Source organism: Armigeres subalbatus, chromosome 2, assembly GCF_024139115.2.
Source record: "Armigeres subalbatus isolate Guangzhou_Male chromosome 2, GZ_Asu_2, whole genome shotgun sequence".
Lineage (NCBI taxonomy): Eukaryota > Metazoa > Arthropoda > Insecta > Diptera > Culicidae > Armigeres > Armigeres subalbatus.
In genome coordinates this window covers 152,963,948-153,036,036 of record NC_085140.1, presented here as the reverse complement: position 1 = coordinate 153,036,036, position 72,089 = coordinate 152,963,948, and the positions used below count along the sequence as shown (strand labels likewise).

The 72,089-nt window shown below is 39.4% G+C and overlaps 2 long non-coding RNA genes across 2 annotated transcripts; both read left to right on the top strand.

The window, feature by feature from the left end:
* The first annotated feature begins 54,451 nt into the window (after positions 1-54,451).
* On the top strand, positions 54,452-55,022 carry LOC134215304 (uncharacterized). Its single transcript, XR_009980108.1, has 2 exons — positions 54,452-54,643; positions 54,717-55,022. It is a non-coding gene; the product is annotated as an uncharacterized LOC134215304 (long non-coding RNA).
* A 5,011-nt stretch (positions 55,023-60,033) lies between these two features.
* LOC134211037 (uncharacterized) lies at positions 60,034-71,235 on the top strand. The gene is made up of 3 exons (XR_009978914.1): positions 60,034-60,545; positions 70,340-70,514; positions 70,573-71,235. It is a non-coding gene; the product is annotated as an uncharacterized LOC134211037 (long non-coding RNA).
* The last annotated feature ends 854 nt before the right edge of the window (positions 71,236-72,089 follow it).

The following is a 72,089-nucleotide window of genomic DNA, read 5'->3' as shown; positions in this document are numbered from 1 at the left end:
CAGTTAATGGGGGTGCGTCCCATGCAACTCCTTCTGCTTCCACGATGCGATCATCTCATCGACAGTTTTGCTGTCGCAATTCAGCTGAGAGTCTTCCTGCGCCAGATGCAAGGCACTGAATCCGTGATCAGCTTCACATAGAGCGCGATAGATTTCGTGGCAGTTCCGGCTATCCGCGGAATTGTTTTTAAAAGAAATTTGGTTCCTTTATGCACATGAGCTTGGTGAATAAAAACGCAACATAATATATCTACTTGGCTTGAATTTTGAATTGATTCATTCGTTAAAATAAGAGTTGTAAGATATTCGAGATTTTTAAAAAGAACCTCAAAATAGAGAAACCAGATGGAGGAGCTATAACATGCCTATCGAAACTAGTTACGCCAATGACCCCGCCATAGATGTATGTTTTAAAACTGTAAGTGTCAACAGAATCGGATTAGAATTCAAATACTTAGTACTTATTGGATAACCGTGATTAGCTTTGAACGCCACTTGTTGATCGTAATGCTTTTGAACATGATCTGATTGATTCGTTAATTTATCTTACAGATTGGAAGATATCATCGTAAATACACGATTGTTACCGTTCGTGATTACACTTTAAATGTATTGGAATCTTGCATACAACCATGTTTCCCCTTTTGTGGAAACTTTTTATGGTTATTCCAAATTGACATTCATCAACATATTGCTCTTAACAATTTACACTTCTTAATTCAATAATTTTCAAGTTCTTAAGTAATTGAACTTTTGATGCTTTACATACTTTAATCATGCTTTCATGAATAACTAAACCAATATTTTTATCAGAACAAATAGCTAAGTTTGAGAATTTCTTATTTAAATTTTAATATTTGTAAGTCGCCTTAGCACATTTGTTTATTTGATCTCCGAAAACGACCTTCGCTGTTTAATCGTTTTAAGAATATCATCATCTTCAGATTGAAACCTATAGCGCTACATTTATAGTCTCGCCTGGCGACATATTTACAGGAACTTCTTTTTGCTTTGGCTAAATGATTTATCGTTTGACTTTCCGTATCAAAAATGTTTTAACAAAACCATTCTTTATAGTCTTGAACAAGCGATATGAATAAATTATTGTTCTGCTTGACAGTAAATTCTACTGCCGTTCTACGCATAACTGTCCCATGTACATAGGTCAGCTCAGCAAACATGGGAAAAATATTTCTATGACGGCAGTCTAAGACTATTGTGATTTAAATATTTGCTCAGAACCGCAGATTACCACTTGGTGCAAGAACGCTGCCTATTAGAACAATATCGTGCATGCGACAATGGGTGGAACCGGTTTCATGGATTTTACGGAAACGGCCATATCTCAGGTTTTTGTTGTCCGATCTGTGACATCAATATATCAATCAACTCAGGAAGAGCTCTAGTTTATGTGAAAAATATAAAAAGAGTCAACATTTCACCCAAGCAAAAATACAAGCGCTCAAAAAATAGCATTTTTGACATGCCTTCAAATAATCCGAATAATCTCCGGTGTCCAGCGGTCTGAACATGGATTTGAAAACTTGAATAATTTCCCTGTCGAACACTGTAAGAACCAAAGAAATTGGTTGATTTTTCACAGAGTTATGGTCATTTGAATTTCGATAAAATTTTGCCTGTTCCGATCATTCTGTCCAACCCCTGTACGTAAAACCTGAGACGAGACCTGCAAAGACGGCTTCTTTTTCCTTGTTTTGACACTTGTTCTTCATCACAGTTGACCATCGATTCTCAACTGTTTCCTTGAGTGTTTCACCTAAATCCCGGGTAGAATCTTCTGAGCACAATAAAAGTGTTTGTGATTTACGGATTTGTAAACTTATTTTTATAAAGATTTTCCTATCGGAAATAAAACACGTATTCATAACAGTTCAATATTAAGCTGTTCGGCTTTTCTATAGAATACTTTTCAAAGTAAAAAAGTACTCGTAAAACAAAATCATTCGGAATACTTTCTGAGGGATACCAATACTTTTACACAGAAAGGTGCTGGTTGCATCTGACAATTCGTGACAGCGCTTGCTGGTTGCAGATGAAGTTACATTTTTTCCTCTTTGCAAGTCCCGTCCCAGCGTAAAACTAAATATCTTCTTCTTCTTCTTATTGGCATTACATCCCCACACTGGGACAGAGCCGCCTCGCAGCTTAGTGTTCATTAAGCACTTACACAGATATTAACTGCGAGGTTTCTAAGCCAAGTTACCATTTTTGCATTTGTATATCATGAGGCTAACACGATGATATGTTTATGCCCAGGGAAGTCGAGACAATTTCTAATCCGTAAATTGCCTAGACCGACAACGGGAATCGAACCCAGCCACCCTCAGCATGGTCTTGCTTTGTAGCCGCGCGTCTTACTAAGGAGGGCTCCAAAACTAAATATAGTACACTGAACCAATAATTCCGCTCTATATAGAGGAGAAAGAACTGCCCCACCGACATAACTACCCAGCTTTAGCAGCAAATCCCACTGCGCGGAGAGAGTAGGGACCTGTCTGGCAGCTGGGACACCCCATTCATACACCCCAGTTAAACAATTGATAATACCCTAAAAGTAGGCAATTATCAAGAATTGGAACGGGGATGCATGTGCAGCAATGATGCATGAAAGAATTGAAATTTTCATTAGTTTAGCGTTGATACTCAAAAGTTTCAACAATACTGGCAAATTGGTGGAGAGTTTATGAATCGATTGATATATAAACCTTTAAAATCCATTAAAAGACAAAGGATCTATTAATGTTACAAATCTCACATGATTTCGTGACGATCCTCAATTTTGAAATTTTCATTTTCCACCCTGTATCCGAGTCTTCCCCTTAGACGTAGTTTACGTCAAAACAGAAATCAAGATCTATCTGGTAAAAGGGCGAATGTCGCAAGAGATAATTCTCTTCGTCTACTTCCCCTCTTTAAAATAAAAGTGACAAGTAGAGGATTTCTTTGCAGTTTATCACCTCAGAAGGCAAGTTCGCATTGTTTTTTTATCGTGCTGAGGTGATAAACCACAAAGAAATACGCTGCTTCTCACTTTTATTAAAAAGAGGGGAAGTCGATGAAGAGAATCCTCTCTTGCAACATTTGACCTTATTCCAGATAGAGCTTGAAATAAGAAATGATGAGTGAGAAGAGAGGCGTCTCCCTTCTTACTTCGCTCTTCCCACTTTTCACAGTAAGAAGTGAGAAACGATTAGTGAAAAATGATTAGTGAAAAATGAAAAGTAAGACGTCTCACTTTTCACTTCTCACTAGTCATTTCTCGCACCTCACTTCTCACTGTGAAAAGTGAGACGTCCACTACTCACTTCGTACATCTCACTTCTCATAGTGAGAAATGAGAAATACGGAATGAAAAGTGAGACGTCTCTCTTCTCACTTCACACTAATCATTTCTCACTTCTCACTGTAAAAAATGAGAAGTGCGAAGTGAGTAGTGAGACATCTTGCTTCTCACTTCGCACTACTCACTTTTCACAACGAGGTATGGTACTTTACCTCTTATGCGAGGCTAGTTGATGACAGAGTATGGTATCAATAACAGAATGAGGTTTTATTGAGTTAATTTCTTCTGCTCGGGTAGTGAGACGTCTTACTTCTTACTTCGCGCTACTCACTTTTCACAGTGGGAAGTGAGAAATGAGAAATGATGAGTGTAAAGTGAGAAATGAGGCGTCTAATGTCGAATCCGGCCCAAATAGTACTGGATAGAGGCCTGGATACGAGATACGCGGATAGAAAATGTGACCCTGTCAACACTGCAGTAAATTTTCTTTATTACAGAACAACACATAATAAAGGAGGAATTGTTAACCGACACACACAAAAAAATCGTTGGTAATATTGAAAAAACGTTGGTGAAATTAAGAAAAATAGTTAGTGATTTTCAGTAGAAAGTATAGGACTGTTAAATTTCCCAATGCAAAAAATGTCACCACGCCAGAACTTTGACAAAAGGAATACTTTCAAGATAACATTTTCCTCTTAAAACGAAAGGTGCTTTTTGCATTAGAATCAACTAGTGATACTTTCAAAACAACAAGTAATGCATATTCTTAATTTCACTAGCGCATTTTAAAATACGGTTTGCCAAAATAAAGTTCAAAATATTTAAAATTGATAATTTTGCTTCTATTTTATTATTTATTTATTATTTCTCTAGTAATTTGTTTCGGTTTTCACATGAGCATGAGCATGAGCATTATGACCACACAATTCGTAGTTGCTACTCCGTGATTGACTGAACTTGCAAAATTGTACAGAGAACACAATGAATGGGGCTTGTGATTAGCTACCCATTCTCAATGTACATGTTTCGGGAGCTCAAATATTTAAAGTCAATAACGGCGCCGGCCACGTCCTTACGGTCATATAGGAATGGAAGAATTTTTAGTCTTGCTCTCGTTGCTACTAGCGACCGAGTATACCTCTGCATCTCCACGATTGTCTTGGGATAGGATATCGTTTTAGTTACAAGGGATAATTTATCTGGATTCACTTCGGTAAGTGATGCGATCTATGGGATGGGAAATAACACTAATACGAGTTAAAAGTTAAAACATGCACGCCCGGTGGCATATGAAACCTGAGGAGATTCGCGTTTTGGACGCCAGCACGGAAGCGCAGCACTCTGTACTCATTTGCTCGATGGCTACAGCAAACTATTAAATAAGGCGCTTTTTTCGACAACGTGCGACCTGCGCATGAGCCACCGAACACACTATAGATATTTTATTTTATTCCTGATGACTAAAACACGCGCTATTCTTATAACCGTCCGCGCAATGCAGAACACAATTATTCGGCCGATCACGCGATCGTTCTGCTGTCCGAAACAAGAGAAACCTCGCACTCATAATTTGTTTCGGTTTTCACATTTGTTTAAATTCAATACTTTGTGTCGCATTTTGGGTGGCAGTCGACTCCATTTTGATGCAATTTATTGTTGTTCTGTTTTCCGGAATCTTGTCACAAAAGGCCTATGTGGAATATCCTGGAAACAAAATTTAATGTTACCATTAAGTTTAATTTGCATAGAAGAGAATCTGAAAATATTTACCTGTAGCTCCATTCAGTCCGTCGATGGTATTTTCGTAGCCTTGCGGAGGCACTTTTTTCCGTTTTAAATTCAACGGGAATTTTTAAGTTAGGACTTTGACAGCTCGATAAGATGCCATAATATTATAGCCAGTGTTGCTCAACCAGCAAATAAATGGCTCATTTAACAACTTTTTATCTCTTAGTCGGAAAATTTTCGCTTTCAAGGCCACAATATATCTAAGACAAAAAAAAACTTTCAAATAAAAAGTTTTGTTTTCGAAGTAAATGTTTCGCTACTCAAAATTACTAGAAATGAGCAACTTTCAAAACGACAGTGCAGTGTTCTCAAAAGCACAATTTATTTTCTCTGTTTATGTAAAATTTTCCACACCGCTATTTCATGTGATCACATTACGTAACAATGAAATTATTTACACAAAGCATTTTAATTTCATAATCTATTATTGATTCATCTTGCGTAAAAGCGTGCAAAATGTTATTTTCGCCTGTGCCGTTATATTGAATGCAGTCGTTTTCAGATGTTGAGCCAACCAATAGGCTGCTTTGTAAATGGATTTGAGAGCGTTCCACACTTACAAATTGCTTGCCAAATCGTTGGTTTTTTATAGTTTTTTTTAATAAACTGGCTTATCAGCATCATCGTTGATACTCAAATTTTGAGTGGTTTCACTTTTAATAAAAAGTGAGTAAAATTTCTGGGGGAAAAAAAAAGACGGCATTAACAAATTACTCACTATTGAGTAGAAAAAAAATGATCGGGTAGTTCATTTTGTGCCTTGTTCGGTCGACTTTATTCTTCTATGTTCTCAGATTTTCCCATATCTTGAACGGACCATTTTTAGAGGTAAAGCTTGTTTTTCCGATAGATCATATAGTTCATAGCGACCGTTTTTTCATGTCCTGAAATGAAAACTTCTCACCATTCTTCCGAATCGCATAACAAACTGCTACGAAGCTTCCTAGCAGAACACATGTTCCTCATAGGTTACTGTAACTTATATGAGACTGGATTCAGTCACAATTAAGTTGCTGCAACCATTTTTATCTGACTTGTGCTGCTCAGGCTTATCTGGGACGGGACAAGATCGCAACCCGGGGCAAGAAGAACACCCCCTAATTTTACTACTATTATGACTTTTTCTCCTTAAATAACCCCACACACTGTTAAACTATAATCCAATAAAAAACTTGACACTAAAAAATATGATAAAAATAAAATGAATCTGAAATACAGATAAATTAGCAAAAGTTGGTGAAAACTTGGATTTTCTTATAAGAAATCAGCATTATAAAATAATGTTTTTAAAAACAAAAACATTTTTTAATGAAAACATTGACCAAATATACATCTTATATGATGACATATGAAGAATGTTTTAGGGCAATTTAAAATATTCACAGTAAATTGTTTGGCCATGCTTAATTAGATTAGAATAATCCCATTTTTATTATGATTAATTGTGCACTGAATCTTTTAAGTAACGTACATTAAAAAATTTACTGAAATTTTAAACTGATTTTTACTATTCAATGTAGTTTTGATGGTACCAATGAAAAATTATAACTTATCGATCCCAAAAACAGTTTCATTGTTTTTATATGGCCAATGCACATTAAGGCTCAAGAAAAGTTGAGTGATGAAAAGAGCTTTTTGAATGATTTACCCCTGGCGGTGTGTTTCTCTCTCTTTCCGTCCTTCGAAAAAATATGATTGTGGTAGTGCGACACCGAGAAATACCACAAGTACTCATTCAAAACATACGGATTGTTATAGTGGTTTGATGATAATCTTTCTCTCCCCTTAAAAGCTATTATTTTTTTGTGAAAATTGATGCTCTACGGCATTTTAGTAAGAAAAAAAATTTCTTACCCCGTAAGGATGCTCATCTTGCCCCGTAGTATATAGAATGAACAAGTTAAAAACAAAGTTTTAGTTAAGTCACATTTATCGGAACTATCGTTCTTTTTTTAAATTCGCTTTCTAGTCTAGATGTTAGATAAGATGAAAAAAAGATATAGAAAAACATGCTTGCTGAGAAGGTATTAAGTATCAGTCTTAGGGTGCTCATCTTGCCCCGTCCTACCCTATGTTGGATTAGAAGCTGATACGTTGAAATAATAAGCAATATAAACGCTTTAGTCTACTGTAGTGAATTCTTACGGACGCGAGGACCAAAAAGAAGTTCATTTGGTATTAAACACCCACTAAAAGATTTAAATAAGTGAAATGGTAGTAGAATGGCCCTTTATTTAGGAAGTAAATGGACCTTTTGAAATATGCTCCTTATCGTGTGACCAGCTGGCGTCCTGCGAAACCCGAACTGGATTACGTCACTGGCTAGAAAATGAATACGCCCTTCATACATTTCCCATAGATTTTGGCTTAAAAAATAATAAAAACACTTCTTGTAAGGCTGCCTAAATTTGTATGAATTTGTAAAATGAAGTTGAAAAATGCAGCGTCTGGTCACATTATCCTTATCGATCCGATATTTACGTTGAATGACTTGATACTAAAAAGATGGAAATCGTGTTTAACCAGAATAATTCTAAATTAAAAATTCATAATTCTTAACTTATTATTTTTTGATTATATTTATTGAACGGCTACTCAGTCTTGCAATTATTACAACGAGTAAATAAAAAACTCGTTGTAATAATTGCAAGACTGAGTAGCCGTTCAAAAAATATAATTAAAACGTACAGTCGATCCATAATCAGTAAATTATTTTTTGGATCGCAGAATCAACGGTTGATACAAAGTTTGAACAACTTTTGAAACACAATACATATTATTGTTTATCTTTGTCCCATAAAATTTTATTTAAACAACATTTTATGTATGATATGACTCAAATTCATAACAAAAATGTTATCAATTTTCAATTGGTTTGGACAATAACAGCTAAGCTACTAAATTGCATTCCCTTCGGTATTGGTTTCTGACGTTCATTCAACCATTTCAACTTACATCGTACTCTTTTGTCGTTATTATTCAGTAAACTCAATTGAAATTTGAGCAAATTCGATGGGTTTGAAGTAGCTATTTTTTAGAAGTATTTTTTTTTGTCTCAATCTTATACAAAAATTATAATAAATCATCTGTCGGTTTCAGTGTTGGTAGAAACTTAAACTCTCAAATCTCACTTGCGACACAAATCAAGCGCAAGTCATATCCCATCAGACTCATAGCTCAGAGAATCGTTCATGATTCGACTCTCGATTTGCATCATTTCACAATATTCACATGAAATCTGTTTGTTGAACTCATTGAATTAGCTTTCTACGCTTAAAACAATCCACAAAATAAAACAATATGTAACCAAAAAAGTACGCCGCGATTGTTTTTAGCACCTTTTGGAGCGAAATCATTTTCGGCGATTGAGCGAAACGATGCGAATCTGGTCGAGAAACTTGATACTCTCCCTGCCGAACCGCAATGATGGGTACGACATTTTTTTAATAGTTTATGTTGGCATTCTGCTGCTTCTTCAGCTAACATGCCAAGAGGAGCCGGTGAATGGATTATTATGCTTCCAGCGTGAGCGAGTACTTTATGCACTGTTGCTGGAATTTTATACCAATCATACAATTTAATATATCGTCGATATGTTTCTTTACAATAGTCATCCATTTTTTAGGATTGATCGGATCTTGGCAATTGATTACTATTAAAATATTACGAAATCTAACAATAAGATCTTCGTCGATGTCCAAAACTTTGGAAAGTAATTCAGGATTTGAAAATGCTTTTCGACACACGTTTCCTTTTGTGCTGGTCCCTGCTCCACCTGCCCTGGGTTGATCAACTCGTACTCCGAATGCTTCGTACAGTTTTTCAGTAACGAGTTTTTTCCGATCAAGAAATTTGGCCTTTAAATCCATCGTTATCTTCCACTTTTCAATTTCCATCCTGTAGGAAATATGTAATGAACAGAGAATTATAAACAAGGTTATCGTGGAACCATTGAAAACTTTTTAGTCCAGTTGGGTAGATCAAGTTTCTATATGGAATGATAATTTTCGGTTTGTTTTTACCCATTTTCACAAAAATAATAATAAAGTGGGTAACATTTTTAAGACTAAATTTGACATTTAACAGTTCCACATTTGAAGCAGTATTTGATTTGTACGATTTTTTTTGTTTGTGCTCGATAATTGCAATTAACAAAAAAAAAATCCATTTTTTTAGACTTCGTGCCAAAATGACGCTCATCCGCAGCTATGCGCAGCTGGATTCTCGTTCCGCAGATAGTATAGACCCCAAACTAAACTGTGGTGGTGGTCTCTTGAGACTGCTCGGCCCTGCTTGTTAGATATAGTCCAACTTAACAAAAAACACATTTTTTTTCAATAATTACCCATTTTTGACTATTTTTTATCAACCTTGTAAGCTTAACAGCATACCCAGCTTAAAAGCTTAGAAAATTATCTTTCCAACGGTGTATTAATTTCCAAAATTGGACCGTTATTCGCTGAGAAATTTGCATTTGTTTAAGGTGCATTTTTTTTTACAATTTTCACAATTTTCCTAAGTTTGATGTCTGTGGCACAATGAGTTTTCATCACAGAGGGCTGAAATTTTGAAATTGTTTTTAGCACCTTTTGGAGCGAAACCGTTTTCGGCGATTGAGCGAAACGATGCGAATCTGGTCGAGAAACTTGATACTCTCCCTGCCGAATCGCAAGCGAGTTGGCTCGCGCATGACACATAGATGATTGAGATTCGAGTATGATTCTACCAACACTTTGTCGGTGTTCGAGGAACAATAAAAATAATAAAAATAAGAAACTGAAAAAGGCAAGAACTTTTTCGTACGATTTTTTTCGACAAATCCGGAGAAGTTAGAGACATGTTAAGTAGATTTGAGCCATACGGTACGTTTTTGAATATAAACAAGGATCTCATTTTTTTTTGGTCCCGCGCTAACACAAAATACATTTGGTCACATTAACTTTCTGAGACACCTTATATTGCTCTGTTTTTGTCTTCTGTTGTTTAAATATTTTTATGCTTTAGCTTTGCATTCTATTTAATAATAACAGGAACTTTTCAAATTAAGCTATGCCACCTAATCCATTTGAGATTCAGAATCAGATGAATCAAACCTGAGAAATCAAACCAATTGAGCCGAAGAAAAACTGTTCGACCATCATTGCGTTGCATAGACTCATCAAGTCCTACACACAAACTCGCAATTATTTGCTCAAAACATATATATTCATCCTCGGCCCCTCGTGTTGGCAGAGCATATTGACTTCATTTCCAGCAGAGAATCTTCCATGGCTGCAAATTTCTCGTTTCAGCCAAACCCAAACCCTCCCACTACTGGCCTCAGTGTTTTCCATTTTACCTGCCTGCATCTGTACAAACAAAAGTCCGGCTCCGTTTCTCGTCGCCCGTCCTCGCCATCTCCAGTCGTTTATCACCAATAGTCGGTCTAAATTTATTCCCCAAAGGTGTCCGCTCCTGCACTTGGGAGGAGAGCAGATAGGATCGTGGTGATGATGGAGCAAGGTTTTGCAATCGTACCGGTTGGTGCTGCCCAGTATCCTTTGGTCATTTGGCTGCCACCGACACGAGGTATTCCGTTAGATCCGGTTATGTTATTGTGGGAATAGTCGGTTAATTCTCAGAAGGTAGTTGACTAGTTGATAATATTTCAAATGGTGAATGATTAAAATTTGCATATATTTTTGGCGATAATTATTTACAGTTCATAAAAATGTCCCCTAGCTACATATGCACTGAATAGTTGGGGCCATAAATACTCAAAAATCCACCAAAGGGTCGAGTTTTGAACATTGAACATTCCTATAAGTCAGCCCTAACTCCGAAACATCCAGCCGTATCTTAATCTGCTATTAAATCTTGCCACATTCTAGATGCTGCTTCTGAGTTGCTTCACCCTCGGGGAACGAACCTCAATCATCAAGTCCAAGAAATGTGTATGCGATAACGAAGAAAAAGATAAGCACTGCTAGATTCATGCTTCCATAACTCACAACAAGTTGGAAAAGAGGGATCTAGTCCGACGATGATGGTTATTTAAAATTTAAAATATGCCAATTTTCATCTGTCTCCATTATTATGTAATTTAACCCTTTTCGCTTCTTTCGTCCTGTTGCTGGACTCTTGTTGCGGTCGACTGACTTCCGACTGAAATTCTGCGGTTTCGTGTTGAACTTGATGTCGGGTCAGTTGCCTGGGACTGGGATTTGTTTACGGGAATTAAAATGGGGACGACTGCTCAAGACCTCGGGAGGCATGTGTCGAGATAAAATGTGTTAATTTAAATGAAAGCAAATAACACTTCAACACTTGAGTGTGGTTGTCGTGGGCAGGGATGCTCTGGAGTGAAAAAGGTTCACCGTTCTGAACGTTTTTGTTCGTATCTAATGTCTGATTGAAATTCATTATCAAAACAACGTCCGAAAGATTGTTTTAGAATTTGAAATAAAAAAGGACTACATATAATATTAGGGTGGTTCAAAAAATCGGTTTTGCTCCACAGTGCTCATCTGATTTTTTACCATGTTCTGAGTGTCCTCTGAAAATTTGAGCTCATTTGGATTAAAACTGATTTAGCACAAGCCGTTTTAAGTTTGCATGCAAATTAGTATGGGGAAATTTATTTTTTCATTAAACTGTTAATGACGTTTCCCCATTAGGCGCAGGTTAAAAGAAAACCTACATAGCTAAAAGGGATACTCAACAGCTTTAACCCAACGAAAACCGTATGTTGATTAATCGTCCCAATAATTAGTAATCGATTTTAAGACAGGTTGCGAATCTTCAGTCATGATCGTTAAACTTCTTTGAGGGCATCACTGAAATATGCAGTGCAACATAGTAGCCTGAATTTGTGTGTGCTATCTTTCGCGCCACGAGTAGCAATGTTGCCTGTTGATGAGTTATGCAATTAGCGCCAGAAAACCACGGTATAGATTAAATTCGATTACTAATTAATGGAACGATTAATTGAGATGCGGTTTTCACTGAGTGAAAGCTGTTGAGTATTCCTTTTAGCTATGTAGGTTTTCTTTTAACAAGCGCTTGATGGGGAAGCGTCATTAACAGTATAATGAAAAAAATAATTTCTCCATACTAATTTGCATGCAAACTTGAAACGGCTTGTGCTAAATCAGTTTTAATCCAAATGAGCTCACATTTTCAGAGGACACTCAGAACATGGTAAAGAGTCAGATGAGCACTGTGGAGCAAAATCGATTTTTTGAACCACCCTAATAATATGTTGGTGGTTTGAAATGATGAATATTCAGTCGCCGCTGAACAGAATTTTGACAAACGCCGATTTTCGAGTCAGCACACAACTTTAAGGACAAAGACACACCACTCAATACGGATGCAGCTGAGAAATTCATTAAAATAATTCTTCTTAAAGAATTTCGAAACGTTTTCCTGAAACAATTTCCGAAATTATTCTTAAATGAATTTCAAAAAAGTTTTCCGCAAGAATTCCAAAAAACTAAGAATTCCTAAAATTCCTAAAATAAAAGAATTCCTAAAAGTTTTTCCGAAAGAATTTCTAAATGAATTTCCGAAAAAAAAATCGTAGGAGAGTTTGTAGAGGAATTCTTGGAGTAATTGAAGGAATTTCTGAATGAATTTACGAAGAAATTCAAAAAGATATTTTCTAAAACAAAATAAAAAAAAATGTTATTCCGAAAATAAATTGGAAGGAAATTCCAAAGGAGAATAATAAGATATAACGAAAGTCATTCGGACATTCCTTTACAAATTCTTTTAGAAATTTCTTCAGAAATTCTTTTGGAAAATCCTTCTGCAGTTGCTTCAGGAATACCTACGGAAGAAGTTTTGGGAATACCTTCGGAAATTCCTTCAGTCCTTCCGATGTTTCTTTAGAAATGCCTTTAGAAAAGTCTTTAGGAGTTTCTTCGGAAATTGGTTGAGGAATTTCTTCGGAATATATTTTAAGAAGTCTGCTAGTACTTTCTCAAGGAATCCAGGAATTCTCCAGGATTTTTTTCAAAAATTCTTATAGAAATTTCTTCGGCCATTCCTTCAGATTTGTTCAGATCCTTTGAGCACTCTTTCAGGAATCTCTTAGAAAATCCTTTAGTAATTCTTTTAGGAATCCTTAGGAAAATTCATGTTGTTATTCTTCGAGAATCCTGAATCATTTTCGTTAAAACTACTACCAAACTCCTTTAGGATTTTCTATTATACTCGTTAATAATTTTCCGGGAGAATTCTTTCACCAAAATTTCTGGAATAATTCTTGCAGGAATTTTGAAAGGAATATTACATTGTTTTACTAAAGGAATTTCTGGAGAATTTTATAAAGGCCTTTCGGGAGGTTCTACGGAATAATCCCTGGAGGAATATTTAAATGAACTTATGAGGGAATTTTGAAAAGTATTCCTGGAGGAGTTCCTGAAAGAATTTCTGGAGGATTTTCTGGAAAAATTTTGGATGAAATTCCTGCAGGAGTTTCCAAATGTAGTTTATGAATGTAGAATGAATTTTTGAATGAATTTCCAAAGAACAACCTGAATTGATTTCTGAAAATATTTTCTTAATCAATTTCTGAAAGAATTTCATAAAGAACATTAAAGGAATCCACGAAAGAATTTCCAATAGAATTAACTGCGGGTCGTGGGTTCGAGTTCCATCGAAGGGAAAGTAATTACCTCCAATACATTTTTCAAATCATTATCTTCCACATAATGTACATATTCACATATGAGTTTTCATAACATTGTAAATTAATGTCCAAGTCGGATGGTTTAATCCCCGGAATATAGGCAATTAACTTTGATTGAACAGAATACCTAGTGGATTTTTCTTATAAACTTCTGGTTTTCGACGGGAATTTATTCATAAATTACTTCAGAAACTCTCCCAAGAATTCCGTCAGGGACATCTGAAGGAATTCCTTCGGAAATTCCTGCGAAAATATGGACAGTAGTAAAACACCCTGTTTTGAATCTGAAATAAAGACTTCATGCCAAAAATTTAAACGGAAAAAACTCGGGATTGCAGTCGATCCATCATCATACTTTTTCGGAAATTCTCGAGAATTCCCTGGGAATTTCCTTAGGGAGTTGCTTCAGGAGTATTCATCCAGGTGATATTTCATGAATTTATCCAAAAGTTCGTTCGGAAAATCATCCAGATATTTTTTCGTAAAAAGATACCTCCAGGAACTAATTTGGGGGGTCCTCAGTAGCCTTGCGTGCAAAGGCGTAGGATTGCCAATCTGGAAATGGCGAGTTCGATTCTCGGTCCGGTCTAGGATGTTTTCGGGTTGGAAACTTTCTCGACACCCTGGGCATAGTGTATCTATTGTACTTGCCACACAAGATCCATGAGTATGTATCAGGCCATTTGGCTGAATGGTCATTAGGCCGAGTGGTCATTAGGTCGAACGGCCGTTAGGCCGAATGACCGTTAGGCCGAATTAGCAGAAAGTGAAAAATGAGAAGTTCTTTCTTCACCTTACCCCTTCTTCCTTCTCTCTTCTTGCATCTTTCTTCTTCTGGTTTGAGCTAATCACCGTGGAATTCATTAATCGAAATTGATTGGCTTTTTTCGGTGACGATGAAATCAAAAAGGCATTTTTCACGTTACGCGTTTCGGCCTACTATTCTTCAGCCATCATCAGACGTCTAAAAAATAAACATTTATTACAAAAAACTACAAACATTTTACACAAATTTACATTGGTGGTGAGAATCCCCACCAGCAGTTTCGCGGCGATTGATCCATTGTAACCAACAAATTTACATTCACAATTGAACACTCACAATTCGCTAATGCGACCATTTCCCTTCCTAGGTCAAACTAAACTACATAATTTAATTTCCCACCACCCTTTACTCTATCACAGATTTCTCAACGCCCATCTGCGCCTGTTTCGTTCTCCACATTATTGGTATTGTTTGTTGTTCGTTTGTGTTCACCTTCACGTAGCCTAGCCAATAGCACATTGTACTTGCTGTTGATATTCCCACATTCACGTTGCAGGTTTACCGATTGCCTTTCGCCTTGTTTTTTAATGTGGAATATCTCCGCAATCATCCTGGTGTCCGAGTCTGCGAATCTCTCCAGTACGGTGTTTTTTTTTTCGAAATTGAACACGTGTCCTTCCTCCATTGTGTGTACAGCCAGGCCAGATCGCGGGTTTCGCTTTTTGCTGTCGTTCTTGTGCTCCATGATCCTCACTTCCAGCATCCGTTTCGTCTGTCCGATGTACACCTTACCTTCATTCGTTCCGTACGGTATGGAATACACCACGTTCTTCTGCTTGCCTGGTGGCTGAAAATTTGATGTTTTATCTTGTTCTGTGAGCGGGAGGCTAGAATCACATCATTTTTGTACAGCGTTTTTCTAAGTTTTTCACTTAGACACGGCACATACGGAGCTCACACATACTTTTTAGTTTGGTTGTAACCATTTTCCGCCTCCAGTGGGTTGTAGTGTTTGTGAACGCGTTCTCTTTTCACCCTTTGGACGAACCACATTGGGTAGTTGTTTTTCAGCAAGATGTGTGCTGCTTGGTTTAGAGCATCTTCCCGGTTGTCTCCATAGGACAGCTTGATAACGCGATCAATTAATGCGATTGCTGTTGTTTTGCTTATGTTGGTGGGGGCTTCTCGATAGATAGTCTAAATATCTCCCATTCGACTGTTTTGGCAACCATGATGATGTGATGTTTCTATTTCCCCGTTCCAGCATCGTGTCCAGAAATTTAATTTTTCCTTCTACCTCCATTTCCACCGTGAGTTGTATGCGATCATGGAAGTTGTTGAACGTGTCCATGATCTCTTGGACATGTTCGTGTTGAGCCACACATAAGCAGTCGTCCACATACCGTTTATACAGTTGTAGCTGTATATGTTTTTCCTCCAGTGTCTTCATGCAATCCTGTTCAAGCTTCTCCATGACCATGTTAGCGATTACAGGTGATAGTGGTGATCCCATCCTGTATACTTTACCTTGGTACACGAAAGAGGTTGACTCCAGAACAAGTTTAACTGCGTTGATGAGACTTTCTTTGTCTGTACTTGTGTGGGTTTCCATCTCCGTCCATCTTTCTTCTAAGCATCTTAGAGCGAAATCTACTAGCACGTTTGTGTACAGTGAAACTACGTCTAACGAAAACATAATTTCTCCCTCGTTCGTCTGTACTCCTGTGATTTCGTTCGCAAACTCGAAGCCAGAGGGGGGCAGGGGGGCGTCGCCCCCCTAAATTGTGGAAAGATTGAATGGATACTGAAATGAATTCCCTCAAACATGTGCACTTTACGATCCCATCATATACAGAAATAGGTGGTCGAAATTCAAAAGATTCCCAAAACTGATTAGGCATCCAGGATCCATATGAAAGTATATGAAAGTTCAAAACAACTCGAAACATTTCGGGTTCAAAATTCTCCTTGAAATCCTTCTAGAAGCTCCCCTGGGAACTTCTGAATTCCTCCGGAAAGTTATCCACAAATTCCTCTGAAAATCGTTTGAAAATCCTTCTCATGTAATTGTAATTCCTCCTTATCTAGAAACCCCCCACCATTTTTTTTTGGAAATTCACGAGGAAATTCCTTGAAGATTTCTTTTCTTCTCTCCAAGATTTACTTCTAGATATTTCTTCGGCTATTCTCTCTTCAGGAAGAATCCGGCATTTCCTTCAGGAATGCATTCGAGAGTTCCGTCAGGAATACATGCGGAATTTCTTCCAAGAATTCTACCAGAAGTTTCTTCAAAAATTTATGACGGAAATCCTCCAATTTAGCTCCATAATTTCACTTGTAAATCTATAAGAAATTTCTCGGAAATCAGGTACTTCTCCAGGAATTCCTTCAGGAATTTCTCCGGGAGATTTTCCGCGGAAGTGTACTAGAATTCCTTCCAGACTTAACTCGGAATTTACTCGGATATCTGCCAAGAGTTCTTCCAGAAATTTCTTCGGAACAATCCGCAGGGATTTTCTTCAGTAATTCATCTGGGAATACTTTCAGGATTTCATCTGGGAATTTCTGCATTAATTCCTCCTGGTATTTTTCTAGGAATTCCTTCAGATATTTTTTCGGAAATTCCTTTAGGAACTTCTCTAAGAATTATTTCAGGACTTCCATGTGGGAATTCCAAGTGCTTGTGGGAGTTCCTCCGGGAGTTTTTACAAGAAATTCTTCGGTAATACCTCCAGGAACTTCTAGGTACCATCTAGGGTATTCCATCGGATGTTTCTCTAAAGTTCCACCAGTAGTACCTTCGGGAATTCAATCAGGCTTTCTTCCAGGAATTCATTTAGCATTTGTTTAGGCATTTATCTACAAATTCCTCCAGAAGTTCCTCGGAGAATTTCTCTGGGAGTTCTTACGGGAATTCCTCCGGGAGGTTCTTTTAAGAATTCTTCCAGGAGTTCCTCCTAGAGGAACTCCTAGAAGAATTCCTAGAGGACTTCCTGAATGAGCTCCCAGAGAAACTATCGGAAGAACTTCGGGAGGAATTTCCAGCTTAATTTCTGAAGAAAGCCTAAATGGTTTCCTGAAAAAAGCCTGAATAATTTCCTGGAATAGCTTCTGGTGGAACTCCTGAGTAATTTCCGGAGAAACTCCTGATAAATTGCTGGTGGAATTCCTGGAGGAACTCTAGAAGGAATTTTCTTGAAGAATTGTTGAAGAAACTCCTGGAGAATTTTCAAAGGAACCCTGGGAAACTACCAGAAGCATTCTCGGAAACAAGAGAATTCATTTTATAGACAAATCTCGTCTAGCTGAAACCTTTGTTGGGGTTTGTAGTTGGACCATCATCATCATCATCATCAGAGGACCTCCCGGAGAATTCCCTGAGGAGCTCACAGAGAAATTCTCGGAGGAGCTTCTGGTAGAAAATCTGTATAAATAAGAAGCCTAAATAAATTCCAATTCTGCCGAAATTCCCGGAAGAATTTTCAGAGGAACTGCCGATAGAACTACTGGAATAATTCTCGAAGAAAATCCTAGAGAAATTCTTGGTGGAAATGTTGGTGGAACTCCTGGAAGATTTCCAGGAGGAATTTTCGGAGAAACTCCTGGAGGATCTCCCAGTGGAAATTTTGAAGTTTTCACCGGAATTCTTTCAGGATTTCATTGCGAATTAATCTAGGAATTCCTCCGAAAATTCCATTTTTGATTTCATTTTCGGTATAATTTCTGTATGAATTTCCGGTGGAATTCCTGGAGAAAGTCTTTGAAATTTTCACAAGAAATTATTCGAAACAATTCACGGAAAATTTTATGGAATTTACACAAGAAATTCGAAGATTTTTCGTCAAATTCTCAGGAATGTTTACTGGCAATTCTGCGGAATTTCCAAGGAATATTCTTATTCTAAAAAATATGGGAAACAGCATGAAATTATTTGAATTATTGCAGGGAATTCTGCTGAACTTATAAAGAAGTTCGTGAAGATTTTCTTGGAGTAAATAATGGTGGAATTTTCGGATCAATTCCCAGCAAAATTTATGGTGGAATTCCTGAAGACATTGCCGAAGAAGTTGCTGGAGGCATTCCTAAAGAATACCTGATAGAATTTTGGACAGAATGCCAGGAGCAATTGTCGAAGGAATTCCTGGAAAAAGCTTGCACATTGATTTTTCTGCCTATTTTATAATAAATATTATTTCAGAGAGGATTTGTTTAGAAATTCAGATGTATGGTTCTAGTTTTCTTAAACTTATGGAAGAATGCAGGATTTTTATAATAATTGTTATAGCCGATTTTATATTCTTTCTGAATACTAAATTCGTTAATATTTTTCTCACTTTATTTAAAAAATATCTGATGAGCATAAATCACGCATTTTTAAATCCATTATTGTTTTAATCCTAGGGGGCCCTCCTTAGCCGTGCGTTAAGACGCGCGGCTACAAAGCAAGACCATGCTGAGGGTGGCTGGGTTCGATTCCCAGTGCCGGTCTAGGCAATTTTCGGATTGGAAATTATTTCGGCTTCCCTGGGCATAAAAGTATCATCGTGTTAGCCTCATGATATACGAATGCAAAAATGGTAACCTGGCTTAGAAACCTCGCAGTTAATATCTGTGGAAGTGCTTAATGAACACTAAGCTGCGAGGCGGCTCTGTCCCAGTGTGGGGATGTAATGCCAATAAGAAGAAGATTGTTTTAATCATTATTGTTTCGATTTGGTTTGGATTTGGTTTCATGTGTTAATATTCATGTGTTTTTATAAAACTACTATAAAACTACGATTTAGAAGACCAAAAAAGTTGCCCCCCCCCCTTCTCGAAATCCTGGCTACGCCCACGGCGTACATGGAAATCTGTTTTTCCAACAATTTTACCTATGATGTCCGCCAGGTATCTTGCTATGTTGTAGGTTGCCAATCGTCGAAATGACCGGCCGTAAAGGTCTGTTCTCTTTATGTATTTTTGGAAGATCATATATACGGGGTGGGTTACAGCTTGATTCCTTCAACCTGGTTCTAGTACGAAAGTCAATCTGTTCGTTTATGAACCAGTTTTCGATGATGGCGTTCATTTTCTTGAGAGTCCTGTTTGTTGGGTTCACCGATAGCTTTTTGTAGGTACTGTTATCCTGCAGCAGGTTGTGCATTTTGTGATGGTATTCCTCCGCCTCCATGATCACCGTCTTGCTTCCTTTATCAGCTTTGGTAATTCATTTCGTAATCAAATTCGGGTTTTCCTTCAAAAACTTTTTGCACTTTAAGACGTCCTTCTCGATCCATTCGTCCGATGGGTGGTGTGGTTGTCGATGATAATTGGTATGGTTAATTATCGCATTGAAGAAGAAGAAGAATTTGCCCCGTATCCTCAACACACAGATTCGTTCGCTAATGGGTTTCCACCGCATCACTCGCTTCATCTGCTTGCCCATCACTACGAAACCAACTCCATGCTCTGCTTTTTCACCGCCGCTGTGATAGATGTTATACTTGAATGCAGTATTGGTCGGGGTCCACGGCTCGGAATTCACGTTCTCCGGATCTAGGCCATCGGACTTCTTGAATAGCAGCCACGTTCACTCCAACCTTCTGCAGTTCACGAGCCAGAAGGCTCACTCGTCCAGGTTCATTTAGGGTCCTGACATTCCAGGTACCGAGTTTCCAATCATAGTCCTTATTTCGTTGCCGGGTCGGTTGCCAAAAATAACGTTCTCTTTTTCTTCTATCTCCATTTTTCGTGGTATTTGAGAGGCTTCGGCCGTCGGTAGAGAGGACTTTTTCCGTCCCATAATCGGTAGGGAGAGCCTTCACTCCGCTACCAATGACAACGGCCTACGGCTAGTAAATTTTGCTGCTGCCAGAGGGATGGCCATCAGTAGCACCTACTTTGCATGAAAGAACATCCGAAAGCACACCTGGAGACACCCAAATGGTGAAACTTGCAACCAGATAGACCATGTTCTGGTGGATGGGCGCCATTTCTCGGATGTTATCGATGTGCGGACATTCAGAGGTCCGAACATTGACTCTGATCACTACCTCGTTGTCAGTAAAATTCGATCACGGTTGTCAACTGTATCGAACGAAAGATCACAGCGAACGATGCGTTACAATATCCAGCGATTGTCGGCGGAAGGAGTATCGGCTGAGTACCGCCAGAAGCTCGACGAACGGATAAGTGCAATCAACGTTAGCGACAACATCAACGATCTATGGAGTCGATCCATGGAGCGGTGAGCACAACAGCACGAGAAGTGGTAGGCACTGCACAGAGGCGACCCAGGACGGGTTGGTTCGATGTGGAGTGTCAGAGAGTGACAGACGAGAAGAACGTTGCCAGAAGCCGGATGTTGGTGTCAGGTACCCGATCGAATAGAGATCGGTACAAGGAAGCAAGAGCAGCCGAAAACCGAACCCACCGCAGGAAGAAAAAAGAGTACGAAGAACAAGTTATTAGTGAGGCGCAGGAAAAAATGGAGCAGAACGATATGCGGAGGTTTTATGAGTCTGTCAATGGCGTGCGGAGAAAGACAGCGCCATCTCCCGTCATGTGCAACGACCTACAAAGGAATTTGCTGACAGATAAAACTGAAGTGGCTGCCAGGTGGAAGCAACACTTCGAGACTTTGTTGAATGGAGGAAGTGACGGTGCATCGGTGAACAGAATAAATATTAGCGACGATGGACAAGCTGTGGTGGAGTCGCCTACACTATATGAGGTTAAAAAAGCTATTAAAGAGCTGAGAAACAATAAGGCTGCGGGGAAGGACTAGCTCATGGCTGAACTTCTCAAGCATGGCAGTGAGCAGCTTTATGAAGTTCTGCACCATATTATGTCGAAAATATGGGAAGACGAGGAAATGCCTGCTAGCTGGTTGGACGGCCTCATTTGCCCTCTCTCTAAGAAAGGTCACAGACTGGAGTGCGCCAATTACCGAGGAATCCCCTCCTTAATTCAGCGTACAAAATTATGTCCCGTATTCTATTCAACAGATTGAGACCGCTTGAAGAGTCCTTCGTCGGCAAATACCAAGCAGGTTTTCGTGAGGGCTGATCAACGACGGATCAAATGTTTACCCTGAGACAAATCCTTGATAAATTCCGGGAGTACAACTTGCAGACACATCATCTGTTCATTGATTTCAAGGCGGCGTACGATTCAGTGAAACGGAATGAATTATGGCAAATTATGCTTGAACATGGTTTTCCGGCGAAACTGATACGGCTGATTCGTATAACGTTGGACGGATCGAAATCAAGTGTAAGGGTTGCGGATGAAATATCGACGTCATTTGTTACCTTAGATGGATTAAAGCAGGGTGATGCACCTCGAACCTACTGTTCAATATAGCGCTCGAGGGAGCGATTAGAGAGCTGGTGTGCAAAGAAGAGGTACCATTATCACAAAATCGCATATGCTCCTGGATTTGCGGACGATATCGATATTATCGGAATTGATCGCCGTGCCGTGGAAGAGGCTTTTGCGCCTTTAAGAGGGAGACAGCGAGGATTGACTCACGATAAATACCAGCAAAACGAAGTACATGGTCGCTGGCAATCAACGTGGGTTCATTAGTGGTGGTGGTAGCGAAATAGTGCTGGATGGTGAAAAATTTGAAGTGGTAGAAGAATTTGTGTATCTTGGAACATTAGTGACGTGCGATAATGATGTTACCCGCGAGGTGAAAAGGCGTATTGCAGCTGCAAATAGGGCTTATTACGGACTTCGTAACCAGTTTAAGTCCCGTAGTCTGCAAACGAAAACTAAACTCGCGCTGTATACTACTCTGATTCTTCCGGTGGCTTTATACGGCCATGAAACATGGACGTTAAAGGAGGCTGATCGGAGAGCTCTCGGAGTGTTTGAGCGTAAGGTGCTGCGGACAATACTCGGCGGTAAACAGGAGAACGGTATCTGGCGGCGTCGCATGAATCACGAATTGTACCAGGTATATAAAGGGCTGGATATTATTAAGCTTATACAACACGGCAGACTACGGTGGTCCGGAAGAACGTCAAGCGAAGATAATATTTAGTAGAGAACCCGGAAGAGGCCGCAGGCTTCGTGGAAGGCCGCGTACACGATGGCTTTTTGCAGTTGAAGAGGACCTGAGGGCGCTCAATGTTCAGGGCGACTGGAAGCGATTGGCCCAGGATCGAGTCCAGTGGAGAAGGATACTCCATTCGGCGTAGGTTCATCGAAGAGCTGTAGCCCATCAAGTATCAAGTAATTATCGCATTGGACACGTCCGACCTGATCTCGTCTGCGTTTTCCTTCTTTTGGATACATTTATCGATGCTTGCTACCAATTCGATGTACGGAAGGTTTTTCCGATTCTCCGTGTTGAAATTTGGACCCCGCATCAAAGTTCTTTCGACGTAGTCCGGAATTGTCGTAGTTGTAGTGTTCTCTATCCACTCTGCCTCTGTGTTGATTGACAAAACTCTTCTTGTTTTCTTTCTGGGCATTTTTCGTTCCTCTACGGCTCTCACTTTATTGTAGACGGTTCTTGTCTTCTCATTCACCATTTTGCGGATTCACATTTCATCCACTCTTTCTTCTTCTATCTGTCTTGTTTTTCCTTCTTCTTCCTTTTTTTCTTTATCGCTCTTCCTCCTTTCTTCTTTCTTCTTCGTTGTTACTTATTTCTTCTCCCTTCTTATTTCTGCATTCTTCTTCCTTCATTTTCTTCTTTATTTGTTCTTCTTTTTCCCTTCTTCCTCTTCCTTCTTATTTCTTCCTTTTCCTTCTTTCTTTTTTTCCCCATCCTTCTTCTTTCTACTTTCTTCTTTATCTCTTCTTCTTTCTACCTCTTTTGTCCTTCCATATTTTTCTTTCTTTCTGTTTGCTTCTGTCTTTCTTATTGTTTCTTCCTTTTTCTTCTTTTTTTCCTTCTTCCTTCCTCCTTCTTTTTTCTTTCTTCTTCTTCCTTCATTTTTCCTTTTTCTTTCTTCCTTCTTTTTTCTTCCTTGCAGGAATTCTTTCAGTGTTTTAGGAATACCTTCGGACATTCCTTGAGACCTTCGAATATTTCTTTAAGATTTTTTTCGGAAATCACTTGATTTTTTTTCAGGAATCATTCTGAAATTACTTTCAGAGTTCTTTCCGAAATTCCTTCGAAACTTCCGATAGACACTCTTTGGAAAATTCTTCATTCTATAATAAATTTTCGGATAAATTCTTCCAATTTCCGCAGGATTTCTTGGAGGAAGTTTCTAAGTAATTTCCGGAGAAAATTACAAAGACCTTTCCAAAGAATTTTCCGAAGGAATTATTGGTGTAATTGCTGGAAGAATTATAAAAATAATTTCTGAAAGATTTCCTATAACATATCCCGTAGAAAATTTTATATCAAATTCTGGAAGTATTCCCCAAGGGAATTTCCAAAGAATTTCCCAATGAAATTTCGGAAGGATTTCTCCTAAAGTGAATTTCGAAGGTATTCCTAAAATATTTTCAACCATTTTTGAAGGAATGTCCAAGGGATTTTCTTTAGGCATTTCCCAAGAAATTTTAATGGAATTTTTAAAGAAATTTCTGAAAAAAAACCTAAAAACTCGTAAAGGAATCAACGAAGAAACTTTACAAATTTGTAAATTTCCAAAGAAATTTCTGGATTTATCTGCGAAGTAATTTCCGGGGGATTTTCTGGGGAAATCCCAAAAGGAAAATTTTGTCCAAGAAAAAATTCTTGGTGGAAATTCCTGAGGAATTTTCCGATAGTAATCGAAGGAATACCTGAAATAATTTTTCGAAAGAGTTTCCATGGGAATTTTTGAAAGTATTCTTGAATTTTTTTTTGGAAAATTCCTGAAGGTATTTCCAAAAATTATTTAAATTGATTACTTAAAAAAATAATAAAAAAATAAGATAATTCCCCAGGAATTCTTGAGAACATCCGGAGAATTCAGGTCAGTAGTAAAACCCGGTTTTGACTCTGGAATTGCTTGCTACAAAAAACCCCAAAATTTTACACTTGCAGTTTGTTCACATAGGAATTAAATGTTTTTAGAAAAATATTCCAAAAAAATCCTAGTGACCTTTTCAATTATAGGCGATAAAATGCAATGAAAATTTGTTGCATTCGAAACTGCCTGACAATGTTTTAAATTAATGTATCGCTTGACTGATTAAAGCCACCAATTATAATTCTTACTACTGACGCCAAATTATAAATGAACCAATTACGCCGAAAATGCTGGTGCCCCATCTTTACCACAACTCTGGCGCCGCCAGTGCTCATCGTATTAAGTAAAAATAATGTAAAACTATAAATTTTCGTCTCTGTGAACAGCTCAAGGATCAAACTGAATTCGCCTATACGTAAATCATGCAGAATATTTATGTATCTCTCATTTGATGGATTGTCCTATTCAAATAGCCTTCTCCATTCCGAAAGGGTAGTATAATCATTCCAACTAATTCCATTATTTATTTTTGCTCACTTTTCAGGTTAGTGGCAGCTTTCTATAAAGGATCGGAAAGGATCTACTTAGGAGCAGGTGTGTAGAATTTGGATATTGGTGTTTCTATGTATTATTCAAACAGTAGGTACGAAAAATTCAATTTATTCATGCATTGTTGGATGGAACGACCTTCCGAGAAACTTCACGAATGTAGCAGTCCCAATATGTCCTATGATAAATTTCAACAAATCACCTTTCCCTGGCAAAAATGCCGAATCCCACTTTCATTCATCACTTCAAATTCTTCTATTGACCTCTTTATTATTTTTCTCTCAACTGAATCCAATTTTCATTTACCAAGACGAAACGGACTGAGTCAGATGTTTTCACCATCGAATTGAAGTTGTAATATCCTGGTCGATATGCCCGCTACCGCGAGCACAATCTAGATAATAATTCTGCTCCATTTTCTTCTATTTTTGCTGACCAGCATCATTTCAATATAGTCTGCCTTTTGCCAAAAGAAAATTCAAAACAAAACAAATCAACAAAAGCTGAATTGAAGAAAAAATCATTTCGCCATAAAGCTTTCTGGTGTATCTTCAATACAGATACAGCTTCAACAAAAGAAAAAAACGAAGAAACCTCTCTTGCCCCGTAGCTAGCGATGCCCCACTCCTAACTGTTTCAGGTCGAAAAAAATGAAGAAATCCAAGCAAAAAGGTAATAATTTTACCTGAAGCAGCCAAACAAGGACGGATTTTCCGCCGGAGGGCGATCCCACGAAACGAAAAGACAGGAATTCATACTTAAATGATGCACTTCCATTACGGGCGGGGGTGACTAACGCAAGTTAGGCCCAGAAGGAAATCCCTCAGCGTCGCGCATTGAACGGATGCTTTCGGAGAAAATTTAAAAGTTCAAGAACAAACGAAACCGTATCACCGCACCGTGGCTGCGAAGCACATTTTCACTTAGTTCGGGTTTCATTCTAAGAGGAATTAAGCTCTAGGAATGCAATAATGTATTTTTCATTACTCTTTCCTAGGGGAAGAGTTTTGCGAAATATGCGTTTCAAATGAAGCGCTAAAATTGTGCCGACAACAGTACGAATTATAATGGGAAGTTTAATAGTAAAATATCTTGCATGGACAATGTTCCATATGAGACTTCTTCGTGGGTAAACAGTAATTAAAATTAGGGTTTGCAGAATTTGCTCATGGTTGAACAGGACTGAATCTAAGGACAGCAGGTACTATGTTCAAGGGCTTGATGACCCCAGGTCACTGTGAATTGAAGGGCTTGTCTATGATGTGGTGGGGTTTGACAGCGGGCTCTGTTAAACGCAAGTAATCCCTACCAAAACGACCGTGTGCCTCTCAAAGCGCACTAGCCGTAACATAACCCACTGAGTGACTGTTCACCAAGCATGTACGGCTCACCACAGCCTTTGTTCTTCATGTTAGAGGCGGCTGATCGTTGTCCGAGTGGCAACGAGGGACACTAAGCAAACTGTGCACTAGAGTGATTCAAATTTTGACTTTTTCGCTCCTGTATGCTTAAACGATGACATTTGCTGTTTTATTAATGCTCCTAAATTTTTAGCTAATTTGGATGTAACTACACTTAGCACACGCAGTTTCAAGTTTGTATGGAAATTACTATAGAAATCTCCACTTAAGTGAAAAACTGTTCCGTGTTGCAACCCATCAACTATTCAAATGTAATCAACACAAGAACTTCATAGAATACTTCCTAAGCTAGAGACCAGTTGTTGTTGCGAAGCGATCTGACTTTTATAAGCAAAGTTATAAAGGAAACAAAAATGCTTATTATTGATGTTATTCTTTTACGTGTTAAATTGAATTTACCACGATTCAGTATTTCCCTAATAACTTATCTTGCAAGCATAGAAACGTTTCGCAACAAAGACGATCAGTTTCATTGCTAAATTTCATATGTTGGCAACGTAGTCATATATTTTTACAGCTTAATGAGCAACGTAGCGGAGCGGTTTTCCACAAAAGTTACTGTTTTTATAGTAATTTTCATACAAACTTGAAACAGCGCGTGCTAAGTGTAGTTACATCCAAAATAGCGAAAAATTTAGGAGCATTAATGAAACAGCAAATGATATCGTTTAAGCATAGAGGAGCGAAAAAGTCAAAATTTGAATCACTCTACTGTGCACCATGGTCTAGCGGAAATTAACAGATTTTTTTCCTCAGTGTACCAAAACGAACTATTGCATCGATGATTTATCGCTTGGCTGTCTCAGATTCTTGCTATGATGTTATCGTCCTGACAGAGACGTGGTTGAACTTCTGTCAGGTGTTCGGATCTGATTATGAGGTTTTTCGCTGCGATAGAAATCCGGTAAACAGCCGAAAGTTCAACGGGGGTGGAGTTATGGTGGCAGCTCACTCCGGTCAGAAAGCGACGACTATTGAAAACGCTTCTTGGGCTTGTCTGGATATCCTTAAAATTGGGCGACATAATTACAATATTGACGCTCATTGTCAGTCCGTCTTCACTATATTAAAAACTGCATCTCCGATTGACGAGATTTGAATCTTGGACCTCAATTTGCCTGGCATTCGGTGGATACCTTCGCATAGTGGCTTTCTGTATCCAGACCCTGAACGCTCGCAATATCATACTGGTGTCGCTGAACTCCTTGATAGCTACAGCGTAGCAAGGCTAACCCATATTAATAACGTAGCGAACGAGAACCTTCGCACGTTGGACCTATGCTTTGTTTCCATCCAAGATAAACCATCCTTCATTTCGGTGGCACCTTGTCCTCTTGTAAAATATGTTCCTTATCACCCCCCTCTAATAGCCACTTTTGAAAACTTTAAATACCTGTTAGCAACGCTCATCCCTCTTCCGTTTCCTACAATCCGAATGCCGACCACTGCAGTATCGCGAACGTGCTTACCAGCATTAACTGGACCCCAACAACGTTGAAAGCTCCGCTCTAACTTTCTCGCACATCTTGGCGTATGTAATTGACCGACACGTGCCAAAGATATCGCAGAAAGGATCACACCATCCAGTGCAGTCGACTGAACTACGAAAAATGAAGTCCGCTAAGAGAGCAGCTTTTAGAATTTTCTCAAAACATCGAACGCTACCTACCTAACGAGCCTGTCGGCAAAGCTTTGCACGGTACCAACGAGATCTTGAGCACAAATTTAAATCTAAACCAAAATACTTCTGAAACTACGTCAACGAACAGCGCAAGGAATCCGGGCTTCCATCGACAATGAATTTTAATGGTGAAATCGCCTTAACTACTCAGGAAGTTTGCCACCTATTTGCCGAAAAATTCGCGAGCGTTTTCAGTGACGAAAGGATGAATGACAGCCAAGTCTCTATCGCAGCAGAGAACATTCCCCTAAACAACCAGTCTTTGGGTGCAATCAACATGGATTATGACATGATCCTGAAACCCGCAAATCAGTTAAAATCGTCAAATAATCCCGGACCCGACGGCGTACCAGCCGTCTTCATCAAAAGGCATATCGACAGTTTGCTCGTTCCACTTCTTTTCTTGTTCAGATCTTCGATCATCAATGGTATTTTCCCTTCCTGCTGGAAGTTTGCACTAATGTTAACAGAGAGACAAACGCGATATGAACAACTATCGAGGGATTACGTCATTGTGTGCCGTCTCGAAGCTATTCGAACTCGTCATTATGGAACCACTGCTTTCACACTGTAAGCCACTTCTTAGCGATGATCAGCACGGATTTACTGTCGGTCGCTCAACTTCCACCAACTTATTGTGCCTCACGTCCTACGCCACAAACAGTCTAACAGAACTGGCTCAAACGGATGTTATTTACACTGACCTCTATGCAGCTTTCGATAAAATTAATCACTCATTAGCCATTGCAAAACTGAACCGATTCGGAGTCAGCGGCAGTCTGCATGAACTGTCAGGGAATGCACCTCTAAAAGTTTCCATGCACCATCCGGTATACCACAAGGGAGTCATCTAGAACCACTAATCTTCCTGATCTTTTACAACGATGTACACCTCGTTATCAAATGTCCTCGGTTGACTTACGCAGATGACCTTAAAATCTTTTTGGAAATACATAGCATCGCCGATTGTCAGCTCTTGCAACTTCAACTATATCGCTTCGCGGATTGGTGCTCTCTGAACCGAATGGCGGTAAACCCGGCCAAGTGTTCTATCATAACGTTTTCACAAAAAACAGTCCATCGTTTGCAACTACAGCCTTCTTGATACAGAAATAGAGCGAGTGAGCCATGTGAAGGACCTCGGCGTGATCCTAGACTTGCAAATAGTATTCAAGCAACACATCTCATTCATCGTCGACAAAGCATCCAGAACTATGGGATTCATCTTTAGAGTTGCTAAGAATTTCACCGACATATACTGTTTAAAAGCTCTCTATTGCTTTCTGGTGTGCTCGACTCTAGAGTACTGTTCTGTTGTCTGGAGTTCGTCTTACAACAACGGTGCTGAGAAAATCGAATCTGTTCAACGCCGTTTCTTTCGATTCGCGGTTCGTAGGCTACCTTAGCTAGATCCGTTTCGCCTACCGAGTTACGAAAGCCGATGTGAGTTGATCAACTTGGAGCTACTTCGCTCAAGGAGAGATGTCGACAAAGTCATTATGATCGCCGATACTCTGCAGGGACGAATCGTCTTGGGAGCTATGTTGGAACAAATAGATCTGAACGTCCAGCCCCGCATGCTCCGTAACAGCCATATGTTGAGGCTGCCCTTTCGCCGTACAAATTCTGGCATTCATGGAGCTCACTCAGACTTAGGAACTCACAAGAAGAAGAAACTTTGTGATTACTACTAATGAATGGAAAAAGTTATAAAAATCGCTCAAAAACTTGCAGACAGAAATGCGGTATGCCTGTTTGAATTGCGTTGCTGCCTTAAAACCAGTCTGCATAAAAGTTGCCACCGAGTTTGTTTACGTTTTACAGAGCTTATTATTCTCATTATTACCGAAATGAGTGAACCTGTGTAAGATCCTTACCCAACGAACAATTTTGACTGAATAAGCTAGTTTTCTAGTTGAAAAAGACTATTTTTGGTTCAGGCCTTGGAAACATGAACCGATGTTCATTGTAATTGCGACTGATAGGAACGGACGGCTTCGGTAGCTGGGACACGAATATTTACTTATTTAGGGGATATGTTCCGTTTCCCACCTCGTATATTTATCTCATCGCAAAACAAAGAAATACAGCACCAATCTTTTTGCTTCTTTCTGCTAACATACCACTGCTGAAAGAAATCACAAAAATCAAAAACAAATCAAATTACTTTTCATTGCTTTGTTTTTGATGGGATGAAAATGGAAGCTATGAGATGAAGTGCCGAACCGTTTCACTTCTTATTTATTTACGTACAGACAGATACTACACTGAAAACCAAAACTACCCAAAAGTGGGTTGTTTGCACTCAAAACCGGGGTTTGGGCCAATAACCCAAATTTGAGTAAAATGACTTTTCTGGCACTAGGTAGTTTGCCTTTAATCCCATGTAAACAATTTACCCAAAGGTGAGTTTAATTTTTCCAAAGCGGACCTTAATCTACCCAAAATAGAGAATATTGAATTTACTCAAATTTGGGTTATTGGGCTGAGCAACCTCGGTGAGGTGTTTGCATCTTGCTCTAGTTTTGATAGCAATCATGGGAAAGAAAGGGAAAACTACCCAAATTTGGGTAAATTTTGTCTGCGATGTTCTCAATAGTGCGTATATTGAACTCAAAGTTTGGGTTGATTTATCTGTCCGTGACTAGCCAATACTTCTAAACATACATTTGATCATATTAATAAAAAAACATGCACTGAGCATCAGCAAATATGATTGTTTACAAGCGGATGTTCAATAACTGGTGGAACTGTAAGAACGGTGATGGCAGTGATAGTTAAGTTTAGTCAATTAAGGCCGGATTGGGGGTTTTGGAGTAAGGTACTCCGGGGCAAGTGAAAATACGGGGTAAGTGGGTACTATAGCTGCTGATCAATCGATAAACGTTTTTAGTGGTAACAATCTTCTAGAAATATGAAGCAGGACTATCAACGAATACAGCCCACACAAAAATATTTGGAATCAAAACCATTTGAGGCACCATGCTAATGCTATAGCTTGATCATGACTTTAGACTACCGGGAAAATCTATTACTTATATTTTAATTCAATGGATTTCCACCATAATAGTCGTTTTTAAATTTAGCATTGATGTGGAAGGTGAATAATTTGAGCAATCAAATAATTGTGTGACATCGAAAATGATTTATAAGTTTTAATTTAAGCCAAAATTTTCAATTTTCACTTACCCTTTAGTTTTAACATACATGGGGCAAGTGGGACATATTTGAACAACAATTTCGATAGAGCCCTTTTAATTGTTTTTAAATCGTTGTCTAGTGAAAAATAACTTCGACACTAATATATAATATGGATCTGAATCAGATGTAGTTTGCTTATTGTTGGTTTCGCTGTTTAATAGTATTGTACAGTTGATTAACAATAATACAAAATTCATTCTAAAAATTATCTCCCGCAATAGTTATAACAATGCGATATATTTCCATTTACAGTGCAAATAATCTATTTGTTCAACGATAGGTTAACAAAATTTGTCTTGTGTTTTGTTATTTTCAAATTGCGCATCAAATTTACAGATTTTCAGATAAATAAAGTGCTCAACACATAAATTGGCAATTTCGTTATATTACAAATTTATAGCAGTGCGCATAGCCTGAATAAAAACGTTTCTTTTGAAGTACTGATTTATGTAATAATCTGTGCTTTAAACACAGAAACATTCACTCGAATGGTGAATAAAGAATTGCTTATCCTTTCCATCTAAAACATTTGGTACAAAAGTAACCCAGTGAAGAGCAAAACAAGAGCCAATTAAACAGTAAATCGGCTGTTGTCTGGTGTACATATTTGCTAAAATTATAATCCCTTCCTTGTAGCAAAAACAAAAATCCGACAAGCAACAAACCTCCATCAATGATCTGAAAATACTACGACTCAGAAGTAACATGAACATTGTAGATTCCTTTAATTAGTTTAGTTCGACAGTATAAAACAGAATAGGTCCCACTTGCCCCGTTTGAAGGGGTAAGTGGGTCCTACAGGTGAATTTATTTCTTTCACTACCAATATTTTTTGTAATTGAATAAATGGCTTACAACACGTCTACACTTCAACAACGGAAGCATATACCCAGTAAACCACATATCGTATATGAAATGATAAATTGTATCGCATATATTGCTATTTTCTTTCACATTCGTATATGACTGCTTAAAAAGATGGCTAAAATATGAATAATATTGTATATTATACCTGCGTATACAATATTTACGATTGCGTTTATGAAAGTCATAAACCTATATAAACAATATCAATTTTATCGGATCAAATCGGAAATATCGTTTATGTATACAAATATTGTCATGCAAATCATATACCGATGTGCGTTGTACGTATACAGCTTCCACCTTCTGCGTGTTGAGCACTGAACCTTACCGATTAAATTAATTTCAAAATTACTCCATCCGATCTGCCAAAATTCCAATTATAGCCGGTGTGATTTTGTGCTGCCAACCATTATCGCTCAATATCTGCGAACAACTAAAATGTAATTGAGCTGTAAACACAGCTCGAAAGTAAACACGGTGAAAGACATTACTGATGTTGACATTTCAGAATCGTTTATACGTGGGTTGAATCGTTTGGAATGATGCGCAATCGTTGTTATGTACGAACATTATCAGGATAATCATAAGTTGTTATCATATACGATTCTAGCCACATTTGTACGTACAACAACAAGGCATCCGAATCGTATCAATGTAGTTCATATCGTACACTGAAGCTTTTGTCAATAATAAATCTCCATCTAGATTATGATTGTCAAAATGTTGCTGCTTTTCAAGAGTTGCTGAGTGGAGCAAGGGTAGAGCACCAGCCTTTAGTTCCAGAGGTCAAATGTTCGAGACAGGGTTGTTACCATTTATTTTTTCAAATATTCACTAAGTCGTATAAATGATCATGAAAACTCGAGAAAGTCCTTATTTAGCACGTATATGGCCTCCACTTTAGTAGGTATATAGCGATTCGGTGCATTATATACATAACATCTTATGTGTATATGATGACCTATATCAACAGCAATAAGTATAAAAATGTTGACTGGGTAATGATGTATGCGTGGTTAATGTTCTGAAATATCGTGTTTTATAAGTATTCGTTAACAATTTTGCTGAACTAGCGTTTTTTTAGGTCCCACTTGCCCCGGGGTACCTTATCTAAAATTGGGTTGTTGTTTGCATCTCGATAGCCTCAAAACTGGCAAAACTCTATTCTCCGTCGCGGTCACATTTTTTCCCTTTTTCTTTATTTCCACACTCGGTCCAAACGATGGTTCTCTGATACGATGATTTGTATCGTATTCCAAAAAAGGGCAGTCTTCATCTCTGTACAGGGTCCGGCATTTGAACTGCTACATAAGTGAGGTAAAATAATATAATAAAAAATACTATATCACGCAGTACCACAGCAATAACTAGGTATACCACTGTCTCTACCCGCAACCATGTACTTTGGCTTGAATCTTGTTCAGTACTGCAAAAGAATCGTGGGTTCTTTGATCTATTTCGCATGAAAGGTAGTCATGAAAGGATGTTGTGCCTTTTTGCCTTTCTCGTATACAATGTACTGTCGTGATTCGATGGTTGGGATTTTAATACTTGGGCCACTTTTTAGTTGGGCCTCCTCTGGTTAGGTCATGACCCAAATAAAAAGCCACTGTACGTCAAAATTCAATGTAAACACGGCAAACGGGTTTGGGTGTCACTGGACCAGAGTGTATGTAATTAAGATTGGCGATGGCGATATGTGCCGCATTTGACAAGTCTCCTGCTCGTTTGGAACACGATTTTTTATGGGAATGACAGATGAATTTTGTTCCAGTTCTAACAGTGTCACCACTCTTAATTACATACACTCTGCACTGGACATCATTTGTGATGTTCAAGTCGAAATACACGTGTTCAAATGGCTGTCAGTTGGTCCAACTAAAAAACCGAATTCGTCAGTTGGGTCGAGGTCGTAGCCCAACCAGCGAATCGCGGCTGTATACGTAAAGGCTATATGTTCGCTCTAAAAACGAACTTTTTATAGGAGGCCCGGAGACCCATAGTGTTATATACCGATCGACTCAGCTCGTCGAATTGAAGTGATGTCTGTGTGTGTGTGTGTGTGGGTATGTCAGTGCGCAAACTAATTTCACTTATTTTTTAGGCACTTATCCTTAACCGATTTGCTCGCAACATGTTGCTTTGAAATGACATGTTGCATGAAAATTTACCCAATCGGACTATGAGCTTCGGTGTTATAGCCAAAATATATTTTTTTACAAAAAAACTCACTCACTTTTTAGGCACTTACTCTTGGCTGATTTGCTCGCAACAAGTTTTAGTCGACGCAGCATCTTGTCCCATTGTTTCTTATTGAAAATTTGACAGATCGGATTATGGGTTTCGAAGTTATGCCAAAACACTATTTTTATAACACACGAAAAAGGCTCCATCACCGCTAGGTGGATTAATCTTGGTTTTGTAGCATGCCATTTATCCTTCGCGATTCTTCAGATATTGGACGAGGCAGATATGTAAACATCGCGTGAGATCTCTCATTGAAAATGAGAAATTACAGTACTGCTTTTGGTTGAATGCATAGCTAACGATTGTATAACATTTCACCGAAAACTATTTCGCGGAATTCCTTTTCGCGGTTGAACATTTCGTGGACTAACATTTGGCGGTTTGTAACTTTTCGCGGTACGACGTTTGGCGGATTGTACCTTTTCGCCGAATGACTTTTGGCGGAATGTACCATTTCGCGGAATGCACCTTTTCGCGGAATATTAATAATAATTCAGCATTTCCAGAATTATTACCTGCGAGGTTTCTAAGCCATGTTACCATTTTTTTTACATTCGTTTAACACGTGATTAACACGTTGAAACTTTTATACCTAAAAAGTCGAAAAAAAATTTTAAATAAATTTTCTGGACCGGCTCAGAAGTTGAACTCAGCCTTCTTCAGCATAGTCTTTGGCAGCCTCGCATCTTCCCGCTAAGGAAGGCCTCCCAGAATATGTAGAAGTAGGTTTCAAAATTGCATTGCCCCTTATACCGGGCAGAAACATCCATTTAAAGAAGGCATTATCAAATCTATTCGACTTATACCGGGCAGATGCGTCCATTTAAAGAAGACGTTACTCCTGCCTTCGCCTTATAGCGGGAAGACGCGTTCTTTTAAAGAAGGCATCATCAACGCCCTTCGCCTTATACCAGGCAGATGCATCCATTTAAAAAAGGCGTTACTCCACCCTTCGCATTATACCGGGCAGACGCATTCTTTTAAAGAGGACATTATCAACTCCTTTCGCCTTATACCGGGCAGATGCATTCCTTTAAAGAAGGCATTATCAACTCCTTTCGCCTTATACCGGACAGATGCATCCATATAAAGAAGGCGTAACCCCTCCCTTCGCCTTATACCGGGCAGACGCGTTCTTTTAAAGAAGGCATTATTAAAACCTTTCGCCTGATACCGGGCAAATGCATCCATTTAAAGAAGGCGTAACCCCTCCCTTCGCCTTATACCGGGAAGACGCGTTCTTTGAAAGAAGACATTAGCAACTCCTTTCGCATTATACCGGGCAGAACATATGGTAGGGTTTCAGGTTTTGAAACCTTCGACCCAAATCGCCGGATTCGGGTTTGAAAACTTAGTACAATAACGGGTTCGGTTACAGGTTTGTGAGATAAAAAAAATAGGGTCCGGGTCGGGTACGGGCTTAAGAAATAAAATACTGAAAATTATTTTATTCGGTTTTGTTAATTGTGAGGCTAGTTCGTTGTTTGGACTTACAGTTTTACACATATCTAGTTTGAATTTTCCGGGGAAAACTTTTGTGCCGGCTTAAATAATTAAATTATGTCGGGTTCGGGTCGAGTACGGGTTAACGAACGCAAAAATTCTCGGGAACGGGTCGGGTTTGCATTAAATCCAAATAAAAATTGCCCGTATTGCATGCAATTAAGCAGAAATCGGTAAATATTTGAATGATAATTATTCTAACTGAATTCGGCCAAATGGCATTCCGCGAAATGTCTTTCGGAAAAAAGGTGCATTCCGCGAAATGTGTTTCGGAGAGTTGATACATTCCGCGGAATGTCGCACCGCGAAAAAAAATTCCGCGGAATGTTTTTCGGCGAAATAATATACAACCACAGCTAACCCTATTCTCGCAATCTCTTCCATAAGTGTGACAAAAATCTCGATCGATTCCACTGTCGTCTGCAAAGCTCAGGCGCATATGCGACCGAATCATGGTAGTGTCGTTCTTCTGCACGCCAAATCTAATCGCACCATCAAGTGCAATGTTGAACAATAAATTCGAAAGTGCTTCACCCTGATTTCATCCATCTAAGGTCACAAAGAAGCCAGACACTTCTTCTGCAATCCGAATACTGGATTTCTGAGCAATCAACTGTTGCACGTATCAGCCAATCAATTTCGCCGGAAAACCATGTTCAGTCTGATCGTTCGTAGATCGCTCCTCATGAAAACCTGCCTGGTATTCGCCGACGAAAGTCTCCTCAAGCGGCTTCAGTCTTTCAAGCAGAATACGCGACAGAATTTTGTACGCCGAGTTCAGAAAGGTAATCGCTGCTATTTAGATTTGGCACACTCTAGTCTGTACCTTTTTAATACATAAGGCATATGAGATCATCCAACCAGACGGCAAACAGTTATGCAGTTGGGTTTTCTGAATATGGTGGATTCGTATGATGCAGCTGCTCACTGCCCAGTTTGAGAAGCTCGACCATGAGAACGCGTGTTCGTGTTCAAAACGTTCAAAAGCACTGACCTAACAAAGCAACTTGTATCTTAGGAAAACAAATTCAAGCAGCGGCATGCTACACATTTTTCGTCTAGTAATGGAACACGTGGGCATCAAACGGAAGAAAATCAAGCATTCTCGTATAGTTTTGCATAGTTCCGTTATCATGATCGTTTTTGCTTGCGTACCCAGTGCACACTGAACTGTGTTTAAAGTTCAAAACTAAGCGGGATTTGGTTTGGGATGTATCATTAAATTAGAGGGAAATTAATAGAGATTTTCTATTTTTCGACGTTTCGGCGTTTTGTATGTATAAAAACAAATAGAAACAAATAGTGACGGCTTTCCGAAGCGATTAAAGTTTTTAAATGTCTTAACGTGATGCGAAGAACAAAATAAGGACAACTTAAAGTTAGATCTAAACTACAATTAACAAAAACCAGTTATCTATGATCCCTAGAAAAAGGCATTGCGCCAAAACGTCGGAAAATAGAAAATCTCTGTTTCTCTCTAATGTAATGACTGCATGCTAAACCAAATCCCGCAATAACACCGAACAGTCGATAACACCAGGGCACGCTCTTGGCACATGTTCTGTTCAGAATGCATCTTTGGTTTTTAGGCTCATTTGCGGCCTCCTTAATCTTATCCAGCGTTGGCGGTTCCTTAGCTTAACCGTCGTCGATCATATTCATTCTGTTGCTTAATTTACATTCGTTAGAACAAATCCTCGAATTGCTCCCCCTCATCCCAACCTGTCAGCCACCACAATGTTGTCTGTCAGTAAACGTCCCTCTCAGTTATTGCACATGGCGGAGACTGGCACAGTCTTATGCCGCACGCCTTTGACAGTCGCGTGAAAACTCCGCATATCGTGTTTGTCCTGCACTTTAGCTATCATACTCTCTTCGAGCTGTCTTTTCTCGCTCAAGCTTTATTCGTTCCTTCTCTATTCATTCTTTTTTTAATCGGACATAATTTTTTTTCGTGAGAAATAAATATTTGTTAGTTATTACTGTATTAATCTATACCTTATTGTTGTGAAATTATTCATTCCTCAGAAAAATATATTAAGCTCTTTTAGTGGAATGTATTCAACCGTCTAAGACGAATTAAGTACTCTCCCTTTAATTCCACCAATTATTTTCGATATCTTTGCAGATACGTATTTCGACCACAACTGTGTGCTCGTCTTCAGTGTCTCACACTTGACTCGACTTGTATATAATAATAAGTTCATCACACACAGAACTTGTAATTGTTATAACTTATTGTTCAATTAACATTTCCATAGTTATTATGCATACGCCTGTCATTGCATGATTATTGTGTAGCAAGTAGCAAGTATACACTATGCCTGGGGTCGATAATCATTCACACCCGAAAACATCCTTGACTGGATCGAACTTGCCATCTCTGGATTGGCAATCCCATACCTTTGCTCGCAAATTTACCTGGTAATCCCATTGAATCGATCTACTACGAACAGAATAAACAAAAATCTCGAAGGAATACAAAAAACTTTTTCTTTTGTATTTTCTTTACATACCTACTCGCTCAAAATAAAATCAAACAAGGAAGAAAACTGCTTGGAAATGATATTTTCAAAAAGTCCAGCTCCCCTAATTTTTTAGCCAATGTTATTACAGGAAATAAATCACTACCGTTCCGTTCCGGAACGTGCGGGCTTAGACCACCCAGCGAAAACGGTTGAACTTGCTTACCAGCACACCAGTTATACTACATAGGCAAAGCTCGAAGGCGAAGTGAGTGTTGTTTGAATAATAAATTTGTAGCCTTTTTGTGATCGCATCGCAACTTTTTTTTTACTTTTCTCGACTCCCCGGCGGGAAGCGAGTAGTCGACAGAAGTCAACTTGAGTAAGATGCGGATGTCAGAAAAGGGAAATAACACCTTTCCAACAACTTTATCCTCATCATTCCATTACAGCTACACGGCAGCAATCAAGAGTAAGAAAATGAAGAAAAAAAAATCGAAGAAAAACGGACTCTACAAATGTTAACTGCCACAATAAATGTCAACTAATGTCACATAGCTGACGGGTCGGGTTTTACATTTTAAAGGGCTTTGTATCTGTTTTGTAAAACCAATTCGAATAAATGGTACTTTCAATTAGCGAGGAGTTTCCGCATTGAATTTCATTACGCTACATTTAGTGAAATGGTTAGATCCTGCTCAACCATCAAACACAAAAATGTTTTCAAAATTCGAAAAAAACGAATCAATGCTAACTATTTACGAATTTTGTCATATGTAATACGACTAGCTACCAACGCTTATTCAATGAAAATTGATAACGAAGCGTTCAATCGTAACTCTTTTATGTGCACAAATCAAGCAGATGTAAGAGTATTTATTGTGGCCAAAAAACATGATTCATAAAATGTATTGTAATCAATCAATAAATCCATCACAGCGTGGGGAAATCGGTGGATCATCGACAAAAATCGCACTAAACCAATCACCATCGGTTGAAGAAAATCGAACCAGACAGCTCCACATCCGCCGCCTGAATGCCTTCCCCCTTGTAAGCGGCCGTCGTCCATTGGGGGAAAAGTAGAAATCCATTCATTTCGTCGTCGTTTCAACTGGAGGAGAGAGCCAGAAACCGAAACGGCTAAACTGACACAGCCCATGACGGTTTGCTAACCGGCTCGGTTTGGCGCAGCCGAAACCGTAAATTAACACCCTCTTTATAAAATGCCGAGGAAGAAAAATGAAAATCGCCTTCCACTGAGCACCACACCGTCGTCCGCATTAGCAGTGCTTTTCGATCCTTTGGAAATTCCGCTGAAGCCAGAATTCTGAATCGAGAGAAAAAAAGAAGGAAAAATAGTCCTGATCTGAACAGATTCGCTTTATTGGGTTTTATCGGTTTTTCATACCACGCTGTGGCTTATGCGACTTTGCGTATTTGCGCCTATTTCTCTGGCTGACTGGTTCCGGATTCTTTCCGACCATTCCATGCCGCCACCGCCGCACCCGTTCATCAACGTCGGAAAGCCTAGGCCGTAAAAATGCAAGAAAGGCGTTTCAATAGACGTCGTGGCATGTGTGTTGCCTTCTTTTGACTTATGAAGTGTTAGGAAAACATTTAGGGAATCGGGAAATTGTTGAAGAAAACCTAACTGCAGGATGTATTTATCGCCCGATCACCATGCTTATAATACTTCATGAATGAATCAGTATCATAATTCTAGGAATCTGGCCTAATCGATGTAAGGCATCTCATATTTAATTCGATTGAATACCTTTCCGTTTTTGGTATTAGTTAAAATGAATCGAATTATGTAGTTCAGCACTGAAAAAGAATTTTCTTCATTTAGATGTTAATGCAACTTATATAAGTAAACATTTTTCGTGATAATAAACAGAACATTTCTGCACACTTTAAAATGTTTTTGAGAGATACTGATGTGATGTGTTCTGATTATATTACTTTCCTCCATTCAGGCACCAGCAATGCGAACAGTTTGCTGTGTGATGGACGGTGGTTGAATGCTCCGTCCTTGACAGCTTGGGCAGCATGGGATTAATTTTTGGCATGTTCATAAATCATGATGGCCATTATTGCCGAGCCAATTGGTATGTATTAATCATTTAGATATCGATAGTCATCCGAATTCTACCATTTGAATGGGTTTTATGAGTGCTTCGGCTCCCCTCTTCTATATTCGAATGGATTGATTTTGGTCGTATTTCTACAAGTTTGTAATTGTGGGCTGGAAATAGGATTTAATTTTCTCTCATGATGTGTTTTGTCATTTTTATAAAAGCAAACTTCGAAAAAAGGTATACCAAAGCGGGGATGATACAACGTTGCTACTCCACTAGCACAGTCTAGGTCAGGACTGCCCAAAGTATGGTCCGCGGGTCGGATGCTCATTTCATAAACAACCCACAAGCTTTTCTATAGATGGAAGTTTTAAAATCAACGTTCGCGTTGCAGATTCATTTATTTGAAATTGAAATTTCTTCTTCTTCTTCTTTTTCTTCTTCTTCTTCTTCTTATTCTATATATATAAAATATATAAAACAAAGTTGGCATATGTACGACCGCGCATTACTCAAGAAGAGACAACATATTTTTTGCCAATTTATATTCGTTTTCTTTTTCTACGAGGAAAAATGTTATGATGAAGCTGGAATACTTTGAAAATAATGACTAAATATTTTCGATAAAATAGTTTTTCGTACATTTTGTATGGGAATTCCAAATCTTGTCTTAATTATCATCAGAAAGAACAAATATTTTCAATATTTGCTAAACAATTTGGAAAATGGGATCGCGGAGTAAAACCTAGAGTAAAACTAACTATCCAACTTTCCATTGGCAGCAATATACACATTTCGGAATAGAGCGTGAGAATGTACATCAAGCCCATGCTAAAAGAGATACCACACAGAACGACTTGTGATTCGATTTTTGCGAAACTAGAAAAAAGATATTGGGCATTGGCCGGATCAGAAAATTTTGAGAAAATTGTTAAAACACAATAGTTTTTATCGAGATGTTTACGCAGATCATAAATTTGATTAAATGCGATAGCACCACCGTCTCATAGCTCTCAAAGTTGATGTCAAGGCCAGAAACTCAATTTTTATGTTAAGGACAATCCTCACGGAATCCAAAACTAAATATACTCGCTTTTTCAAGAGCACATCACTCAATACGGAAGCAACGCACAACTGTCATTTTTATTATTTCAGTTTTGCTACATCACAGCATGCGTGGAATAATAAAAATGACAGTTGTGTGTGACTTCCGTTTTGAATGGTGCTTAGCTTTCAGTTTTGGATTCCTTGAAGATTGCCCTTGAGCCAGTTTCAATTATTTGGAAAACTAACCCAAATCTGTGAAGAGCCAGACGAGCGTGCAACATTTTACAGACATTTTTCTGAGATGACTTTTTTTGTCCACTTTTGTCCACTTCTAGGTCACCCTTTCATTGCTAGTGCGCATAGATTTGAGGTAGCATCATTCATCACGTGCCTCTTCCCATTGGTTAACTTCCCTTCCATAATCTAACTATAGATTTCCAGGAAGTCCTTCTAGAAATTTTTCTGGGAGTTTCTCTAGTTTTTATCCCGCGAAATCTTCCTGGAATTCCTTCTGAGCTTCACTCGGAATTTCCTCCAGAATTTCATTCGTGAATCAATTTGGGAGTTCCCCCAGGATATCCTCCAAGAGTTCTTTCAGGAATTTCTGCAGAACAAACCCCCGGGAAATTACTCCAGCAATTCATCTGAGAATACTTTAAGGATTTCTTTTGGAAATTTATCCATTATTTCTTCCTATTCCTTCGAAATTCCTTCCTCCGTTCCTCTGGGAAGTTCCTGGAGTTCTCTCATGAAATCCTTAAGATATTTCTCCGAGAATTCGTCCAGGTATTTTCCGAGAAATCCTCCATGACTTTATTCAAGAATTCGCTCAGGATTTCATTTGGCAATTCATTTGGAAACTACCCCATTACATCTTCCAGGCAATTTCTTCAAGAATTCTTCAGGGAAATCCTCTAAGTCTTCCTCCGAGAATTTTCCATTGAGCTTCTTCAAATTTTATTTTCAGAAATTTCTTCGAAAACTTCACTGGGAATTTGGTCCTAAAATAAAGAAAATTTGATTTTCTTTCAGAGAAAGATGACGTTGATCATCCTGAATGCGTAAGTTTTTCTTCCGACCCGAAAGTCGAAATGAAGATTGTTTAATTAGAAATTTAAAAATAGATGAAAAATGCTTCCTCGACATTTCCGGTCTTGTTTGATGTACGGAATAATATGATTCAAACGCACTAGCAAAACACCGGAGGGCACTTGACTCAAACTTTGAGAGTTAATATATGGCCCTGACGTTTTGGGCTGATGGTTTATTCGTTCTGAAATATTGCACAGCCCAAAATTTGCCTTAAAATGACACAAAAATAAGTATTTACTGATTTAGACTTTCACCAGAATTTTTATAACAGAAATTGCCTGACCACAAACGAGGTAGGGCTTTAGGACCCAATTCTTCTGAGAGTTTCTCCAAAATCTCCTTCAGGAGTTCTTCCGAAAATTTCTTCGGGAATCCATTCGAAAGCTCGTCCGTTAACTCCCCCGGGAGTTCCTTCGAGAATTGGGCTCCGGGGGCCTCCGGGGGTGCATCCGGAAATTCCTGTGGGAGCTCCTCCTGGAATTCCTTCGGAAGTTCCTCCGAGAGTTCTTCCGGGAATGCCTACTGGAATTCCGCCAGGAATTTCTCCGAAAGTTACTCCAGGAATTTCTCCGGGATTTCCTCTGAGAATTCCTCAGGAAGTTCCTCCGGGTGTTCCTCCGGGAATTCCTCCGTAAATTCTTCCAGGAGTTTCTCTAGAAATTCGTCAAGAAGTTCCTCCGGGAATTCCTCCGGGAGTTCGCTCGAGAGCTCCTAGGGGAGTTCCTCCGGGAATTCCTTCAGGACCTTCTCCTGGAATTCCTCCAGGAGTTCCTCCGTCAATTCTTCCTGCATTTCCTCCAGGAATTCTTCCAGAAGTTCATCCAGAAATTTCTCTGGGAGTTCCTCCTAGAATTCCTGCGAAAGAGTTCTTCCGGGAGTTCCACTAGGAATCCCTCTGAGAGTTTCTCAGGGAATTCTTCCGGGAAATTCCTCTGCGCATTCCACTGGCAGATTCTCCGAGAGTACCGGTTTCTCCGTAACTTCCTCTGAAAAATCCTTCGGGGATTCCACAATCATTCAAGAATTCTTTCAGGAATTTTTAAAGGCTTTCTTTAGGAATTAATCTAAAAAATCCTTCAGAAGTTCCACCAGGAGTTCATCCGAGAACTCCTTCAGGAGTTCCTCCGGGAGTTCTTCCGCGAATTCTTCCGGAAGTTCCTCCTGGAGTACTTTCGGGATCTTCTCCGAGAATTCCTCCGGGAGTTCCACCGGCAGTTTCTCCGAGTGTTCCTCTGAAAATTCCTCCGAGAGTTCCTTCAGAAATTTTTCCGGTAGTTCTCCCGGGAATTCTTCCAGGAGCTCCACCGGCAGTTCCTCCGGGAGTTCACTTGAAAATTTCTCCAGGAATTCCATCGGGAGTTTCTCAAGGAAGTAGTTCCTCCGTGAGTTTCTTCGGAAGTTGCTCTGAGAATTCCTTCGGAAGTTCTCCTGAAAATTCTATCAAGAGTTTCCCCAGGATTTTATTCAGGCTTTCTTCGGGAATCCATCTAGGAATTCTCCCGAAAATCCCACCGTTAATTTCCTCGGAAATTCTTCATTTTCGGTGTAATTTCTGTATAAATTTCCGGTGGAATTCCTAGAGAAATTCGTTGAAATTTTCACAAGAAATTATTTGAAGTTTTCACGGAAAATTGTATGGAATCTACACAGAAAAGTCAAAGATTTTTCGCGAAATTCTCAGGAAGAATTCCTTGCAAAACTTCAGAAGAATCCAGAGACGAGCCAGCCTTGGGCTGAAAGTCTCCTAAATAAAGATTTAAAAAAAATCTTCAGAAGAAATTGTTCTAGTTTTCCCAAAACTTATGGAAGAATGCTGGATTTTTATAAGATTTGTGATAAGTTCTCCAATATCACCTGAATTTTGTAATTTTTCAGCAAATTATTTTGTGTCTATGTAAAGTGTTTGAAATTCTTTGACTAACCTTTGACTGGATGTTCTGATAGAGAATCGAATCAAATGAATTTTGGAATTTACAGAAAACCCACACATGCACGAAGAGTTATATCCAACACTTCAAACCATTTACCAACACCAACCAACACAAAGCAGTCGCATTCCAACATATGATACATAGACTCGAGACTTTTCCACTTAGCGTCACAGGAAAACAGAATGAATTAAATTACATTTTTGAAACAGCTAGACTAAACGAATAGTCAAGTAGAAGTATTCAGACCATCATTGACAAACGTAGAAAAACTCTGTACAGAAAATCATTAACCACATTATCACCAATAACAAATGAATTGCGACGAGTATCCGCAAACTTTGATCGTAACTTAACCAGATTATTACGTTCTAAACGTAGAAAATTAGGTATCGAACTAGTTTTAAGCAGCAAAAACAACCAACTTAGAACATTGAAACCACAAAAGACCCCGTGGACGCTTTGGAAAAATCTGGAGTTTATAAAATATCATGCCCTCACTGTGAGAAATTTACATAGGACAGACGAAACGAACATTAGACACGAGGTTCAAATAACATTTGGCAGAAGTCACAAAAGCTACCAAAGACACAGAAAAAGGTTTACATTTTCATTGCAAATCTAAAGTAGCAGAACAAATATGTATCGAAGATCACCATTTAATTAAAAACAACATATCAATTCTCAGACACATCCAAAATCCTTGGAAACTTGACGTAGCAGAAAGCTTCGAAATTTACAAACAAAAAAAAACAAAACTTACTAAACAAAAATCAAGGAAACGGATTCATCTGGCTCTTTAAATTGCTACCCACAAATACCCACGACTATGCCCTAATTGGACCCACGTAAGTCATACCTTTTGTACCTGCACACCATATTTAAAGTTAGCAATCAATGTTTTCTTCAGTCGATAACAAAATACTGAAGAAGTTTTCAAGTAGAAAACAAAATACGTATCTGTTGATACAAAAGTGAATATAGCGGAAGTAAATGGAAGAGTGAAGTATTTCAACCTTACGACATTCTCCCCTAAGACGCTCAATATTAATTATTCAATAAAGTACAGTTTTAGTACAACGTTTTAGACTTCAACGCTCAGCTATTGTGATCCAGCCTTTAGTCATCAATCTCCGCAACATTCTGTTGGCGAACTTCACCATCCAGTCCCGAAATGATACGCTCCACACGAGGTAGGGATAAAAGGTAGAAACATAAGGCCGAGAGGGACAAAAGGCCGAAAAGGACTTTTCATTCTTATTTTCTCTTTCTTCCTTTTTTTCTTCTTCCATCTAACTTCTTCTCTATCCTTCTTCTCCTTCTTCCTTCGTCCCTCGTACTCTTCTTTCTTCTTTCTTTTTTTTCGTTCTTCCTTCTTCCTTCCTCATTCTTCTTTCCTCCCCTCTCCTTCTTCCTTCTCCCTCCATCCTTCTTACCTTTTCATTCTTCCTGCTTTCTTCTTCCTTCTTCCTTCCCCCTTCTTTCTACCTTGTTCCTTCTTCTTTCTTACTTTTTTCTTCTTCCATCTTCCTTCTTCTTTCCTCCTTTTCTCTTTTTTTATTCTTTCTACCTTCTTCCTTCGTATTCAACCTTTTGTCCCTTTCAACCTTCAGTCATTTCGAGCTTCTGTTCCTATCGACGTTTTGTCTTCCGACCTTCTGTCATAGATTCGCTCCACACGTCCTACGCTCCACTTATTCTGTTTGCCGCATTTGAAAAACCACGTTGCTTGCCTTCAAATAACGGGCAAATATTCACGCACCCATTGTCGCCGCAATGCATCGTTGGCCTTGAATGGTCTTGAATGGCAGCGAATGTCTGTTGAAGATAGGTTTAATATATTTTACGGATCAGAATCCTTTCCCAGGAAAGGTGTTTTCAGGTGTGACCACCCAATACCTCGAGTCCTTAAAGGACTTCCGGTCTTATGAGTGTTTTATGAGATACAGGGATTAGACCAAAAGGTTGAGATTGGCAAAATTATGTCGAAATTCAAGTTATCAGAAGTTTGAATAAAATATTCCGATTTTGATCTAATCTTTATTTTCTCTCCCTTAGAAACAAACCTTCGTGAAAAATTGTGCAGGTACCGTCAAATAAGAACTTATTCGATTTTCCGTTTCTTGATTAGGTGATATCCATGTGGCCTTGTATATGTGGTGGTGGTTGAAAATAGGCAACTTTAGTTACGTAAATAATGAATCTTCCCCAACTTAGAGACCGGGAAATGCGAGTCCTGAAGGGAAAAAGGATTATAAGTATACATATAATTAATACATCACGAGCGCTGCATCTCTATATACATGCAAAAGGTTCCAAATTATAAGCCCCATCATCATTATTATTATCCATCAATTTCTACACATTTACGGCAACATTACCTACTGCTGTCCACGCACTCCTGTCCGCATACTTTATGTTCCATCATCTAAGTACCTACATGACGCTTTGGCTTTGCTTCTGCAATCGGGTGGGTGCGGTTATCGTTGGGTGGTCGGATTGTTCAGTAGAATTATGATATGGCCATCAATTAGAGCCGGTCAGTTGGCTCCTGTACCTATTCCTCTCTTTTGCCAATAGAATCACGGTTAGGAAATAATCCGCTGAATTGAGGACATTCATAAAAATCTCTATAGGATGCTTCATATGCGATAGGCATTATGACCACCGTCCACGTCTAGTGGCACCTAGAGGAGCGAGTATGGGAGGAAATTGCAGAATAGGACCTGTTTTTATTACGGTCTGAGTGATTTTTATTAGTCGTTACATTTACATGATTATGTTTTTTATCATGGCTAAGAGACTGCATGCCACTTATGGGGGTTGCTATTGTTTGCATAAATGTTAAACAAATAAGGGAAACTGACCTTTTTCCTTTTCACTAATTGATCTAATCTTAAAAGTTAAAAAAATAAATCAACAATTTTGTCAATTCTTTTTCCTGAAAAAAATCCAGAAAGAAAAAAAAATATGCATGATGACGAACTGTGAAATGACGAACCGAAATAGTAATACTAGTAAATAATATCTATTAAAAATTTAAGACCGAATGACTTTCTGCTAGAAACACCTGGAATGACAAATTATAACGCTTTTTTAAAGTAAAAGATTCAAATATTCGTATTATCATCTTTGCAAACCGAAGGCTTTAACTGGTGATTCACGTACTACCAAATTCGGAAAATTGAATCAAAATTAGTCGACCAACAATAAATTAGCCAAAATTTAGAAAATTCTTTATAATGAATATATTCGTCGAACACATATGTTTTTGCAATTTGGAGACTCAATATTGAATATGAATCCAAACATAAATTCAGGCTCTGTCTCAATTGGATAATTAAACTAAAATTAAACTTAAAAATGACATTTCAATAATTATCAAATAACCCTGCTCGCAGAGCAAGATTACTTTTGACAAATATCGAATCATTTTCCATCGATGTCCTATTGGAATTGCTGGGTAGCACCAGCCATTCTTATAACGGGGTGATTTTTTAATTTTCGAACTGTCACTTTTAAGTTTAAATCTCCAAATGAGACAGACCCTCAATAACTGCATATTAGAGACCACACATAAATTTCATTTCATTATAGATTCTATTCGTACTTTGCGGGGAGAGTGGTTAATGGTTATGTACTAATAAACATCATAGGCTAAATTATTAGATTTTTGCCAATACATATAAATGTGTGGATTTTTTGCAGCGAACATTTTATCGATTACTATTTAAATCCATTAAGCAATAATGCCCTGTTTCTACTGTATATGCATTTCAATTTAGAGCAATAATATTGATCTATAGATCAATTTATTCATAAATTTTAGCTATTTAACTGGGTGGTGCGGATAGAATCGATTTGGTTGTCAAACTGAAGCCAAAATTTTCTATTGTGCCGGAGCCAAACATTGAAGATTGTGGTTATGTTTGTTTCTGATTTATTTCGAGTGGAAAATTAGTAGGAATGCAACTAAAAAGCACTCGTTACGAAATTTCACGAGATTCAGTAGCTGATTGGAGCATGAATGTATGTAAACAATCGTAAAGTCATGTAGAGTCTAGCGCATTTGTGCGCCCTCATGCAGCGTGGAAAGAGAAATTCGAAGAGCGGGAAATGTTTGACAGCCAAGTAACTGCAAAATAATTTTGTTTATGGGAGTAATTTCAAAATATCCCTCTACTCGCTTGAGCGCAGAAAAGCGGCTCTATCCGCAACACCCAGCTATTTAATAGCTTTATGAATGAATCGATCCCACTATGCAAGATTGATTGAATCAGTCGCATCGTAGTAGACCAGCAGCCGTACACACTTCACCGCTATCTTGACTCGGTTTCACCGGGAAACTTTTTTCCCGACGAATGAAACAGAAACATTGCTTTTCGTCTAAATCACGGTGATTCTGTGATCCATTTTATACAAGTTATGCCCTTTCCCTTTCGCTCCCATTGACATCCGAGAAACGCTTGGCGCTGCTGGCTGCTGATGGAGCTGTCAAAACCTCGCTTTAAAGTCCGTTGGATGTGTATGCGTGTGTTCGGAACAACTATTGCACGAACACAAACCCAATGCTTATCTGCGACACATGTGTATATAACGGTGTATATGTTCATATAATTTGATGACGCTTGTGTTGGAACCGCGTTTCGCAAGATGCTGGCTGTGGTGCTGCTTGAATGCTTGATATCCCCATCATCATGTGCAGGACCAAATCGGCAAACCCTTTTCCGTTCTGACGAGTTCAGTTGCTTACATTAGGGTGGCCGCAAATGTTCAAGAAATATTGTCACGAAAAGAATAACACAATAATTTATTAATTAACAAGAATTATTCTCGATGACGGCCGAAAAGCCAGCAATGCTGAACCGAGAAAAATGAAGTTCAAGTTTTCTATGACTAATTTAATTAGTTTATTGAAGTAGAAACTGAAGCAAAAACATATCAATGCATATACGTATGGTAAATGGTTATATCACACAGTAGACGTTCGTTAACTGCAAGTCATTTAACTTCAATGCTTTTTAACTGCAACTCGATAGTTGCAACCCAAGTAACCAAAAGTTCCTGTAAAGGTACGTTTTTCGCTTATTCAGCTTCTCGGAGCTGATTAAGCGAAAAACGTACTCTTATATGAACTTTTGGTTACTTGGAAACAGTTTTGCAGTTATCGGACCGCTAAACTTCAAACTGATGTCAAACTCAATGACAGCTGCATTGCACTGCACATTTAGAAGCACTTTTATTGCATCTGACGCCGATTGACAACCCTTTGACGTCTAGAATGCAATGCAGTTATTGAACGACATTCGTTAACTAAAAGTAAACATGTTGCAGTTATCGAACGGCTACTGTAACAGCAAATTTAGATTAATTGAAAAACTGCTCGAAATCTACAAAATTTCAGATAAAAAAATCGCGTCGTTTACTCGCATTACCGGCAGCACGTCTGGCTTTTGAGCCGTTCGCTCAAAGCTGGTAACATCATTGGGTTTGTTTAGATTTGTTAGCCAGAGAAGTTCTGCTTGCCATATATTGATAACCTAGTAAGAATATGCATTTTTAAAATAACTTCAAGCCAGATTTTCAAATAGAAATATGAAGTGAACGGCCTATAAACCAAATCAATTGCTCAGCATGGTAGTTAAGGGCCCAAAAGTACTAAAAACCATAATGGTGCAAATGGTTCATGAGACGTTCACTCAAAATAACAATAAAAGTATTGTTTAGGGAATATCAATGTAACGCGAGAATTTACTCGTAATATTGCGCTTAAGCCCCACAATTTTATTCCTCAATTTGAATTTCGCTCCAGCGCCTTCTGATGGCAATGTCATACGATACATTATTCTGTGTAACATGCTTGCAAGATGATGGTAGAGGAGTTGAACGATGGATTTTTCTTTGGGAAAGTTGATCTTTAATAAAATAAAGAAACGATTGAGCTAATAAACATTTTTGACGGGAAAGGTCAATTCAAATGGAAGCTTGGAAAAACCTTTGACCCTAATAAATCTCATAACCATGTATCTAGGGTAAAGTGCCCACTCATGTTTTTTAGAAACTTTATTGAAGTGATAAAAATTCATAATAAATAAAATTCTGTTGAGCCTTTTTATGATATGTCTTCACTTGTCATAAGACGAGTTTGTACAATCCCATTTAATTCCACCACTTAAGTCGAGTCAAGTACGAGACACTGAAGACGACCTTACTGTTGAGGTCGAAAAACGTATCTGTCAGGGTACAATTAAATGGTGGAATTAAATGGGATTGTGCAAACTCGTCTTATGACAAGCATAAAAAAAGCTTCCCACATTGAACTCAATCATGATCGATGTCCAAACAGTCATTAATGTTTTCTGCCAAACATATGCTCATCTCATTCTCTTCAACCGCTGCAGACTGTGCAACAGCAGTCAATAACTGTTCATCCTCTTCCGCTTTATCTGCTAGACCATTGATGATCACTTTCATGTCGGCCATTAGGATTGAGACACTCTCGAATGTAGCTTGCAACGCTTCAACTTTTCTACCGTAGCCAGCATTGACACTTTTCGCTACCTGCAGATCTTTTCGCATCGAGGACAACTTAACGGATGCATCTTCCAATCCTTGTTTGAAGACTGTCGACAGATGATCTGTTGCATAACCTTTAACCAAACTCTCTCTGCGATGCGCCGGTGATGCTTGAATGTAATTGTCCCACATACTCCAGTGAATGTCGGAAACGTACTTGAATCTTTCAGCTTTTTGGCTTCACGCGTTGAATGTGCCCCTGCTCTGTCTTTTTGTGCTAGTTGAATAAGTTTACTTTCGGCCTGTATCCACATTTGAAGCGATTGAACAGACAAGGAATACGTATGAATAATTAAATTCAAATGTTTGTCGTACACACTTAACTCATTTCACCGTATTCGGTAAATTTTACCGAAATCTCAACAGCATAACTGTTCGGTAATTTATTTTACAGATTTTTTGTAATTTTTTCCATTGCTCAACTGTCAAAATCACCGAAAATCAGTTAAATTATTTACCGAACAGTTCTGCTGTTGAGATTTCGGTAAAATTTTACAGAATTCGGCGATTTATTTTAAGTGTGTACTATTTCATCAGAGCCTCGATCGTCTTCGATTTACTCAGATTATACACTTTCTTAGAATCAGGATCTTGAACGATCACGTAGTTTTCCATGTCCTCAATACCTGGAAATTCCTATGGGGACCATTCGACGTCGTATTCCAGTTTAGTGCATCCGGATACTCTGAGACTGTTTGATAATCAATGCCAGATTACAAAACATGTTAGCTACTCCCCACAGCTCCTCAAAGATATCATCCACTGTGTCACCGAAGAAATCGTATCACCCACTTCATTAGATCTCCGGCGTACCGTTTGACGTTTATGAGTTACAACTTGCAGTAAACAATAGCGGCGACAATTTTTTACACTTGTCTGGGAATGGAAGCATAAGCACAGAGAACAGACGATGAAGCTGCACTTGCTATGTTGTGATAACTTTTTACTGTTCATTTTGAAATAACTTTGGAATGTCGCCGTTATCCCGTGCAAAATCAGCGCTAGCAGCAGCAAAAAATGCCGCTGTGTGCTAGTGTCCTTTTGCATACAAGAGTACATCAATCAATGATTATTTTGCATTTATGTCTTAAAAATATCTTTATTTCTACAACAGGTAAATATAATCATCAACAAAAATATTCCTTAATCTTGAAAGGAATGAACTTGAGCGATGCAACCAACAGCGGCTTTAGCGCCACTCTCCGACAGGAGAGACCACTGAGGCTTGTTAAATTTCCCGGCTGAGACCCTATCTAAGGGCGGTTAATAGAAAGCTCAAACACACACGCGATCAATAACACCATCCCAAACGTAGCTAAATCCTCAAGAGTTCTTCATAAATGAACCCGAACCTTCAATGAGAGAGCAAGGATAGAATTTGTGGAGTGTTTAAATAGACGACTAAATAAAAAACCTCAAATGACGATCGGGTTTCGTTATCAAACAAAGCCAATAGGAACTTTCAGTATGGTACATTCTACGTGTATTCAATTTTGCTTTGTACGTTAGGGCTAAGCTTTCATTCATAAAAGTCCCTATGGTGACGTCACTCCTATCGGTTTAGATCTTATAGACTAGACAATATTTTCAAAAAAATAACGGTCTGACCTTGTTTCTGGTACCAGTCGATTTCTGCGGAGGGTCGGGATTCCGCGATTCCGCACATGCAGCTCGGTGGCGACGATGGATCGAAATTTATGCGCTGAATACTCGGTCGTTACCCCTATTGCAACGCTTCGCCTGTTGCGGTCATTCGACCCCTTCGGTGACTCTCAACACGAGGTGGCAGCACGTGTCTTTCGATGACGTAGAGTGCGACTAGGGTCGGTGTAATGAGGCGATTCGCAGAGGTGGCGAACGGTTGATGATGACGCAGTTGTTGGTAACTAGATGACGCGATGCCACACCGCACGGTTGCGACGTTTCGTCTGCACGATTTTTCCGAAGGCGGTCTTACTGGGCGGATGCAACGTCACGCTAGCCGCTCGAGCACTAGAGTGTGCCAAAAAGGTTTTCCGCTCACTACTGCACACAAGATTAGGTGGTCACCGATTTTCTAAACCAAAGAAAAAACCCACGTTGAAAGGCGGGTTTGTGTACCTGTTCAACGATTGATTAGTCTCTAATCATGCTTTGTCCAATACGACTACTATTCTTACCTGTACTGGTTCTACTATCGGGCGCGAACCGAGAATAGTAAGCGTAATAACCGACTTAAAATTTTCCCTAAAGTAAGCAAAGCTATTAGGATCTATTTACCATTTGGGGTATTCGAAAACTAACCAAATACGGCAATATTTCCTCCACAATAATCCGCTATTTAGCTTGCCGTAGGAAATAGCTCTCAATTTTCACTTTTTAGGGCACAATGTCTAGCTTTAGGTCACAATGGTCTGCTTGGCTCGAAAACTAGCACAAAAGTGATTTGAGGTACGCGAAGGGCATTGTTTCACCCGATTTTCCAACACAATTACCTTCAAACACAACTTTTTGAAGAACGCAATTTCTCATCCTTGCCATTTCACTTCGCACATAAGGTTCTTCTATGTTGTCTCTTTCCGCCTATATTAAAAATTTCCAATAGAAACTTAGTATAGTGGAGGACAAATAAAATTGAGTTTTTAACATTTTTGGAGCTAGAGTTATGAGATCTGAAGCATGGAGCTCAAAACGATACTCAATTAGAAGCGCCCATTGATTCCTCTATCCGCCGCCAGATGGTACCAAAACCGTTTTGGAAGCTTCTTTTACTCGTGATGTTCAGACATTTGGTCAAAATGCACCAACGAGGAAGATAAAATCGTTACATTCGCTTAAACTATTTCTTTAAAAATTTTGAAATTAGAAATTTCAAAATTTTTAAACTTTTGGTATTTAGTGTACAATAATATAACTTGCATCCTTTACCTTTTTTTTTTTAAACATATTTTGTTTTGCTTCTTGTCTCAACAAATTTAGATTTTTATTATTAAAACCGGTTTCAATTGAAGTTTCCACTATCGTTTTCTTCCTTCTCTATGGCTTCAATCTGATACGATTCCTTCTTTTAATTCATGCCCTTCGAACTCATTCATACCATAGCGACTAATTCATTTACTCCAGAAATATCTGAACATATACAAATCTAAGAACCGATTAACTCCAGATAGATCTGAAAATCATTCAACTAATAAGTGCCTATTTACTCCAACGATGGTTGGAAAAACTTTTCTGTTTATCCATCAAATCTCAATGTTTTAACTTATCTCACGCCCTTTTCGTTCTTTCAGAAACGACGATGGAAACATCGTATGAAACCTAAAATGTATCTTACACCTATGCTACATGTATTTTACGCAAACGCTTGCTGTGGCAAACGCTTGACTTGTCAAAGGTAAGGTTTTGTAAATTACTTGATGGTGAGCTCTGATTCGTACCTACTATTATTGGATATAAATCGAACATTTGAATTGATTGCATTCTACTATTGCGAAAAGATGGAAACTCGTCAAAATGAGATTATTTTACTCTATGGAACAAACGAAGTTGTGAGAAATAGAAAAAAAAAACGGGTAAGAAATATAATAAACCGGATTACCACGGACATTACCTATTATTGTTGTATTTATAATCTACATTTACTAGTGCCTGGACATGGTGCAATGCCAAAAATCGTCATCAATGACACTGACAGGATGTGTGAATGACCTTGACCTACCTTGACCACGACGAGAGGAAACACGAGGACGTCTCTACGCCGGGCTGCCGTAAACACCTCAAGAGTTTTTTTTTTTTGTATTGGGCGAACTGGTTTATGTGCAACACGGCGGGTTGCACCGTCATAGCTGATTGTTTAAGTGAGTTATATTTTCTTCAGAAATGATCCATGATAAGTTCCTGGGATCCGTGTCCCATTTAAATTCTCTAAAATATAAGAATTTGTACCAAGAACTTCACGGATTCTTACTTTGGTAAACTTATTTGCGAATTTGCCTACGAAATCACGTTCCTTGTCAGACAAGTGTACATTCTTTTTATAAACCTCTTCTCCATTCTTAAAAGAATGTTTTTGATTAGCTCTCAAATTGTATGAGCGAGAATACCGCTGGTATGCAGTCATTAGGTTCTGTCTTACCGTTTTGAACAACTCATTCAATTCCTCTGAGACATCTGCTGGTTCACGAGATGTATTGCCGTTCGTGTCTCTAAGTTGCTCATATTCCAGACCGGAGCTTATCATATTCCTCCCAAAGTTAACGAAAAATGGAGAGTAACCGGTACTATCATGTACTGCGGTTCGTATAGCTCGAGCAATTAGATGCACCGATTGATCCCAATCTTTATGATCTTTTTGTTGGTTCAATGAACACCGTATGGACGTGACAATCACGCGATTAACCCTTTCTGTGGGATTAGGGCTGGGATGGTAAACAGACAGGTTCCAATGTGAGACATCATATTTTTGCAATAACTTCTCGAAAGCATCCGAGGTGAACACCCTTGCATTATCTGAAATGCACACTGCAGGGGCACCGAACAAGTTAAAAATGAGATTTTCGACGAATGTGCAAACCGCATTGGCCGTTGCACTTCGCATGCACTGTACCATCACAAATTTTGAAAAAAAATCGCATACTACAAGTAACCACATATTACCATTCCTCGAACGAGGGTATGGACCGAGGAAATCTAGGGAAATCATTTCCCATGGTCGCGAACACAGTTTGGGTTTCCCACAAACTGGCGTCACATTTTGGTTCGGTGTTTTAGATTCCCGGCAGACCTCACACCCATAACAGAACCGTTTGATTTCTGACGACATACGAGGCCAATAATATTTCTCCCGTACTCTAGCGAGCGTTTTCAGAAAGCCGAGATGAGCTTCTTCATGAATATCTTTTAGAATGCTTCGTCGTTCATTCAGGGGAACAACATACTTCCACTTGTATGCGGGATCTTCAACGAGGGCTGAATTTGTAACAAACTTATAGAGATTTCCGTGAACTATTTTGAAGTCAGTATAGCGGTCCGGACTTTTCTCAACTAATTCCTTGAGCTGGGAGATATATGGATCAGGGAATTGGGAATCAATTTGGTTAATTGAACGAGACAAGGCATCTGCAGGGATGTTTTCGGAGCCGTTTTTATATTGAAGAAGGATTTCGTACTTTGCGAGCTTCAAAGCCCATCTAGCAATGCGTGGGGACTTCGACTCTATTGACATGGTCTGTAAAAAGGTAAGGCTCATCGCATCCGTCTGGACGATGAATTGTGAGCCTTCCACGAAATGTTTGAAATGCTCAATGCTAAGCAGGACTGCTAAGCATTCCCGCTCAGTGGCGCTGTATCGTCTCTGAGTACTTGAAAGTTTTTTTGAGTAATACGCGATAGTCTTTCTTTCGCCGTCCTGGATCTGGACTAGGACAGCCCCTATCGCGAGGTCGGAACTATCCGTCTCTATTATGAACGGTACATCAAAGTTCGGATTGGCAAGGATTGGAGCGGTGATGAGGGAAATTTTGAGCTTTTCCAGGGCTTTTTGTGCCTCCTCGGTCCAAGAGAATTTTTTTTTATCTTTTTTTAGTAGATTGCTTATAGGGGTGGTGATGTCTGAGTAACTTTGTATGAATTTCTGGTAAAATCCAGCTAACCCCAGAAGACGACGAATGTCTTTAATCGTATTGGGTGTAGGGTAATCGAGTATCGGTTGAATCTTGCTGACATCCATGGACAAGCCCTGTTCAGATAGCACGTAGCCCAGATACTTGATCTGTGTTTGACAGAACTTGCTTTTAGTCAAGTTAATCGTCAGTCCTGCTAGACGTAACCGATCGGCGACTGTTTTAATCAACTGTATATGTTCGGCCAGTGAATTAGACAGGATTATAATATCGTCTAAGTACACATATACCTTTGGTTCTAGGTCGTGCCCTAGAACACGCGCCATGAGCCTAGCCATAGTGGCCGGGGCATTAGTTAGGCCGAAAGGCATCACCACGAAGCGGTATAAGCCTTTATTCGTACGGAAAGCCGTTTTATCTTTTGCTGGCTCCTCTAGAGCAACTTGGTAGTATCACTCTGAAAGGTCAATAACCGAAAAGTATTTTGATCGTTGTATGCGCTGCAGGATGCCCATCATATTGGGAAAGGGATAATCATCCTTCTTTGTAACTTGGTTTAGGCGTCTTGAGTCGAGACATATGCGCCATTTACCGTTGGCCTTTTTAATTGGCAATAAAGGATTTATGAAGTCCACTGGACCTGGGCATTCTTCTATCACCCCTAGCCGTTTCATTCTGTCTACTTCCGCATCTATGACTTCTTCCACAGCGGGAGACCACCTATAGGATGGTAATCGTTTGGGCTTTGCACCCGGAACCAATTCTATAGAATGTTTTAGTATATCTGTCCGTCCCAATGCTCCGTCGTTAGTGGCGGGAAGCTGTTGAACTGCTTCAAAAAGTGTCGCACGTTCTTGTACGGTCAATATGTGTTCGGTCTTCAAATCGCTTGGCCGTAATAAATTATTTTCAGGAACCTCAATAGTGGGTATTTCAAGGCTCTCGTCAATTTTCTGACAAATTATTGTTTTCTGAACCCGTGTTCACAGGGATAATTTGAAAACAAATAGATTCTTCATTTTCTGAAAAATAATCCTCTACTCGTAGGAGTTCAACCGTATTAAGAGTGTCATTGGTTGATGTTTGAACCAAACCTGGTTCCATCAAACGGAAGCCAAATTTGTCTAAAAAGTCGATTCCTAGGATCAAGTTCTTTTTCATTTCCGGTACGATAAGTGTTGGAATAATCCGAGTCAGGGATCGGAAGGCAATTGGTAGGTTTACATATTTTCGGAGACGAGCCAGCCTCGGGCTGAAAGTCTCCTTAATAAAGACACAAAAAAAAAAAAAAAAAAGGTTTACATAGCCCAGACATTGGTAGGGTGTACCGTCTGCTGTTGCGATTTGAAGTCGAGTTGGATGAACTTCCAGTCCCAATTTCCTTATTAAATCAACCGAACTAATTATTGACAAGCTAGCTCCTGTGTCAGCAAGGCCTTCTACTTCCTCGGAAAGTATTTTAACTTTGATGTGTGGGCATTTTCGTACCGACGTATTAATAGTGCATACTCGATTGAAGTATGAAAAAGATGGTATGGGAATACTAGAGTCTGCGGCAGAGGAAGTCTGACTCCCGCGACATTCCTCTGTTATTAGTTTTTTTGATCATTCGAACGGTCCATATTTAAGTTATGCTGGTTAGGACACCGGAAGGCAGTCGTACCATTTTGTCCGCAAATGTGACAAAACAGTTCTTTCTTTTTGTCGCATTCTCGCCAAGTGTGCCCTACCTGCCTGCAATTCCAGCACTTCATTGGAGGCGTATTGGAGTTGGTCAATTCCCTGTTAGACTCACGGAATCTACCTCTCTTTTCATTTTCTTTACGTGTAAACTGTTCAGACATCTGTTGTAGCGCAAAGACCTGTGCAGATTCCTCATCTTCTTCCTCAGCCACTTCATCTTGAACTTCAAGGTGATGAATTAAAGGTTTTGAGGAATGAGGTCCTTGATATAAATTAGGCTCTAATGCGTCAAACCTGAAACATAATTGAGCAAGGTGCTCAATGGAATGTAACGGTTCAAGGGCTAGACGCCGCTTATAGCTAACCTTCATATTATCGATAATTAGTTCAAATTTTTCATTTTCCGTCATCTTTCGATTCATTCTTTGGGCGAGTGTTTCGATGTCGGTAAGAAAAGCGCTGAACAGTTCATTTGGACGCTGCTTTCTGTTGCGTAATTCTTCACGAATGATCCTGTCTTGGTTGGGATTATCGTAACGCATTTTTAAATAAACTTCCAACGTTTCCCAAGAATCAAATTTTTCCTCATATGTGGAATACCATATAAACGCATTGTCTTTAAAAAGTAAATGCGCATGCATTCTTAACTCTTCTTTCGGTATAGCATAGTGTAAATTGCCTTATGATTCATGGTGTTTAAGCACTGCAAATAACTGCTGTAGAATCACCCGACTTGGGAAATTAGATTGCAGATGGAACACGTCTTACCTCACGAAAGCGCACAGCTAAAATGGCGATGATGCTTGGCCTGCCGTAGCTACATCCGCTTTTGCCTTTGTCAGGATAAGCGTCAGTAGTGCCAATGTTTGCAGCCAAGTTACCCCCATTGCATGACAGTGATACCAACACTGCCGTCTGCCATCTATGACATATGTTAAGGCCAGTATGTACCTCACATCCTCCTTTTTCTCTAAAAAAAAACTACCACTCTAAAGAGTCATTTCCCGCATAATCATTTACCGTTCTTCGTACAGTTACAAATATAACATGGACATAGTTTATATCGTTACCCATTAAAATTAAGTTCTTCGAACAATACATATCTATGGTAGAACAATTACCTCAACCTTAATCGATGAGGTCTACAGGTCTACAGCCTACGAACCATAATCAGTATAATACTGATAAAATCTTTCCTCAAAACATGTATGAAGAAAATCGCTTTTTTAGGTCAACACTCTTAAGAACCCGTTGCTCATACAGTCCGGTCTACAAAAACCGTAGCCACTATGCTCAAAACGTTATCAGACTACAGTACGCTTACGGTTTAGTACCATAATCATTACGGTTCAACGTGGAACGTAAACCGTTCTAATAATGGTTCGACTGATGTTTGGATTTATGCGGGTTGTTGATTAGAGAATGTACTTATTTCAATAGTTACACGATCCGCGCAATTTTTGCTGTAAATTCTATTTACAGAACCAACAAAAAAAAACTTGACAGATTTTTCCCGTGTCTGTAATTTCGAGCACTTTTCAGTCATTGCATAAACTTTAAAATTTTGGGTATATTTCCCGAATCGTGTATGTACTACTCGAAAATGAGTCGTCGCCGCTGGCTGTCATTATCTTTAATAAACAAACTGAAATGCATATATGTGCGTGAAATCCTCGTTCAACGAAACATATATTATACATTTATATGTAACTACAAACAACGTTTAGCCTTCGTCTACCATATGTGAAAGCGTTTTGTTTACATTAGTAATGTTACTAATATGCTTATATCTGATCTATTTCCTGACATTATTATCACATTATTGGTCTTCATCTTTAGAAAACTACTCGAATGCTAGGTGTTTTCGGTGTTTTAGCATGGTGACGATGCTGTTGTGAATCGTTTTTGTTTTTTTCAAGATTTAGCTACAAATCATACCGGTTTAATCCAAAGTTCGGCAGCTCGGCAGGCAACTATCTAGAAACAGAAGATGGAACAAAAAGATCCTCCAAAAATGTTCGACATCGAGGGGATAATTTACCAAAAAACGGATCCGTATAACTGGACGAATTTGATGGACAGAGAGATGAGAATCGCATAAATTAACGCAAACACCACCTCTTTTTACTTCCCATATGAGCATCAATGAGCATGGATAAATAAATTCCTAGTGAGTATGGCATCAGCTTATCTTGCGTAGTTATTTTATTTCAACTCCATATTACTTTAAGTTTATCAATTTTGATCGTAAACAACTAAACAATATCTTCAGTTTGCTGTACATAATCGGATAGATGGGCTGGTGCTCGCTTCTGTCTGGATACGCGCTTCTCTATCGATACTTCCGGTAGTTTCTTGTCCTTCGAGTCCCTCCAAGGATGGACTTTTTTGACCTGTGTAACATGTCGACGAACATGTCTGTCTCCGTCACTGAGAATAAGGTTTCCATTATTTTCTTGGATGACTGAGTACCGCTTTTTGTCGAACCTCGTTTCCCCTTTTGCTTTTGATTGTCGTTCAAGTACAACTTCGTCTCCAGGGTGGACGATACATGGCCTGGCACATCTCCGTGCATCTTCGTGTTTCTTGGAGTAGCGTTTCGCTTCAAAATCCCTGGAATTCAGTAGTTGTTCATTTATTGTTACACGACCCCGGTTCATTAATGGAAGTCCTCGCCGAATTCGTCTGCCAAACATGACTTCTTCCGGTGGCATTCTGGTGACTGTGTGAGCTGCTGCATTGTGAGCATTGACTGCTGCCTGTAGCTCGTCGTTGAAATCACATGCATTAGACTGTGCTGTGGACATCGCCTTGTTAACAACTTTCATAAAGTTCTCCACTAGGCCATTCTGTTGTGGAAAGAATGGCGTGGAGAAGATCGTTCGAATACCACGATTGCTACAATAGTCTCTGTACTCTTCTCCATTGAAGGGCGGTCCATTGTCCGATTTAATCGCTTCAGGAAACCCTTCTCTGTTGAATAAGTCATCGAGTATTTTTCTGGTGTTCTCGAAACTTGTCGATTTTATGGGCCTTGCAATTGCATATCGTGAACGATAATCGATTATTACGAGAATCGATATTCCTCCATAACGTGAATAAGGCCCATTAAAATCTATGGCAATGGTTTCCCATACCGTCTTTGGAGCGAACATCCGATGCATAGGGGTGGGTTTCTCAGGTCTTCCATTTAAAGCACAAGTCTCGCACGACTTTACCCAGTTATTTGCGTCCACAGCCATTCCAGGCCACCAAACTCTCTCACGCAGGATGCTCTTAAGCTTTGCCGTTGAAGGATGGCCTGAATGCGCCACTTCAAGTGTTTTTGATCGTAGCTTATCAGGAATTACAGCGCAGCCAAGTTTCAATAGTACTCCGCTTTTCACGACGAGATCTTCGGACACTGCTTTAAACCTATTCAAGTGCTCCGACCAGTGTCCAGTATTCAATGCTTCTATGACCTATTGGTATGAAAAAACTGTTAAATTACTCTAATCAATGTTTCATTGTATACCATACAAAAGATTACCTGTTGAAGTGTTCCATCTTCTTTTGTATATTCCTTGATTTCATTTTCGGTAACGAAGCCTACCAAATTAGCTTCAACATGAGCCACTTCCCATGGACTTGTTTCTTCATCGAATGGTTCGTCGCTACCCTGGTACAACCGGGATGATGGATCCGCTATGTTTTCGGTACCTTTCACATACTCTACTGTGTAATCATAAGGGCTGAGTCTTAAGGCCCACCCATCTGCTCTGGTTAATGCTCTTTTTGAGCTTTCTCGCAATCTGTTTAAAATAAAAGCAACTCCGCTCGCATCGGTGCGCAAAGTGAAGTGTCGGCCCAATAGAAAGTACGAGAAGTGCTCAACTGCCCATACCGCTCCAAGAGCTTCGCGTTGATTTTGAGCATACTTCCGTTCAGTTTCCGTAAGAGCCTTTGATGCAAAACTGATTATACGAGGGTGCTTGTTGACTCCTTCTTGCACCAACACTGCACCGATGGCATTTGGTGATGCATCTGTATAAAGAACGGTATCTTCGTGTTCTGAGAAATAACCCAGTGATACAGTAGAACGTATAATCTGTTGTTTCAAAGCATTGAATGCTTTTTCTTGTTGGTCTCCCCAAGTCCATTCTTTGGATCCAACAATTGACCACAAAGGGCTGGAAATCGACGCAAAATTCCTTATATAAGGGCTGACAAACGACGCCAATCCAAGGAAGCTTCGTAGTTCCGAAGTTGTTGTTGGTCGACGAAACTTCTTTATGGCTCCAATTTTTGTCTCCTCGATATGAAATCCATCGGCATTCAATTTGTGTCCGAGGAACGTTACTTCTGTTCTGTCGAACTCACATTTCTCGGTGTTAAGGGTTAAATTATTGTCTTTAAAAATCTGAAGTACCTGAGCGATGATTTTATGCATTTTTTCCAAGCTATCCGCAAAGAGCAAGACATCGTCGATGTGGATAATTTTTTGTTCAACGCATTCAAGTATTTTAGACATTTCGCGTTGAAATATCTCGGGCGCACAGTTTACCCCAAACATCAAGCGTTTAAATCGGAACATACCATTTTCTGCCAAAAATGTAGTTAAGTCTCGCGACTCCTCGCTCAGCTCCAAATGATAAATAGGCGCTTTTCAAATCCTACTTCGTGAAGTAGCATGCGCCTTGTAGTTTGATTTTCATCTCATCTAGGACTGGTAGGCGGAAGTATTCTCTTTGATAGCTTTGTTAGGCGCTCTCATGTTGACGACTAATCGAAAATCGTCTTTCCCTTTGGATACAGCGGACATACCGCTTATCCATTCCGGTGCTGACACCACTCTTTCAATGATGCCACTAGCTTCCATCTCCACCAACCGTCGTCGTGCGCCTTCACGATATGCCGCAGGTATATTGAAATACGCATTTCTCGTTGGCGGAATGCTTTTGTCGATGCTAAATTTGACTTTAACCCCGGGCATCTTCGGGAAAATTTTGTCGTCATTTATCTCACACTTGTTCACCTGTGACCCAACAAGCAAAAGACCTAAGTCACTTGCTGTTGATCTGCTGAGGAGAGACCGTTTTCCTTCATTCACCACCAGAAAATCCGCTATCACTGAACTTTCTGATCCAATCGCTGCTACAGTTGCTCTGAATGCAAAATCAACCTTCATTGGAGCACTTGTTGCATAAGCCCGCAATCCCCTATCGGTGTTAATTGCAATGGGAATCAGCTTGGCTGATCCAGTTTCGAATTCTAGTTTTAGATTCAGCCAGTCACAACCTCCAACAACATTCACATCCGCCCCTGAATCAATTAGAAATTTTATTGGGCTGGATGATCCCACGCGACAGTTGATCAAAACGTCTTCAAGGGAAAGTGCGTTCAGCTGTTAAAATAAAAAACATTTCTTTTTTAAGGAATTCAACATTTATGAAACAAAACTAGTATATGTATTGTACTTTTTGTATGTGATACATCTCAAGTCAAATTCATTTTACCTCTTCTTCCTTGGTAGCAGCTTTCACTTCTTTTGGAAAATCCATTGGTAGTTCCTGTACTACATTGATTCGACTCGATCTGCACACCACAGCAAAATGGCCGAATTTGCCACAGGCGTTGCACTTAAGCTTCAGTGCCGGGCAAGGACGATTTCTGTGCATCCATTTGTTGCACCTTGTACACAGCTCAGGACGATTGTTGGACCGATTTTCATTTCGCCGGAACTGTTTGTTCCTGTATCCTCTCGATTCACCACCGCCTTCCCGTTTGATTGTAACTCTTGGTAAGCCGCTCCGTACTAGATTGATCGACTCAGATTCCACAGGCAATTTTCTGGTTTCGGCTTGATATGCTTCATCTCGTGTCGCGGCCTGCACAATTACGTTGGTCTCGTGACCGAACGTCCTGGCAGTTCTAGCTAGCTCACGATTTGTCATGCCCTTTAAGAGCTGCGCTCGCACAAAGCGTTCTTGGTCGTCAGTGCTGTATCGACATAAACGAACCTTTTCCATCAATCTTGAATGGAAGCTCATCGCTGACTCTCCTATACCTTGCTGCATGGCTGAGAAAGCTTCATGTTCTGCAGCGGTATCGGTCATGGAGCGGAGGTGGTCTTCGATGTTCCTGACAAAAGCTGTATAACACTCTTTATCATTCAAATCCGGTCGAAGTTTTGCTGCTCGTACAATTCCTTGAAGTTGATCACCCATCGACAAAAAAAGGAGCTGGGATCGACGCACAGGGTCAATTGCGTTAGACAGTGAAGCCGCAATTTCAAAATTCTCGATATACTTTGACCATTCCTCCCACATTTTGTTCGCTGGTATGTTCTTGGGGAATGGCTTCATTTGGTCCCACCTGATACTTGATCCACTTGCTTCTGACTGCGATGACAATGTCCGATAATTATTCCAGCTTTGCTCAGCCTCAATGGTGCCTGAGTTTACCTGGCGCTGGCTAGTGGTTTTCGATGTTACTTCTGCAAGAGTTTTCTTCAAGTCGGCGATTTGTTGCTTCAATATCTCATTCTCTAGGTATGGGTCCACAGAACCTTGGTGATTAGCATACTCGTATATTTCGTTTTCCTCATCATATTGTTCCTCATCATCATAGAATACCGGAGCACGAACGAACCTTCCGGGATCCTGAGGACCTGTCACATCCATCTCGAGATCCGAAACATCACACCCCCTATCGTATGGCTGGTCGACGCGAACGTATTTACCTTCTGATTCCATTTCAAAAGTTTAGTTGCGTTTGAGCCAAAGTTTGGTTTCTGTAAACATAGGGAATAGTTAGGATTTTTTTCATTAAAATCTCATACTGAATTTTTTCTATTAAATATTGCTTATCTCTTTTTTTACTTCTTCAAATTTTATTACACATTTGGGCAGTTTCAACTTCACTCCAATCATCATAGGGTTTTCTTTACCACTTGAAAATATTTCTCCAGAAGGTATTCTTTATCCCTCTAAATAATGTCTGCACCGGTGGTTTTCATTACGCATACGGTCAGTTTATTTGACAATGGTTTTCATTACTCATTTAAGCTATTATTCGCGCACAGGTGGTTTTCCTTACGCACCTTCTTATGTTTGGGGAATTTCTAGTTTCCCTCCTTTCTATTTAGGCAGTTTTCTTTACTCGGCCTTGTTTTTTTTTTTCTCTCTCTCTTTTTTGTATTGGAATTTCGAAAAAAAAAACAGTTTTCTTTACTTGCCCTAATTTTACTCCGACGGTATTCGCTACGCGTCCATCAAAAGATATTCAACACATATTTTTGTTCGAAACTGTGTATATTTAATTTTCACTCGGTGGTTTTCTTTACACACCAATATTTGATCAGGATTTAGTAGGATAGAAAAAAATGTCTGCCATTTTCTTATTCATTTGTTAAACTCACTTTTATGTCTCACTAAATAAATCCCAAGACGAGTGATTCTACAAAACGAAAATATTTTAATGTCCTGTTATGGTCGCCAATGTAAATTGCCTTATGATTCATGGTGTTTAAGCACTGCAAATAACTGCTGTAGAATCACCCGACTTGGGAAATTAGATTGCAGATGGAACACGTCTTACCTCACGAAAGCGCACAGCTAAAATGGCGATGATGCTTGGCCTGCCGTAGCTACATCCGCTTTTGCCTTTGTCAGGATAATGGGTCAAACACAATTGATACGTTTGCGTGCGTTTTGACAGTTTTCCCATGGGAAAACTGTCAAAACGCACGCAAACGTATCAATTGTGTTTGGCCCATAAGCGTCAGTAGTGCCAATGTTTGCAGCCAAGTTACCCCCATTGCATGACAGTGATACCAACACTGCCGTCTGCCATCTATGACATATGTTAAGGCCAGTATGTACCTCACACATAGGATCGACACAAAATGTTGATCTGCCGTAGAAAGTCGGTAACGGGAATGGCGTTTGTATCCCCGCTAAATTTAGGCCACTTTTCTATTATGTTGCACTGCTGATGGGGAAGTCGTCGCGTCGTTAGGGGTGGAGTATAGAAATCCGGACCACGAATGGAATTCACATTCGTGGGATTATGTGGAACCTGTGACCATATTTCAGATCGACCGCCTGGACGCACAGAGTTCATTGAGTGGCCTTGCCAATGGCCTTCAGGTTGATTTGTGGTTTCCCTAACCGGAGTTAACAACCTCCGATTTGCTGGATTCTGTGCTGACAATTGTAGTGGCGGTATAGGATTAGAAATATGAGCCGGTCGACTATAGGTTTCACCTCGTGAAATCCTAGACATTTCTGAATCTTTGAGACCTACATTGGCGATTTGATCCGTCAATTGATCAATGATTTCGTCGTTAATCAACGTCTGCCGTGACCCACTTTTTCTCAATTTATTGAGGTATGCCTTCACATATGATTCGATATCCGTCATGTGAACATATTCACTCTCGTTTCTTTCATGATCTACGGGTTCAAGAGGAACCGGAGATGAGGATATGACTTCAGGGCGTTTTGGTTCGAACATCGGTGTCGGCCATGCACCAGGTTGCTTGATGCTACTGCCTTTCATAAACCGATCCAAGTAGCCTTGTCGAACGTCAGTTTTAAATATTACATTTTGGAAAATCCTTTCCTGTGGGATCATTCGACTTCGTTCCCCTACGGGAATAAGTCTGTCCGTGACCAGCGGTAGACTGGTGGAGTGAGGTAACACGCGTTTCGTTTGATTCGCTAGATTGTCTTGACGGTAAGTCGTCTTAGGACGGGCTCCCTTTCCGTCATTTTCTAATTCGCAAGAAGCTAAAGTTTCTTTTGGATCAAAAAATGGATTGGTAGATCGTTCTGACTGATTTCGAGCTACCCCACCGACAGCTCCATCCTCTTCGGGTGGGTTCCGATCGGAACGCTCACACGAGGTTGAATTTGAGTTCAAATTCGAGTCAGTAATTTGCGGATCTTTTCGAGTTGGCTGTGGTTGTTCCAGCACACCAGTTCGATTGTCAAATTGGGTAGTTGACGCAGGACCTTGAGATGCGTAGGAAATCACATTCATGGTCGGTACCATCCAAAGAGCGTTGCAGAAATCAATAGCATAATACTGAATCGCCAACTGGGAAATTACGTAAAGAAGCAACCGCTGTTGATTTTTTTGATCACCGTTCTGAGGCACATACCTTCGAATACGCTTATGGTAGTGCACCAAACGCGACAGGCATCCTGTGCTCTCGCCAGCTCTGATCAAACTCTCAATCTCTTCCAATTTATCCGGAATATTGACGTAGTCTTCCATTAATCCATAATGCGACCAAATTGTCTGATTAGAATCTTCATCCCGTCGCAACAATTTTCGTAAAATCTTACGTTTATATTCGATTGGTTCGTCGTTCGAACACATACGAATTGCTAATTCGTAATCAATTTCGTCTTCTGCAAGATCATTCACATTTATCCTATACATATCCATGTTATAATAATAATAATAGTAAAAAATAATATAATTAGCTTTATAAGCAAAAAAAAAGAAAAAAAAACCTACCTAAAAAGAAAATACCTATTTCTAATAACTCAAATTCACTACTTCTAATTCAATAACTCCTAGTTGAAACTTCAATCGAATCCAAAATTTGAAAATAATTTACCTATTTAGTCTTAAAGCAACAAAAAATATGTACATAAATAATTCAAACTCCAATTATTTTCTGATATCTTTCTATCCTCGGCCCCACGTTGGGCGCCAAATGAAAGGAATGAACTTGAGCGATGCAACCAACAGCGGCTTTAGCGCCACTCTCCGACAGGAGAGACCACTGAGGCTTGTTAAATTTCCCGGCTGAGACCCTATCTAAGGGCGGTTAATAGAAAGCTCAAACACACACGCGATCAATAACACCATCCCAAACGTAGCTAAATCCTCAAGAGTTCTTCATAAATGAACCCGAACCTTCAATGAGAGAGCAAGGATAGAATTTGTGGAGTGTTTAAATAGACGACTAAATAAAACCTCAAATGACGATCGGGTTTCGTTATCAAACAAAGCCAATAGGAACTTTCAGTATGGTACATTCTACGTGTATTCAATTTTGCTTTGTACGTTAGGGCTAAGCTTTCATTCATAAAAGTCCCTATGGTGACGTCACTCCTATCGGTTTAGATCTTATAGACTAGACAATATTTTCAAAAAATAACGGTCTGACCTTGTTTCTGGTACCAGTCGATTTCTGCGGAGGGTCGGGATTCCGCGATTCCGCACATGCAGCTCGGTGGCGACGATGGATCGAAATTTATGCGCTGAATACTCGGTCGTTACCCTATTGCAACGCTTCGCCTGTTGCGGTCATTCGACCCCTTCGGTGACTCTCAACACGAGGTGGCAGCACGTGTCTTTCGATGACGTAGAGTGCGACTAGGGTCGGTGTAATGAGGCGATTCGCAGAGGTGGCGAACGGTTGATGATGACGCAGTTGTTGGTAACTAGATGACGCGATGCCACACCGCACGGTTGCGACGTTTCGTCTGCACGATTTTTCCGAAGGCGGTCTTACTGGGCGGATGCAACGTCACGCTAGCCGCTCGAGCACTAGAGTGTGCCAAAAAGGTTTTCCGCTCACTACTGCACACAAGATTAGGTGGTCACCGATTTTCTAAACCAAAGAAAAAACCCACGTTGAAAGGCGGGTTTGTGTACCTGTTCAACGATTGATTAGTCTCTAATCATGCTTTGTCCAATACGACTACTATTCTTACCTGTACTGGTTCTACTATCGGGCGCGAACCGAGAATAGTAAGCGTAATAACCGACTTAAAATTTTCCCTAAAGTAAGCAAAGCTATTAGGATCTATTTAACATTTGGGGTATTCGAAAACTAACCAAATACGGCAATATTTCCTCCACAATAATCCGCTATTTAGCTTGCCGTAGGAAATAGCTCTCAATTTTCACTTTTTAGGGCACAATGTCTAGCTTTAGGTCACAATGGTCTGCTTGGCTCGAAAACTAGCACAAAAGTGATTTGAGGTACGCGAAGGGCATTGTTTCACCCGATTTTCCAACACAATTACCTTCAAACACAACTTTTTGAAGAACGCAATTTCTCATCCTTGCCATTTCACTTCGCACATAAGGTTCTTCTATGTTGTCTCTTTCCGCCTATATTAAAAATTTCCAATAGAAACTTAGTATAGTGGAGGACAAATAAAATTGAGTTTTTAACATTTTTGGAGCTAGAGTTATGAGATCTGAAGCATGGAGCTCAAAACGATACTCAATTAGAAGCGCCCATTGATTCCTCTATCCGCCGCCAGATGGTACCAAAACCGTTTTGGAAGCTTCTTTTACTCGTGATGTTCAGACATTTGGTCAAAATGCACCAACGAGGAAGATAAAATCGTTACAATCTAAACCAAAGAGCAACTACAACTACCAGCGCCTGCTTCTTATCCAACTTCGATCGACTGCAAAGCGTCGCACACTCCCTGATATTCCAATATATTTTTTTGTTTTTTTTTGAGAAACTATACATGTGCACTCACTTTGAAGAGCAATTTTGGAGAACTGCACAAAGAAAAAAAAAGTTGGGATTCTGACATTTTCTAATTTTATTTTGAAAACTTGGGAAATTTGGTATTTTTAAGAGCTAAAACTTTTCAGTCCAATGCTAAATTGATAAATTTAAAAGTTATTGTTCAGTTTAAAATTGTGATTTTTACAGTGATAGATCTCAAAACAAAATTATAAAAATAATCAAACAAAACTTCAATTTTACATTTTTGGCAACACTTACATAAATAATGTGATCTTGTAGCCCACAACTATCTGTCAGTGACTGTTGCAAAATCGCGGTTCCTTCCAAAATCGATAAATTAAAGTCGGTTCCGGTTCGAATTAATAAATCCGCTGTGTTCCTTCGGCAGCAGTGAAATCAATTTCAAATGACTCAACAACCTATATTATTTTCGTCAAAAAAACTGGTCACATATGAACAACAATTCACAGCTGCTGCAAAAGAGTACCGCCAAAGAGGACGTGAAACGGTCTGCAAGTTCCAGCGAAAACAAACCAGCATACTACTCGGAATCCGAATCTGCAGTAATCGAGAAGGAAGGCGTGACAATCTGTTGCTGAGGCGAAGTTTAATGAAGACAACGAAGTGCAAATAGGCGCACAAACGGTAAGAAATTTCATCTAATCCACTCATATTTAAAATTTTAAACCACAGCTTATTACAGAACCGTCACCCGCGAGCACAACAAAATTCTTCGGTGTAGGAAAACGATCTACGAGGTAATACCTACTACGAGGATGTCATCTCTTGCCGTCATAACGACTACCCTCAAGGAATCGTGAGCAGGAGACCTGAAGTGAAACTCCCGTCTAAAAAACAATATAGCTCCGCTTTTCCCCGCTGGCATGTTGTGCAAGGTCTAACAGGGAACCGGAAACCAAACTCATCGAACGGATCCCTATATAGTGGTTTGATGTGTCGAACAACGGTCCACTACTTGAACGTGCAAGACGTCTACCGTTATCTGCAGGATGGAACATCAACACGATCGATACCATCAACGTGTTTATTGTCGAATGGTTACAGAACCCGTGACCACCAAGACAGCGGTAGCACTGGAAGCAATCATCACAATGAACCAGGACGAGAAAGTGTCGCATTAAAGCCGATTTTGGAGGACGTACATTCCATCGAAGGCAGCAGCCGTATTCCGGTTACATACAAGGCAGCTGGCCATTCAGACGATCAGAACAAGACGGGGTAAATATACACCACTGACTCAGAACGAGCCAGTAACGCCGATGGATGAAACCCATAACAATGTTTGTCAATTTTTATCAATATTTATGAATGTACTATAAATAAAATGACACAATAATATTGTTGTCGTTGCTAGTCCATATCATCGTGAGTTCATTGTGTCCGTTGATCCATATCGACAGTAATGACGGCAAGGCGCGTGTAGTGAAAACGTCACCGTATGGGCTGTGCATCTGGCGACTGACGAGGGTTTGGTCACAGAGAAACAGACGTCTCACTTAGAACAAAATGCAATCAAAATCATCGTCATGAAAACATTGTCGCCCAATGCTAAAATCACGATGAGTGGCCAAGCGGCAAGCAGATGGCGGTAGTGCGTAAACGTCAAACACAAGCAAAATCGATGGAAGCGCCATCGGTGGCCGATTGACCACCTATAAAAATTAAATCAACCGTTAAAAAAGTGAACGATGGAACATGTGTTGAGTGAGACGTCTGTTTATCTGTGGTTTGGTGGAGCGGCTGGGAATTGAACCCATGACCATTCGCTTGTAAGGCGAACGTGTAGCCAACTACGCTACGGGACCCCTCTACATCAGTTTTTTGTTGTTTTCTCGAAATTGTGTAAAATGGATATAATAGGGTAACGGTACCAATAGTGAAGGTATTAGTAGATCCACATTTTTTTTTAAATTGATGATTATGGGAAATTTACAGCTTTAATATCTTAGCCAATAGATAAACTAATAAATTTGCTACCAAAAATGAGATATATATCATTTAACATCAACAATTACCAAATATTGCTTGCACCACTGTTCCTTCAGTGGCGGTAAAAATTAAGTTTGGTTCCTAATAGCGGTGCTATCCATTGGTTTCTTATGACACTCGCCACTATTGGTACAGTTGCACCACTATAGGTGCAAGGGAGTCAATTTTGTTAAGGAAAATCATTGTTTTCAATAGTTTTTCAAGCGAAAT